This window comes from Lactuca serriola, chromosome 9 (genome assembly GCF_051521515.1).
Source record: "Lactuca serriola cultivar US96UC23 chromosome 9, Lser_US96UC23_V15, whole genome shotgun sequence".
Lineage (NCBI taxonomy): Eukaryota > Viridiplantae > Streptophyta > Magnoliopsida > Asterales > Asteraceae > Lactuca > Lactuca serriola.
In genome coordinates, this window is record NC_136416.1 from 47,715,075 (window position 1) to 47,787,163 (window position 72,089).

The window sequence follows — 72,089 nt, forward strand, 5'->3', positions numbered from 1 at the left end:
ATGAAAATACAAGAAACTAATTAAGTTGTAACCAACCTTGGGCGCTAAAACACCATCTATATGGATACCAACACCCATTCGTTGCAAATATCTCACAACCAACATTGGATTGTGTTTCACCCATTCCCAAAAGAAACTCATCAAATAGACACGTCAAAATCATATCTTACCAACAACATTTTTAGGCTAAAAGACGGGTCTTGCCTCCCATAACAACAACAATATAAATATCACCCTAGCTAATGGCAGGTTTTAGTAATACATACATGTACTCTTCCATATTTACTCTTTTACGTTCTCCTAAATTTCTCATCCGAACTTGTGCGTCGAAACGTGATCTCGAGAACATCCTACATTACGATCAGCTCTAGTTTTCACTTTGTGATCATTAGGGGGACTTAGTAGTGTAACACACCGTAGGTTCGGATTCTAATATGACAAAAGAACACTTGGGTTCCGATTTGTAACACAACACAAGAAATTATTAAAGTCGTAACCGCAACTTGGGCTCTAAGCCCCCCCCCCCCCCCCCCCAAGGGTACAAACACCCATACATGGCAAAGTATCTATATCCAACATCAAATTATGTTTCGTCATTCCCAAATTGGTTTAGATCAAACCAGTTTTTTTTCACCTCACCTCTAGTTCTTTTATAGTCGTTTGCTTTTAGACTCGTTTTTCAAATTAACAAGAGATTTCATTTAGTAGTGTATATGTGGCATTTCCAACTTTTCTTTTATCACGCACTTAATTCAGATACAAAAAGTTTATATATACAAACAAATAATCGAATTAAAAACTTAATACTTTGAATCTATGCTTTACACATTACCAAACAGGATTGGATTTAAGTGGGTTCTCGGGATGGCCGATGCAACTCCTTAAATTTTGTAGTACAGTGTAATTTTTGGGAAATTTTCTGGCATAATGTAAATTTTCTGAAATGCAACCCTAAGATTTTGTTTTGCCACGTTACCAAATGAAGGAATTTTCAAAAATACCATTCAACTCTTTATTCTCAAAGATTTCACAAATACATAAAAAGGGAACAAAAAAACAACCCAAAATTCTACTCTACTCGCACTTGACCCCAAATAATTTAATTACTTCCCAAACCACGTTACATGTACAACGACCAAACTCACTCAATCCAACAACAATAACAACAAAGCCTTGAACAGAAACTACAAGGAAAAATATATTTGCACTTGAAAAAATTTAAAAGAAAAAAAAAAAACGACATTTCTTTCATGTGTATGGCCCACAAGTACATATAAGTAAACACTTCTCCTAAAATTATTGAAGGGAACTTTTCTTTGCTAACCTAACTTTGAATAAAACTATACCCCCACCACATATAATTTACACATACTTTGATCACAATCAATGAAACTCAACTGTTACCATAAATGATAAAAGAATCATCCGAGTCCCAATAGCCTGAGTCATCTCAACTCAACTCAACTCAACTCAGTAGCACATTTGGCCTTGTGCATACGCTGACTACCAATATGTATCCTGCGACAGAACAAAATCTTATTAAAATGTTTGGTCGGCAAGAAACATAATAAAATTTCAATGAACTTATATTAATTATTCCAATATATATATAACGAGGGTAATTTCGTCTTTTAAAGAATAAAAAAAGGAAGAGTGAAATTGAATTCCTCCAACAGCATCAAACATGGAATTTGAAGGATTCTGTTGGAATTGAATTCCACCGATTCCGTCAGAATCCACGAACCAAACACGCCCTTAGATGACTAACCTCTTTTAATCTTAAGTGGTTGATTCCACGATCAATTGCCATTCCGGCCACAATTCCATCATTCTCAATCTCGGCATCAGTGAAAGTAAGTGCTTTTTGTAATCTCCTTGGAGAGAAAACTTCCACCTCTATCATATAACATGCAGACACAGGCCTATGATCAGAGAGCATAAATTCAGTTCTTCTGTAACTCATCTGCCTGATTCCTTTCCCATATGAAAGGATTCTGTCACACCATGCCGGAGTTCTCCTCCCAACTTTCGGATCCTCCCCATAATATCTCTCTGAATTTTGCTCGTATTTGTAAGTTGGTGCAAAGTCCAAAATACCCTCCGACCACCCATCAAATGCACGACCTTTTCTTAGCTCCTTAATTAGCTGCAATTAACATGTCATGTAAATAATTTAATATTTCTAATTTAATTTTAAGCTAGTTTTTATAAATATAACACCAACTTACTTGATCATACTCTGACAATTTTGGCCAGCGGTTTTTGGAAATTAAGTCACGTGTTTTATCGTATGACAAATTCAGCCGATAATTTAAATCACCCAACCAGATAATTCGACTGGAAATATATATACGAAAGTTAATTCCTAAGAAAAATAGAAAACTTGAAATAAACCAAAATTTGTAAGCTGTTTACTATTATACTTACTCATGGTTGTCTATCTTCTTGGGAAGAGTATTTTTTGAAAATGAGCTAAAACGAGTTCTTTTGTGAATTTCATGAACATCAGCATTTCTTTTAGCAGCATCAGCTTCCCTTTCACCTGAGGTTAAATGAGTGCAAATGAAACAGAAAAGTGTCTGATATATCGACATGCTCACTGATATCGACCCCTGAAAATATAAAAATACAGAATCTGTTAATTGTAAAAGAAAGGGAACGATTAACAAGATGTAATATAATACAAAATAAGATCCATGTGTCACCTTGTTGCCTATGTAACCCATGACACCAACACCAACAGCTGACACGTGTACATTTTGTATATGCTTTCTCAATCTTCTACGCACCCATATTGTAATAAATACTCCCACCATTTGTTTGCTAACAATTTTTACATATGGGGGTCGTCTTTTTCTATACAATGTGGAGTCAAGATCCAGGTCAGCAACAAGAGCTTCCTCTGGTATGACTCGATTATTATTAATGTCAACATTTATATACGACTTAAAAGAAGCGTAAGATCTAAAAGATTTAGAAGTCGTAAAAGATTTAACAGTTTTCAATGAATTTGGTCTCTCTGTTGTTGCACACTGAGCCAAAAGATCCAACGGTGGCTCCGGCCAGCTCAGCCCTATCCTTTCTGTCCCACTAAGTATTCTTGTCAACTTTCTATTATTAGAAACAACCAATTCCTTAACATTTTCTTCAGATGGAAAGCAAACGAGTTTCTTTTCTTGAATAGTTGAAAGTGTATCATCAAAGCAAGATTCCTCGTTAAAAGGGTGGACTTCTTCTTCTCCTTCACTATCACTTTCTAAAACTACTTCATCTTCTATATCTGGAGCATCTTCAGAAGGTTTAAATCTTGATGGAGATGAAGGGTTACTGTAGCATTTGAATTTGGTCTTTTCAGGTTGAATTTTGTTAAGGGTCCCACGAATTACATTTTCCCATATTGGGACTGGTCGATTATCTTCAGCTCCAAAAATGTTTCCAGCATTTAAAGGAATTATCTCCTGAAAACTGTTTAAGTAGTCATGGAAATTAGTACTGTTTTTTACTGTTTTTGTTTGCATAGATAAATTCAAAGAAATGAATTTAGATAGATACCCAATCACGTATATGTCAGCAGGATTGTCCACATCGAGCATGTCATTAATATTTAAATCTTCAGATGGAAGTTTCCCTCCAACATTCCAAGTGCTGACAGATACTCTTAGAATAGAAAGAAACACAAAAGAAAGCAAGAAAAAAAGTACAAAGTATCAGATGCTAAACAGTAGCAAAATAGTGAAGAAAACAGTTGTAAAATGTAAATCACATGTGAAAGCTTACTTAAGTTCCTTTGCTTCTATATACTGTGCACGCATTGTCTCTGACTTTCGTCGTCTTGACCTTGGAAAAGCTCCTGTTGACCAATTAAAGAAAAATTATTTAGTCAATGAATAGAGACCTAATTTGAAAGAAGTGTAAAAAAGATAAAAACAATGCACATGGTCTGTAAAAATAAAATACTTAAGAGATGTAGAAAGTGTGAATAAAACATATTTAGTTAATGCACGTAGTTCTCAATTGGTAGGCTTCTTTAAATACCACAAGAAAACACATGGTGCTCTTAAATATCAAATTAAAGAATCGAAACAGCAACAAAAGGTCCAAGAGGAAGGCAACAAAAACTTATGGATCACAGAATGTTTTATTTAATTGAATAATAAATAATAAAAGATAGCATCAACTAACACTTTGTGACGCCATTTGTATCTACTTCATTATAAGAAAACCAAAAAAAAAAAGGAGAGAGAAAGAGAAATTGTATGCTTTTACCATTATCACTCTGGAAATCATCTGCTGCTTGTTTATCCTGGACTCGTGTTTCTTTTGGCGACTCATACGAGTCTTCTGTGAAAACAAAATCAAATCAAATTCATAAACAACACATATATATACGATCCAAAGTTGCTCCAACTGTAACCCAGTTATTAACATATTAATCCTAATTTACTCCCCCAATTAGCGACAATATGGGCTACACTCGGGATTATAACAAGAACTGTTTGACAAAAATCTGGTGTATGTCATCAATTAGTTATATATTCATCCATAATCCAAATTCCACATTCGCTCAAAGTTCAGAGATGAGAGATCGAATAGGTATAAGTAGAATCAACATCTACAGATATTATAGCAACAAAACAAATGAACAAGTAGTTAAATCTGACCTTCGCCCTCGGAATCATAGTTGCTATCTTCGTCCTCCGGATCAGCGCTGTAATCGGAATCCTTACCGGAACGGTTGAGCCACTTCCGGATAACGATTCTCGGCCAGAACACCTGCAAACACGTACAGCCAAAACAATAATTTCAGCCAAACGACCTCCGCAGTTCTTCTTTTAAGTTCTCCAAATTACAAATCTGAACAACCAAAACACACACATAACACAACCAAACCCGAATAACTTCACAGATCTTAACGACGTTATGTACAACCGATACATCCGGTTATCTGCTAGAAAAAAGCTTTTCGTCGTAGTGGATGAATACGTCGATGATCTTATCCGGTGCTGACTGTGTACAATAAAAAGCTAATGAAGGAGAAACAAATGTACCTCATGGCCCTGATTCTTCGACGGAGGATGATGCTGTTCGTGATGTCGGTGCTTCATCAAGCTTGAGTTTGCAGAAATCCTATCAGGAACAAAAAGAAAATGGATTTGACAACTGAAAGTTGAAACTGGGAAAGGGTGACGGTGGTTGAAGAAGGTGGTGTATAATCAAGTAGCTTTGCGATTCTAGTTGCAAGTACAGTAATAAGCACTGTGTTTCATTTATATCTATTTATTTTAAGGAAAAATGAATGCCGAGTATCATGGAAAGGAAAGGAAAGAATTGAATATGATAAATTAGGGGAAGAGCTCATCTGATTTTATTAGTTTTTATTATTGAAAGTATTTAATAAACATTTAACATTTTAAACGGGTGGGTCGTAAAAAGTAGTGTATATAAAAAGATACCGAATTCCTGACCATGTTTCTTCTATGCCCCCACCAGTCTAAGACTATATCATCCATCGCACTCTCGCTTGTGCTCGTTTTCCCACCCTTCCCCAGTTCCCACACAACATGATTGATAGCTACGACGCGTACCAGTTGGTATTGGGATTTGTGTATTGGCTTATTGGGAACATCCCTGTTAATTCACATCACACATATATTCATGTAGAATAGTGTATATGCCTAGCAATTAGGTGTCAGTTAGAAAGGTAGTAGTCGATGGTTGAAATTTGATAGATGAAAGTTAGGGGGGGTGGCTAAAATAAATCAAAAGTTAAAAAAAAAATTCAAAAAGCTACTTTTATGAAGAAAAAATAAAAATTAAATACTCCTATAATTAAATAAAAAAGAGAATTAGAATTTTTGTTACAAACTAAAACCTAGAAGCGAAAGTTCTTAAACCCTTTGTGTCAAACATGCTTTGGAATAAAGTTTATTTGTGTTTATCTAACGTTTAATGATGAAAACGTCCTTGTTAAAAAAATCTCATAAGTTGAAATGATTTTTGCTCTTTTTTAAGATATTGTTAGAAATTGAAATATTACTAAATCTTAGTTTTTAGATTAAAAAATTCAAAAACACTTTCATTTGAAAAGACTATATTGTCCATCTTTTATTCCTTTATTATGTCTTTTTCTCTTTATGGAACATTAACACTTTCAATCATCGTCATTTTCACACCACCGAGTGCATCATTTACACACATTTTCTATCTTCGAATGTGATTGATTTCAATTGATTTTACACACCCTTTTCGTCTTATTCACTATGTGCGAGTGTTTTTCAATTTTTTAATGTGTGTATTAAACCCAAATCAAGTGTGTGTGTCGAATCGAGCTAGTCTGTTTGGCGGTTATGGAGGAAGGCTTTTTTATGATAGATTAAACACACATACACACATACAATGTCGAAATTAGGACAACTATAAGTCTTTGAGATTCTCTCTTCTTAGACTTGACTTGGGGATTTAGGAATTTGGTATTCTTAGAATGATTTTGTTGAAGGCGAAGAGAGGGTTGGTAGGTTTTTGAATAAGAGAAACTAGGTTAAGATTGAAACGAGAATAGAGGCACAAAACCTTCTAATTAGCATTGAAATCAAAAGGGGTTCGATATTATTATATGTAAGTTTAGGTTGGAATTTAGGGTTCTAAATATTGATTCAGGAAATTGAAAGCCGCCAAGAAGAAGAAAAACACAAATCACTCTATGTTCCATAGTGATTTGTAGGTACATTGACGTTGAAGTATGTAGATTCGATGGACGGTGTGAAGATGGAGACAATGGTAGTTGTTGGCTAAAAGGTGAAGGTGGGTAGGTATTATGATATAGATATTGTAAGGTAGGGCTGCAATGAAGGTTAAGGTTAGAGATGAGCTTGATGGTGGATGTATGTATGTGTGGTGTGGATGTGGTGGTAGGTTTAGACGAAGTAATAAGGGATAGAAAAAGGGTGGACTGGTGGTGGTTATGTTAGGTATATTTATTGGAGGAGGGGAAAAATGTAACTTTGCATGGGTTTAACAAAAAAATTGAGCATAGTTAATCAAAAGGGAAAGTGGTGAAACAGAATTCAAACTAAAAGGATCGGTGGTGTAATGATATCCATACTTAAGGACCATTTGTGCAAGAAAATTTATATAAGGACTATTTTGGGGACAATTTTAAAACCATAAAAACCATTTGTGAAATTTTGACTAGATTAAATTAGTATAACAATAATTAAAAGAGAAATTAAATTGATTCTTATCTTTTTATGCCTACAATTATTCCTACCCAATCAAATTATGACAAGTGTCATTATTCTATATTTTTTTTTAGCTAATTCATTAAGACTATATTAAAAATATATCAAATAAAATTAAAAATAAGTTATCATAAAAGTGATCATTTTAAGACATTTTTCCACTTATATCACATATAACCCATCTAAATCAGGAAAAAGGAGTCGCCAATTTGCAAGGTTGACAAAAAAAGATTCCTTAAATTTAGCTGCCACTTAGCGATGATGTTCAATCTTGCGAATTTTTCGTGAGGTAATTTTCTTTTCTTTTTGCCGGTATGCTTTTTAGCAGATTTATTTTGCCATCAAAGTCGCATTGTTCAAAAGTGTTTTACAAACTAAAAGAAATTAAAATGAAGAGGATGACGCTCTCAAGCATGGTGTTATTTATTTGATTAATTATATTAAAATATTATATATTTTTTATTTTACGTTTTCCTGTCAAAGATTGGAAAAAATCGGAAAAAAAAAAAATTGATCATGAACGAAACTAAGAAAGAGGGAGAGAGAGTTTTGTGAAGTCGGACCATGGAAGAGGTAGTAATAGCGTCCATCAAGACTATTTTGGAGATGTAAACACAACTTATAAAGGCGAACATGATCCTTACGAAGGATTAAATCAATTTTGTGAAAGACGGTTGAACCATTGAAGGAATGTGAATGGAAAGTAGTTGTGGAATAGTATCATGAACAAGAGTGATAAATATTATGAAGAAAAATTGTGTGAGCCCATGACCACACACAAATTAATAAGCATGGTTAACTAAAATAATGGCTATTTCACGATAGATGATACCTTTAGTGTTTTTAGGCTGCGGTGTATTTAAAGCTTTGATAGTAGGGGCACATGCCTCCAGTGGCAAAAAAAAATTACATATAAATAAGTTAGTTATTAAATTTTTTACTAGAAAGTCCTTTATGTTTTTTAAGAAATTCAAAAAATGCCCCCAAACAAAAAGAAATGTTGAAATCGCCATTGAATTACAATTAATAAATAATAACTAACTTTAATAGCTTTTTAATTTTCATTTTTTGTTTGTAATCAAGTCAAAATAGTTAATTTGAATTTCTATCATAACTTTTATTATATAATATCCGGTATAATTCAAATATCTCATTTAAAATATTTTATTTTATCAACATAATAATATAAATTTATTTCAATATGAAATATATCATACACCATATATTTTTGGTCTCAAAATTCATTTTTATATATATGTAGTTATAAAGTATGTTTCTTTCTTTATGTCTTTACAAATTATATATTCTCATACTTCATAATAGAAACAAATTTATATGGATGTTCAAATCCACAAGAATTTGATAAAACCATTATATTCATCATAAATCATTGAGTTCAAGGATAAGATATTTAGAATTTATCTTAATACAAAATATCATCAACCTATAGAATTCAATATATTTTTTTATTTATACATATAAATATTAAACAATTTCAAATAAACTAATAAAATAACCTTAGACCTATAATTATGCATCCATTTACTTTTTTAATCAAATTACATAACACAGTTCAAGAGTACGTTGCAGCTTTTATCGTTTCTAAGGGTAAGTAGATCGCGTGAGAATTTAACCCTTAGTTATACAAAATTTAATTCACATATAACCCATATGTAAAGGCTCTTGAGTAAATGTCATTCGAGATAAATATTTATCTTAAACCATATTAATTAGTCAGAATTTTATTAGGTTATTATAAGTATTACCAATCTCAAGTACCGATCTTTTAAGAGCCATGTATCTTATCACATGGTTCAAAATAAAAACACCGTTAATATCAATTTTTAATTTAATATAAAGTTGCTATTTTGTACTTAATAACAATAATTTTATTATTCATAAAAAATTGAATTTCTCCGTATTAAACTAAATAAATGTAATACTATGATATGTACAAGCATTTTTTTAGCATATCATATAAAAATTGTCTGTCATTTTATGTGGTTGAGCATCTTAAACCATATTCATTAATTTATAATGAATTAAGTTATTTAATATATAACTTTTTATGCTAAACATTCTTATTTAGATCAACACCTTTTAAATTACTAATCAAATATACTTAATTTATTAAATTTAATATGTTGTTAAATATAAAACAAAATCAAATTGTATTTTCTAATGCTTGCAAACAAAATTAAATATGGTATTATATATAAAATCTAAATTGAAATGACAAATTAACAAAAAAAATTTACAATAATTATATTTTATACTTATCATTAACCTTTTTGATTTTTTTTCAGCACAATAATTATATTTTATACTTATCATTAACCATTTTGATTTTTTTCAACACAGTTAAAGTTCTTTATTAATTTTATATCAATGAGAACTTTTTAACTTTTAAAATATTATATTGGTTGATTTGTTGATTTAGAGGGTTTTTGGAATTCTTTTTTAATCATCTTTTTTACTTTTAATTTTTTCAAAAAGTTAAAAATTACTAAAAGTTGTTTGGCAAATTGAAAAGATCTTTTAAAATCAATTTTTAGTTAGGAATGAAAAGTTGGCCGGAGAAAAGATATGAATTCCTATCTTTTTGTGATTTTTAGCTTTTATCATTTAAAAGTTATAAAAGGTAAGCCAAACACATTTTAAACATCATCTTTTAAAAAAAATTATTTTACAAAAAATCATTTTATAAAAATGACTTTTATGTTTAAAAAGCAATCTCAAACACACCCTTATATATTTTGCTAGATTATCATATTGATTGATTTGTTGATTTAAATTTTTTGTTAAAATGTAAAACTTTACGATTAGCTACGATATGTTTGGATTTAACTCATGAATAAGTGTGGCAGTCCTTCAATTTTCCATAACAAACATCTATACACACCAAAATGGCCATCGTAGTGAACTAGCTCGACAACATCTCCATACACTAAGTTTGTAAGATAAACTAGTTTCAATACTTTTAATAGGTAAAAGAAACTTTGGACAACAAAATACTTTTAATAGGTAAAAGAAACTTTCGACAACAAAATTAACCAACAGATAATCTGTTATACACACCACTAAATGTACTTAAAGTTTCCATCATTCCTAAGCAGTCACTAAATGTACTAAAAGTTCTCATCATTCCTAGGCAATGACGTAGCCAGGATTTTATTTTAGAGTGGGTCAAAAAATTTAAAATGTATGAACGAGATATGATATCTAAAGTTTTGAATTTGGGTATACCAAATAATTTATAAAATATGAGCCAGATATGAGATCTGAAGTTTTGAATGAGATGAATTAATTCTTTTTACTTAACAAAATATAAACTTAAACTTGTGTGTGTATGTGGGGTGGGTGGGGTGGAGGGGGGGGGGGGGGGGGGGGAAGGCTCACCTTTGCCTCTATGTGACTACACCATTGTTCCTAGGAACATACGCTATAAAATCTCATTGACTATATCTCATGTCCCTTAAAGATATAAGAATCAAAATTAAAAAAATGTTATTAACATAAAGGCGCATCATGGTTTCACGTTTGGTTTTAAATAACCATTTAACTTTTTTTTTTCACATTTTAGACCATTAAACTTAAAAATTATCTATCTAAAATATCATTTTTCTCAAATTTACCAGGTTTCCCAGGTTACATTTGTTTATATTTACTTATGATAATCAAAGGTTCCATAGCCATGTGGACCAAACTATTTTCTATTAAAAATTACAAAATAAAAGGGAAAACCCACCATCTCCTACCATTAACCTGGTTTCTCATGCAAAGTTTCACCCTATGGTTCACACTCCTCTTCCCACACGGTAAACACCAGGAAAGAAACTATGAAACACTAAATTGTGTTTGCCACCAATCTTGTCGGAAAAGTCACTCATGGTGCTTCTCCCTCTCCATCTAGTAACGATGGGTTTTAAACCCATCCCCACATCGACATAACTTCTCTTTGTACCTCTCTTTTCATGTGACTATCTCTCTAAATCATTAAAAAGCAACCATGAATAGTAAGTTTCCATTTATCTCACATGCTTTCCCTTATTCTCTCCTTAAAATCATTTTATTAAGACAAACACCACCACCTTTGTTCTTCACAGTTAAACCAAACAGTCTCACCACCATCGCCGCAGCTTACTACCACTACCCTGCTCTTCATTCTCTCTTAATTATTGTTGTATACCTGCTTTGCCTTCTCCGTTCACATTTGAAGTGTGCACTACATCCCGATTTTGATTATTGTTTGGGGAAGACTTTGAAACCATCACCCGATAAACTTCCTGCCATAGTTTTGGGTTTTGATGCTCCCCGAAGGAAACATGTTCCTTCATGGTTTTCCTATAAGATAAGTCCGATTTGATCGTATATTTATTTAATTTTCCTTCTTTAGACTGAAGAGACGTACAAGACGATCCCTAATATGAATTAGCTTTTTGTTCATTGATTACCTCTGTAAATATTTGGGTAAGTTGGTTCTCGATATAAGATTACCCTTTGTTCTTCAATAAGTATTGTAAGAAAACTTTGTACAGACTTCACTTTTGTGTGTGACTATTCCTCCACCGTCATCTTCTGAATCCACTTTCAATTCTTCAAAAGTCTTCTTTTATTAAACTTACCATTATTGAAATCAACCTCACGCTCTTTGATTATTTCAATTGTGATTCGATCATGGTGTCTTGAATTCCAAAAGTCCTCTTCTGAAGGCGAATTTTCATGTTATAATGACATGACTTCTTTGAGAGATTTGTAATACATTTGACAGAGACGGTGATGAACTGTGGCGATTGAGTCAAAGGTGGAGTTTCGACGATTAGATCTAGAATGATTATAGTACAATAGTTTATAAAGAGAGGACGGTGAGGCCTTAGGTTGAACGAGAAGCTTTGGTGGGGAAGATGTTGACGGAGAGGGAGATTTTAGTGAATTGATACGCCGATGAACACATAATCAATATCTTTGACTTTCTTAATGTCAAAGTCCTTGTGGACATGTCGATTATCTACAAATCAGCAATGTAACGGGGGAAACCCGGTAAATTTTGGAAAAATGGTATTTTAGACAGATAATTTTTGAGTTTAATGGTCTAAAAGGTTAAAAAAAATTAAATAATCATTTCAAACCAATCGTGAGACCTTGATATGCATTTATGTCAATAACCCAATTAAAAAAAATGCAATTTCATTTGCATGGAATTAAAAAATAAAGAATTAAGTATATTTTTATTTTTATTTCTATCAATATTTTTACTCATATAAAATAATAAGATGTGAAAATTATTGATATTCTCTTTTAATTTTGATGTTTATAGGATAATGACTTAAAAGGATAATATATTTTTCGATTTGTATACATTTAATAATTGAGTTTTTTTCTTCGTCAACGTCTACCCATTCAACTTATTAAAAGGGTTAATGTCATAAAAACCATCAAGTTTTCAGGGTTTTGTCGGTTTTACCCAAAGTTGAAATTTATGTTCGTTTTTACCCAAACATTTTCGAAAAAAATGTTCGGTTTTACCATTTTACTAGTGATAACAGGTTTTCTAGGTTACCATTATATTAAATTCACAAAAAAAACCCTTAAGTTTACCATTTTTTACGTTTTTACCCTTAATTTTATAATTTTTTTATACTTTTACTCTAAGTATATTTTTTTCATAGTATACATATTCATATGATTTTTCTACTTGAATACGTATAATATGAAAAAAAAAATACATAGAGTAAAAGTGTAAAAAAAATTATAAACTTAAGGGTAAAAACGTAAAAAAAACTGTAAACTTAAGGGTTTTTTGCGAAGTTAATATAATGGTAACCTGTTCTCACCGGTAAAAAGGTAAAACCGAACATTTTTTGGAAAATGTTAGGGTAAAAACGAACATAAAATTCAACTTTGGGCAAAACCGACAAAACCCTGAAAACTTGAGGGTTTTTATGACATTACCCCATGAAACTGTACACATTCAGTCCTTATGACCGGTTACTCCATGTTAGTAAGGAAAAATGACTTAATATGGTAATATATTTGTTTTTGTATTCATTCATTACTTATGAATGATTTATTTAGGTTTTTCTCACAACATCTTATGTGGGACAATCATTGATGAGGTGTTGGTGTTAATGATTATGTCTATCGCGATCTCGACTAATTAATTGTGTCGACCTTGTTGTTTGGCTTAGGTCTTGTGTTATAAACGTCGTAACTTCTTCATACGATATTAGATTTTAATGATTTTTATATCCATGTGTTTTTTTAGTCTACTACAACTTTCGTTAAGATTACTCCCATTAAAATGTAATAAATTTTTACTTATGATTTATATATAAAAAAACATCCATAGATGTATTCATAAAAAAAGTATCGATATAAAGACCGTAACTAAAAATATATTATTTTTTAACGGAAGCACTCTAAACAAAAAGTTGTAGTAGACTAAAATACGAACATGTGGATATAAAAATCGTTAAAATCCGAGATCGTATGAAGAAGTTATAATGTTCATAACACATGACCTAAGCAACCAAGTAATCGAGATCGCGATGTACATAAACATCAAAAGCCTAAACACTCATTAATGATTGTCGCAAGTAAGATGTCGAGAAAAAACCTAAAAAAATCATTAATAATTACTAAATGATTACAAAAAAAATATTAATGATTAAATATGTAAAAAATATTAAGGATTAAATGTGTATAAAATGAGAAATATATTACCCTATTAAGTCATTTTTACCGGTTAATATGAGTAGTCGGTCATACGGACTGAATGTGTACAATTTAATAAGTTGAAAGGTAATATAGACGAAAAAAAATACTTAATGATCAATTGTATACAAATAAAAAAATATATTACATTTTTAATTCATTATCTTATATTTATATTAATCTAGAAAGATGGATACAAACACAATATAAAATCATACTGAATTTCTCTAATATAACCACAAAAATTTTCAAGTGACGCCAACAACAGAGAATTTTCAAGAATGGTTCAGGAAATGGAAGGTTATCCTAATTTACAAAGAACCAGTCAATATTCTTTGGTCAAAAAAGTAATTTTTTATACTTTAAAAGACTTTTCACAAATACAAATACAACTTCATTTATATATACGACAATTTGATTTTTAATAATAAAGATGGATGTAGATAATGGTGGGACCCAATGATATGTGAAAATGTTCCCTTTTCAGCTACTCTGATTCCTGCCGTAGAAAGACACCGACAGGGATGAGGGAGACAGTAGACAAGTGGGATAAGTTCAACAAAAAGAATGTGGGTTGACTGACCCGACCCGACCCAAGAGTCATACGATTATGACAGGCACTCCGCCCTTCCGGAAACGACGACTCGTGCCTGCGGCTGGACCACCCACGTTTGCGACATTATGTTCATCGGACGGCAGTGCCGGTGATTGTACAGTGGTCCATCATTGACTTCCACCCAAACACTCCACCGCCTTTATTGCTACTTTGTATTTACTATTTTGGATCTTTAACATGTAATGCACTAGGTTGTATTTCCGTCGATTCATTATTATTTTATCATTTTATGTAAGATATACTATGCTTATAGAAAGCAATCTATGTAAAGACAACCTACATTCGGCTTTCAAAAAGTCTCTCAATTACAAATTGAAAGTTTGAAACCAAAAATATTAAAAATATCTTTTTTATTTTTTTAATTGACATGTTTGTTATGTTTTACTATTGGAGAAAATTTTATAAAAATAACTGTAATTTGATTTTTTCGGTTTAACTATTAATTTTTTTTTATTTAATCATCAAAAGATTGTTTTAATTTCGGTTTAACCACTGAAAATTTGGTTTTGTTTTCCATAATAATCATTGTAAGTTTTTTTGGGTATCGAATAGTAGACACCAATCAGAACAATTTTTTTTTTGTTAAGCATGATTTATTTTAAGGAAAAAATAGAAGCTCTAATGGTTAAATAAAAAAGAATTTTTTGTATGGTTAAATCGAATAAATTTAGTGGTTTTTATGAAAAATAAAACAAATTCTGATGGTTAAATTGGAAAAAAAAAACTGTTTCAGTGGCGAAACCGAAAAAAACCAAAGTACATAGTTTTTATGAAATTTCCCTCGATAATACATATTTTAAATACATGTAGTGGATGCCATGTATTTGGCGATGTCATTGACACACCAATAGTATGTTTAGGCTTAATTAGTAAGATAAAATTAATATAACTAATAGTTTGTGGTTAATTGCTGATTAAGAAAACGAAAAGATAGTTGAATGTATCAACTAATTTGTAAAAAAATATTGAATTAAGAATTAAAAAATGGTTAGCGATATCTTTGAATTTTCTGAATATAAAAATGTAAACAAACCATCAAAACTGCAGAATATATACATGGTGATTATGATGGCATCTCTCATTTTCTTGTAGAGGGAAAAAGCATGCGGGGACATAATCAAGTCTATATGTCAACAAAGTTTTTATGTTTTTTTGTGAAAATACTTGTCTTTTTTGTATGTTGTTTAATACGATGAAAGCAAGTGCGGACCTAAAAACTTTTTCCGAAGAGGATAAAATAATTTTAATTATTTTATGACAGTAAAATATTTTTGAAAAGTGAAAATATATTATTTTATAGTTCCAAATATATTATTTTAAAAAAACATATAATTTAAAAAAAAAAATGTTGAGGGCAGCCAACGTAACTCCGCCCATGAAAATACAAGAATATAAATAGAAAATTAAATTTGATCAAAACTCATTTGATGATATTGAGGTTTACTATTTAAACTCAATTAATTTAAGCATGGATTTTAGTTTTAGTTTTTACTTTCCATTTTATATGATTGACCAAATCATGTGTTGTCCATGTCAATTGCCTTTTAAATTTTATTATTGGAAAATATAAAGATTGAGTTACATTACGACTTTTAGAAGAAACAAACAACCTAATAGATCTTTCTTAAATAAATAAAAACGCTTTATCTTTGTTTCTAGGTCATTTAACAATGTCATGGCATATACTTTTATCATTGCTTTTATTAGCATTCAAATATTCAATATCCATACAATAGTAAAAAAAAAAAAGGGTTTATATATCAATTATAATTGCATAATAGTGCTATTTAACAAACAAATAAATCTAAGAAGATATTTGTAAAGAGAAATTAAATATCCTCCTACTCTTCTTCTTACGAATTTTTTATCCAAATGAAATGATGACTAATGTCTTAATTTTATAAAAAATATGATATTTGTCGTTATTTCATATAGATAGAAAGATAAATAGAAAGAAAATATATAATGATATTTAATTTCTTGCTTGTATAATGAAAATGTTGTATTTATTTAAGAACAATTCAAAAGGCATTTCATTTATGTTTTTACTTTTTAGCAACTTACTTTGAATATATCCAAATATTTAGAAGCCAAATCTAGGTTAGTTTAAGAAAGCATCGCCCATTCAGAAGAGCAGAACTAAGCTTGTCCACATTAGTTATAACATAGCTGTATCTTATATTTAACTAAAACACTGACACCAGCACAAATAACTACAGTATATCAAAATAAATAAATATGGTATTTTACCTCTTTGTAACCAATAACTGTCATAATTGTGTTTTGATTTCTAGTATATATATAATTTACCATCGAGTTATTATTATTATTATTATTATTATTATTATTATTATATATATATATATATATATATATATATATATATATATATATATATATATATATATATATATATATATATTTTCCATACTCATACATCTAAACATTGTTTTCGTACCTACTTTAATTCGAAAAATTGTAAATTAAACATTGTTTTCCGACCTACTTTAGCTCGAAGAATGCCAATCACTCTTTCCTTACCAAAATTGAATATTTTAATCACAAAAATATCGATTTTAAAGTCTAGATAAGATTAATTAATTGTATACAAATCCTTCACTTACGAACCTCCAAAACATCTGAAAAGGAGTTAATTAAAGTAAACCTTGTAAAAAAAGTAAATAGAAGAGGACTTGACGTACACGATGACCCATATATTACTTTGTGGAGAAATAAAGCTTTGTATCCATGGACCATGATTACTGATGTAATATCTGGTAAGCAACTATCAAAACTAGGTTTTTTGTGTTTAACACATCTAAACTCCATATCCACCGATCAAATTTTCTTCAACAAGCATAGATAGCTAGGATGTGTGTATACGTGTGTGTATGTATGTATATACTAGAGAGAGAGAGAGAGAGAGAGAGAGAGAGAGAGAGAGAGAGAGAGATGGTACCTTTTGGCATGCATATTGTCTTGATTTCTTCCTTTGTTTAATTAGATGAGGATCTTCAAGAGACAAGTGTTTGAATTTGTTTGCTTGTTCTACAAATTTGGCACTTACAGATGAAGGAAACACATCCACTTTTTGTTGAGTCGAAGATGAAGGAAAGGGAAAAGGAGAAAAAAACATGTAGAATGGGATCCAATAGTTATGGATGTGGGTGTTAGGGTGTAGATGGGGGTGGGGTTAGCGGATCCAGTATTTAATTGAGTCTTTTCTTTTTATAGAGCTATTTCCTAACTTTAGGTATAATATGCTTTTAAATAATGTACTATGTGGAATACAACTTGTACATTTCTTGGGGGGTTCCCAGGTTGGTCTTGGAAAAAGAATTTGAGCATTAATTAGAACCTGATTATGTAACGCAGGCCACATGGTCTCTTCACACAATGATAATGGCAAAACATAATTTTGTTTTATTTATTTATGTAGTTTTAAATTTATTTGATATTTGGTAAATTGTATTGGTTTCTATTTTATGGACGGTTTTCGACATTTCGTGGTCATCATTTAAATACTAAGGTTTCCCATTTGTGTGTTTACATTTTAGCAATCGACATTCAAAACGATAATTAAGCAAAAATTTTGAATAATGTGTAACATTTAATTAGGTTGTCAATTCTTGATATGATATATGACACGACATGATTTCGATATGATAATAACGGGTTTGAGTTAGTTTTTAACATGTTAATCTACAACCCGCAAACCCATTTATTATACAGATCGTATTCTAGTTTGTAAATTATTTTGTAGGTTGACCTATGAACCTATTTATTTTATTAGATTAAATAAAAAATGTATTTATTATAAAAGGGATAGTAAGGACTAATAAGTAAATATGTTATATTTAGATTTTTTTTTTCTTGTGACCTACAAACTCTCGATATTGACTCACAAACCTGAATCTGACTCGCGAACCCGTATAATTAAACGGGTTAAGCGAGTTTGTCTGTTTATGGCTAATCTAGATTAGGGTTGAGCAAAACAACGAAAAAATTTATGTAGGTTGTGCCCAGGTTGAGTTTTTTTGATCTCGTAACCCGAATACGACACGGTTGTCACCTCTACGTTTAAAACTATAAAATATTATTATTTTTCAGCTAATATTATTGTAAAAAAGCTTTTAAAAATTATAAAATCAGTTTTATTATGTTTCAAATAATGATGGTATAGAAAATCATTAGTTGATAATGGTGTTAGAACATGGTTTTTTTCGGGTATGTGAAATGAGCATGAAAACACTGAATTATTGAAAGAAAAAATCGAACAAACAAACAATGTCTTGTGAGGACCATTACACTTAAAATCCATCTGTGGGCTCATCCAATGGGTTTTTTCATGATGAAAGTTTACGTGAATCTGGGTTTATTCATGGGTAAGAAACAAAACCGTGTCCTAAGAGATTTTATTTTAACAATGGAATATATTTTTTTTTTCTGAAATTCAAACGACAATTACAATTAAAATCCATCTGTGGGCTCATCAAATGGGTTTTTTCATGATGAAACGTTACGTGAATCTGGGTTTATTCATGGGAACGAAACAAAACCGTGTTTTAAGAGATTTTATTTTAACAATGGAATATATATTTTTCTGAAATTCAAACGACAATGGGAATAATATAATTACAAAAAAATAAACAATTGCTTCTCATGGAATTATATCAACAATATATTTGTTCACTAAATTATTAGTTCACATGGGATTCTCCAGCGAGGACGGTAAGAGTCTAAATTTGTCGTCAAATTATAATCCAACCGCAACCGCACGGCATCTGCTTCACCATTTTTGTATAACAGCCCCCCCACCACCAAAATACATCTTTATATAAAATAAATTATATATATATATATATATATATATATATATATATATATATATATATATATATATATATATATATATATATATATATATATATATATATATATAATCGAACATATGGTATAGAGTTAAAGAATTGGATAATCGTATGAAGGAAGTGGTAAAGAAGAGTGATCTCGATGATTCATATAGTCTTGTTTTACATAACTCTTCGGTCTTCATGCATTACCCTTTCAAAATTACATGAACCATCCCTATGTTTTGGGATAACCTGCATGTTTTGTCCAATCAAATTTTGTCACTTGTTCAATTAATTTGGTTTGGTTTTGTTCAGTTTTGTCATGGTCTAAGTTAAAATAACTATTTTGTTATTAGCTGTATTTTTAATATTTTTTTAATTGTTATTGTTATTATTTATAATATTATTCAGTCTACTAAATAATATGGACCCCATTCCCACCTTATCCCCTCCCTTCTCTTATTTGTCCTCCTCGATTAGGCTACCACACTCTCACTCCATCGTCTTCGTCACCTTCATATATCCTATTGACTATCACCATCATTGATGATGCATTTTCCTCCCCTTCGTTATCTTCCTACCACCTAACCAAATATTCCACCATCACTACTTCATTTCCTTCGGTTTTCGGTTTAGGTTTTTCGAGTTCTTGAAATGAATTCATCTTCATCGCCTTTCTTTCTCATGTTTATGCCTTCTTCATTCCCATCTAAGAAGACACATATGAGACAATTAGTATTTTGATGTTAAAGTTAGTACTAAAGACCAGGAGGGCATTTGTAACCCATGACATGAATGAAATTGGAACTCTCATAAATATTAAAAGACATATCTTGATGCATTTATGAACATAATGGTGGTAGAAGCCATGAAATGGATGCAACTCATCTTCATACGGTTACATACTGAAATAGGCAAGGGCTAAAATCGATTTGGAGTGAAAAATCATGTGTGATAAGTTCCCAATATTTTTTCATAATGTGGATGAATTTATTTGATTATGCGCTGATTCATTGAAAGGAAATAGAAGTTATTTAATTTTTTATGTTTGCTTTATTAAAGATCCATGAATATTAATATTTATGTTTTGTTGTCTGTTGATATACTATGGATAGTCTAATAAAATTGTGACAACCCAAAATTTAGTCCGTCGTTATAACCCGTTTCCGTTAATACAATATGCTATTTTATAAAAGTTCCATTAATTTGTGGTCGACAAATAAATAAATGTTTTATTTCATTTTCATTCGAATGTTATTATCGTCGTAATAAAATAAATAAAAACACGTAAATTATCTTTCCATTTTGTTGAAAAAAGTTTATTTTTAATTACAACCATTTAACCGGGTAAAAAGTTTAAACCTCGTTAAACATAAGTATCGGGTAGTCTTATACCGGGTACAACACCCAAGTCTTATATAAAGGAGGGCGGACACTTCTTAGAACCCTTTTACCACACTAGACCCACTTTCTCTCTCTACTCTCTCTCCTCAAGTCCGATTTCGCTTCAAAACCGCAAGTTTCCGCCTCCAAAACGTAAGTTCCCTTACCCTAACTTGTTCTAGACATCATTGATTATTGTTTTAACTCAAAAATCATGCAAAGAGGCTGAAAAAGAGGAGTTTACGGCCTAAGAACCTCCTTAGGCCGTAAACCCCTAAAATGATGTCAAAAGTGCCCAAATTCTCCCCTTTAAGCTTGGAAACTAGTTTTGGACTTAATCTAGAAGTGTTTGAACCTTGAATTAACGAGTTTTAGGGCTTGAAAGAGGGTTTACGGTCCAAGCATATGCTTAGACCGTAAACACCCTCTAAGCTTGCAAATTAAGCCCAAAACACCTCCAAACCACACTTAGGCTTAAGATATGGCTTAGGGACTTGCTATTTCGGACTTGGAACACCTAAACATCAACATTTGAAGGGTAAACTAGAGTTTACGACCCAAGCATATGCTTAGACCGTAAACTCCCTTAAACCATGCCAAATGACCCTTTAAACCCCTAAAAAGCCTTATACCCTCACTAGAACTTGTTAGGAATGAGCCATGGACCTTGAAATCAAAGAATGGGAGGTGTCCAAGAGTTTACTACCGTAAACCATGGGGTTTACGGCCGTAAACTCCCAAGGAGTGGTCCTTGGACCGTAAACTCCAAGGGAGTACCCTCCTTTAACCTTAAACACCCCTATAACCTTGTATATTGCCTTAGAATCATTCCTAGAACCACAAGAGGCTTGAAAACACTCAATTACACTCCTCCCATGAGTTTACGGCCGTAAACTCATGGGGGATGTGGTCTCCCAACTGTAAACTCACTTAAGGTGAATTTTAGAAGAGTAAACTCCATGGTGAGGTCTTATACTCTTTCCTTGCAACCCATTAGCCTTCTAGCACTCAACCATAAGACCTTTAATCACATTAGGATGTCTATATGTGTATAATTAGAGTCTAAATCACTAATTACTTGTAAACATATGTCTTCATATGTTACTAGGGTCATAAAGGGTGTACAAGTCTTTACTTGACACCAAACGCTCATCCGACACATCCACCCGATCTACTCGTTGCAGGTGAGTTCATACCCCTTAATGAACCTTTTTAAATGTTTTTACATGTTTTTTTTTTTGGGGGGGGGGGGGATACAAGTATAATGCTACAAGTTTTATCATCAAATCATATATGATTCACAATTTATTATCAAAAAGGGATTTTTCTATACTTTTAGCTATTTACCAATAAAATTGTTTTAGTTGTTTATCAAATGCATTTTTAAGATTATATTGTTGTTAAACTATTTTCAAAACTGTGTTTAAATCATTTTTCTTTTTAAAATATATCTACACTAATATATTTATATAAGTAAGACTTGAAGGACTTAGGACTGATAACTCGCCTTATTTCCTATTCTTGTTTGATGTGGTCTTAGGGTATCTGTTATCCGTCCGACTGTCGTTGATTTCTTAGTTATATATCATATATATTTGTGTTAGATATGAAAGTCTTCATCTCATACAATACTTTTGTTATTCAAAGGCAGGAAATCATACACTCTAGCTAACTATAATAGGTATAGTTAAGACTACTACTCGTTACCTCTACTACTACTATACTCACTATAACTGCTATTACTACAAGTTAATACACGTATAAGAGAACACTCTATGAACTATACAAAAAGACTATTATACTATAATACAAGAGAATACACGAATCCAGAGTATAACACACTATCCCTCTATAAGACACTCTACCGCGCTTACACCATGTGACCAGGGCTTTCCGGAAGGAATGCAACACTACATGTATAGATCTATACGGGGCGGACACTATTACATCCCGACTGTTAACTACAGTCCGATTCGACTAGGCCCAGGGGTGGCACTACATCACTACATTACGCATGACCGGGAAGGTCATCGGGTTCTCTATTATCATTTAGTCTGGTTACATGAGGGGTTACACCTTTATCCAAATTAATACACTAAGACTTAAGTCTAAGCTAACATCCCTAAGTAAGTAAATATCTATTACTAATGGAAGTTTGCACCACTACTACTGTCAACAGGCATAATTTTTCTTCATCTATGTTACTCATATGAGATTTATTATCGTACTTTTACAACTGAAGGTTTTCAATGATAATACTTACACACAACTCAAAGGATTTTAACTTACAATGTACTTTTCTGGAAAATATAGGATTTTCTAGGGACTTCTACTACTCATAAACATAAATTTCAGTTTTTATACTATAAGTTTGTAAACACTTTTACACAACAACGACATAAAATTCTTATGAACTCACCAGCTTTATGCTGATACTCGTTTTCAAAATAAATTGTATCCTCAGGTCAAAGATAGACAGGTACTGGTGCAGCTTTTGGAGAAGATTGAGCATATACAAGAGTCATCTTTTATTTTGTTATACTTTTGGTGTCTATTAAACTTTACAGAACACATTTGTAATTAAAAGCACTATATTAATGAAATGGTTGTTGTTTTTGTTTTTACTATTATGCAATTGTAATGATACTGTACATGAAACATCCCAAAAATACAGTCTGAAAATTTCGTTTTAAAATCAGTAATAAAACCATATTCATCGACGTCGTATAAGAATCATAAACAATATATCTCAAAATATCTTAACAACTGTCAAATATATCAGAGTATAAACATCCCAGGCTGAACAAATGGTGTGTGCACTGCAACCTCTCCGAGCTCTTCTTTTGAAAACTGAGTACCTGAAACCAAAACTGAAAACCGTAAGCACGAAGCTTAGTGAGCTCCCCCAAACTACCACATACCATACAATACATATAAAGCACATACTGGGCCTTGCCCACTGCATCGGACCGAAGTCCGGAACTAGCTGCATCGGACCGAGGTCCGGAACTAGCTGCATCGGACCGAGGTCCGGAACTGACTGCATCGGACCGAAGTCCGGAACTGACTGCATCGGACCGAAGTCCGGAGCTAACTGCATCGGACCGAAATCCGGGACTGACTGCATCGAACCGAAGTCTGGAACTGACTGCATCGGACCGAAGTCCGGAACTGACTGCATCGGACCGAAGTCCGAGACTGACTGCATCGGACCGAAGTCCGGGACTGACTGATCATAGCATAACATAACACATATCAACTAATATAAACACATATACTGCATACTGCATCGGACCGAAGTCCGGAACATATAACACACAAACATGCTTGAATCACATAGACATCAAGCATACTGAACTACTGCTTCGGACCGAAGTCCGGAACTACTACTAACTAAACGGGTCGGCATTGTAGCCGTAGACCCGTCCCTACTGGAAGGAAACTCACCTCACACTGCTGAAGTCTCGTAGACACAATCCCACACTGCTGAAGTCCCGCAGACTCCACCCCAGCTGCTGATTGACAGATCCCCGAACTATCAACACCAAATAACACCCAATTAATAATTGGGTTCTAACACATAACTATAAATATATGCTTTGGATAATTACTACATTACCCCTTGCTTGGCTTACCCAAGCCCAAGGCCCAATTCCATAGGCCCAAAGTCAACTAGGGATCAAAGCCCAACATATGGCCCAACTTTCCAAATTGGGCCCAATCTCTACATGGACATCCCTTAAGGCCCAATTGATCAGTCCAGTCCAACATGTATCATTCTAGGGCCCAATATCTTACAACCATCTAGGCCCCAACTATGGCCCATCTATGGCCCAATTTTCCAAATTGGGCCCAATCCTTCATATGGGCCTTACCCTAAAGCCCAACTAATTACTCTAGCCCTTTTGACCATTCTCGGATGGCCCAACACAAAGCCCAAGTGAAATTAGGGTTTCACATCAAATGATAACTAGGGTTAAGTGTTTCTTACTTAACCCACTAAGGACTTAACACACTAGGGACTTAATCCATTAAGTCTATTATTGCTTTGATTAATTTCTGCCAATGATTATTATTTAATATTTCACTTATTAAATAATTCTCATGTGTCCTGATAAATTCCCAAATATTAATATTTTCTCAATTAGCTCATTAAGGACTTAATCCATTAAGTCCTTTAATCTACTAGATAAATGGCATGGAATAGTTTGGGCTTAATTCACAATCCAATCCCAATGGCCCACAAGTGGGCCCAATTAATCACAATTAGGGTTTTCTAAACCCTAATTAGGGTTTCCACTCAAACATGGCCCAATAGGCCCAAATCAAATCTCTAAGCCCATTAGGGTTTGCTAGCGGGGCACCACCCACTACCACCTCGGGTAGTGGTGGTCGATGGCGGCTCACGGCGGCGGCCACCACCTTACGGTGGTGGTTACTACTATTTTTATTATTAACCAAAATAATTACAATTACAATGTTTGATCAAAACATAACCACACACACTAACACACTAACTAACACACACACACTGCCACACCATGGTGGCCGGCGGCGGCGCTGGGCGGCAGCCACCACCTCACGGTGGTGGTAGTGGCTTCCTTGCTAATTCCGGCTAGGCTAAACACCCAAACACCACTAAACTGCAATAAACACACACCTACAAGATTCTATTTGCACAAAGGTCCAGCCACCCTCCCTTGGTGGCTCACGGTGGCGGCAAGAGCACTAGAAAAGCAACAACAGCGGCACAGCGGCGGCAGCCAACATTCCCAATGGTGGTGGCGGTCCCTGTCCAAGAAAATCACACTTGAAATCTTCATAAATAATAAATAAACATACACAACCACCTCCTATGGTGGCTGGTAGCGGAAAAAGGGCAGAAAATGGTGGTTCAAGGGCCGATGGTGTTTGCAGCCTCCAAACACGGCGTCAAAACACCAAAACAAACGAGGAAATGAGAAGAGAAGCGACAGATGACCTTACCAAGAACCTCCCGGTCACGCAGAACCCACACAGCGACGACGTAGCTGTAGTCGCCAGACTCGGTGGCTCTTCCGGCATCCCTTACGTCACCGGCAGCAGCAAAGAGGCGGTGCTCGTCGGTGATGCAGCAGGCGACGGCCTCGATTGGTCGAAAGAAGAAGAAGACGGAGATGGCGGCCGATGCGTGCGTTCCATGGGTAGTGGCGGCTGCATCTGATTCTCTTAGGGTTGAAGATGCGTTGTGGGGAAAGGATACGGGTATATCCCGTGTCTCTTCCAAACTTATGCCCCAAATAGACAAGTTTGGTCCCTCCCCATCCATTCTTTTTCAAATGAGCTCCAAAAGTTACCATATAACCCCTCATGACAAATTTCTTTCCAACTAGATACTTACTTTACCATTTATACCCTTAAATCTTCAAAAAAAAAATCTATTTAAATCCATAAATTACAAAACGCACCCTGACCTTCGAAATCCTTTTCAATTTAGTCCCAAACTTTCATTTATTAATTTATTTAAATAAACGGGGCGTTACAGTACATGACGTCCTCCACCCCAGAACGTATTCCGCCGTTCTCGGTTTTGGGGTGTGACAGATTGGTATCAGAGCTTTGTTTATAGTGAATCAAGTATATCAACCTATAAAAGATATACGAACTATAAACACTTCGGGACTAAAACACTCTGACCAAGAATATATACTTATAAATACTAAAATATTTAATTAAGTATATATATATATATACACACTCACCACTACAAAAGGGTCAGTATCATACTAGAACAGAACAAAGTATTAAGATTGTTGAACAGCACAATTAAGCTTAGTGACATATAGTCACATCTGGGTGGATGTATCCCGATCAACTACATTTTTTCAGGAGTGACTAGACAGTGCCTAAGAGTGATTGTGGTGTTGCAACAAGTCTAAAAACTTACCAACACTACCACAAGAACATTAGAACAAGAATATTATAGGAGTATTCTGCATTCTACTAACTACGTATGTGATAACTAAAAGGGTCGTTACCGGTAGGACAATAGTTGCTAAGTGGATACACCATGGTTACATGTGACTAGGGCGCTATAGACTCAGAATCTATGGCCTTTGCTTTATTTCCTGTTCTTGTTTGATTGGGGATCTGAAGCTATGGTTGCTTATTCGAAGGACTATCTTTCTTCGGTTACATGTAATTGGTATGCACTACGCAAGTATTGGGTCGACCGATAACGATCCATCTCATAAGTACCCTAGATAAGTACGTCTATTAACCTTTCTTTCCTCCTTTCTCACGTAGATAGCATGGCTGGATTCCACTACCCCGGCGATCCGTATTATCCAAACCAAGGCAATGGAGGATGGCTCGATGAGGAGCCAGAAGATGATCACCCAATCCCTTTTGGATGATCATCATGCAGAAGGCTTTTCGGATAGCTCCAGCTCCGAGCCAGAAGTTAACAACCTACCCCCTGTAGCTCCAAACCCCAACCCCCGTCCGGCATTTCAAGGTCCCACCCCCATGTGGGCAATAACCTTGAACCGATGGAGCGAGGAGCAGGGTCAGCCCTTACCTTACAATGGAGACCGAAGCTTCTACAACATATGCGAGGGAGGATCAGCGGACCAAGTTCTGCCCATCATGGTCCGAAGGATTGCCAGGAACGTCGAGCAAGGTCAAGAAGCCATTGGTCGAGTTGTAGAAGTGGATGCTAACTCAAATCTCAACATTGTTCGCATCCGCCAACTTGAAGAAGCTATGGATAGAACAAGGAGGACCAACGAGGCTCTGAAGCAACAGCTAGCTGCATCCCGAGCCGAAGTTAGGGAACTCCGAGCACGTCAGAGGACTCATGAACGACATCTTCAGGAAGTTATGCGTCAACTAGCAGATCTGAGAGTTCGCCCAATGGGGACCCATCGCCAGTAGAAGATGTCGAAACATCTCACTCTATTATTTAAGGACTAGCCTTTTCTTTTCTATGCTCAATAGAGCATTTGTCTGTAAACATTCCTAACTTTGAAAGTACTCTAATTAGGCCTCTAGACTGCCAACATTTTCCTTTTGGTTTGATGTAAGGCCTACTGTTAGGTCACTTTTCCCGAACTTGTATTACATCATTAATACCAGTAAATTGGCAGTTAACTACTCTATTGCTATGACTCTCTCTCTGATTTTTGGACTATGTTGATTTAGTCCATGAAACACTCTTATCATATTTGCAATAGACTCTTACTATTGTCATCATCCCTATTAACTTTCAGTGAAAGATGCATCCTCGCAAGCGCCCAAACAGAGGCAGACCAGCAACTCAAACTCCACCTCCACCACCTCCTCCTCCGCAGTTCGATCCAGTGCTGTTTCAAACAGCTGTGACGGCAGCCATGGCCCAAATGAATTCTGGCGATGCTAGTGGATCCGGAATGGGCACCAACTCCAGACATGGTGAAATCCGCTCTCGTACATAGGGGTGTACTTATAAGGATTTCATGAACTGTAAACCCACATTCTTTAATGGGACCGGAGGAATCCTTGCTCTGTCCCAATGGATCGAAAGAGCCGAAGCTGTTTTCGAAATGTGCTCATGCCCCGAAGAAAGCAAAATCAAGTTCGTTGCTGCCACCTTCACTGAAAGGGCCCTGACATGGTGGAATGGCCACGTCAGTTCACTCTCTCTAGTAACAACCAATGCCATGGGCTAGGACACATTGAAAGACCTACTGAGAAAGGAGTACTGCCCTAGAGGTGAGGTTCAGAAGCTTGAAGAGGAACTTTGGAACCTCAAGATGAAGGGAACATACATAGTGGCTTATACGGCCAGGTTCTGCGACCTGGTAGCTATGTGCCCTAACATGATTCCTTCTGAAAGCAAGAAAATCGAACGATACATCTGGGGTTTAGTGCCCCCGTATCAAGGAAATGTTCTATCTTCCCATCCTGCAACCTTTGATAGCGCCAAGGAGTTGGCCCACAGGTTGATTGATCATGAAATTCCTTCCACTCCAGCTACAACAACCATAACTGCCACTGCACCACCCAAATCAACTGACAAAAAGAGGAAGCATTGGGATCGGAAGAAGGGCAAGAAAACTCAACCCTCCTCCAAAGACCAACAAATTGTGGCTGTCCATGCTGCCACCACTCCTGCTACCCCTGCACCAGCAAAAACTTATGTTGGGTACCTGCCTAAGTGCCCCAAGTGCCCTTTCCATCACAACGGCCCCTGCCGTGAATTGCAATGCACCAACTGCGGCCGGAAGGGCCATACCGTCCGGTTTTGCAGATCCCAACCCAAACCTATCTCTCAAGTCCCCAGTTTGGGAGTGAGTCGGGCCTGCTATGGCTGCGGTGAAGCGGGCCATTTCAAGAAAAACTGTCCGAAGGCTGGGAATGCGGGAGGAACAGGAAGACTACTCGCTATTGGCCACAACGAAGCAGTAGCGGATCATGCAGTAGTCACGGGTATGTTCCTTCTCAACAACTCTTATGCATGTGTCTTATTCGATAGTGGTACAGAAAGAAGCTTCATTAACCAAAACTTTAAACACTTACTTAAGCATTCCCCGCAACCACTAAAAGAAACATTCGTCGTAGAAATGGCTAACGGAAAGACAAAAAGCTCTAACAAAATTTACATCGGTTGTACCCTCACGTTAGACGATCATTCATTCCCAATCGATCTCATACCAGTCTCGATCAAGAGTTTCGATGTTATTGTTGGCATGGACTGGTTGAGTCTTCGTCGCGCTGATATTCTATGCTTCGACAAAGCCATTCGCCTAAATCCACCGAATCACGAAACTCTGTTAATCTATGGAGACAAACCCGGTACGAGCCTTCGTATCATCTCTAGTATTCAAGCCCAGAAATACTTGCGCAAGGAATATCGCGCCTTTCTTGCACACGTCGTCGACACAAGCCAGAAAGCAAGAGATCCAAAGGACATCCCTGCTGTATGCGATTTCCCTGATGTCTATCCAGAGGACCTTCCAGGTTTACCTCCCAAATGTCAGGTTGAGTTCAGAATCGACCTAGTCCCAGGAGCTACCCCAGTAGCTAAGTCTCCCTATCGTTTAGCGCATGCAGAGATGCAAGAACTATCCGGCCAACTTAACGAGCTGCTCAGCAAGGGCTTTATGAGACCGAGCTTCTCACCCTGGGGAGCTTCGGTCTTGTTCGTGAAGAAGAAAGACGGATTGTTTCGTATGTGCATCGATAGTGAAAACCTATGAATGTTGTGGCTGCTGCAAATTGGCTCCAAACACTAAGCCAAACCCAAAGCTAAACTCAGTAAATAACTATTGCTAGATTCAAACACTAGGCCCATAAATGGCCCAACTAACCAAGCCAACCAGTGGACCAATCCCCCATTGGGCCTGCTAAGGCCCAAAATACATTCCTAGGCCCAATAAGGAAAGCGCAACAAGACAAGCCCAAATAATAAGTCCAACACTACAAGGGAAATCTTTAGTCCAAACTAATCCCAACGAATAGCACCCAAACAAAGCCTAAAGCTCAAGAGTCCAGAAGATGGTCCAAGGAAAAAGCCCACTAATGGACCGAATGCTGGGCGTTCCCTTATGGAACGTTGGGCGTTCGTCACCAACCAGCAGTTCACAAATCTTAACCGGAACATTGGGTGTTCGCACGCCGACTCCCACAAATGATTATTAAGCACTTGATGCTTAAAGCCACACGACCAAAACATAGATCCAAGTCCTAAAGAACAACCAGAATCATAAAATCGCTGACTTGGTGACTTTGCATCCCTAAATGTCCCAACTTTAAGATATAGCATTCAACTTCCATAAAGAGGGTTAAATCTCATGCATGGGGCTTATACAACTCTAAAGATGCAAACTTTATGAATCTAGAACCTCAGAAACACCAATAGGGGCGAATCAAAGATTCTAGCGTGATCACAAACTACTAGACCATAACTATGGGACCAAAAAGGGACTAAAATCCATTAAGACTTAGATCTAAACTTCTAATGAGCAAGGTAAGAGCTTTATAACTCAGATGAGCTGGAAATGGAGAAGAGAACCAAGATCTATAAGGTCCTACTTGAACCACCACCTTGCACCAAGCTTATATTCATTGAATGAGCTTCAAACACACACCAAAACACACAAGATGAGCTCAAAACACTCTTGGAGCCTCTAGGGTTTTGAGATTAGGGTTTGGGAGCTATGGAGGCTGGAAATGAGGCCAACCCCTAGGACTTAAGGTGTTTAAATACGTCTCAAACCCTAAAAATTAGGGTTTGAGCTCCACGCATAAATGCCTTGCGTTCCCAAAAGGAACGCCTCTCGTTCGAGCTCCGCCTCTAAAAGTCCAAACTTGGCCGAAATGGTCCTTCCTTCCCCCTCAAACTAGCAAAACAAGGACCAAAAGCAATAACCTAATATATAAGGGGCCAAAATGAATAATACCTGGATCGAGCGTTACAATTCTCCCCCACTAGAATTAAACTTCGTCCCCGAAGTCTCAAGTAACAAAAAACTCGGGGTAATGCATCCGCATCTCGGCCACAGTCCCCCACGTCCACTCCGAACCCTTCCGATGCTGCCACTGAACCTTGACCAACTCAACCACCTTGTTCCTCAAGGCTTTTGTCTTCCTATCCATAATTGCAACTGATCGCTCCACATAATTTAGACGCTCATGCACCTGAATGTCATCCAATGATACCACCACAGACTCGTCAGCCAAAAACTTCTGCAGCTTTGATACATGGAACGTACTGTGAATCTGACCAAGCTCCTCAAGCAGATCCAACTTATACGCAACCTTTCCCACCCGAGCGATAATCCGGAAGGGACAAATATATATGGGGCCTAACTTGCCCCACTTCCTGAACCGGATAACACCTTTTCAAGGTGACACCTTCAGAAGCACCATGTCCCCGATCTGAAACTCCAAGTCTAATATGTGTCTATCAGCATAGCTCTTCTATTTGCTCTGTGTTGTTTGAAGCCTGTCGCGAACCTGCTGAATCAACTTGATCCTCTTGAGTACCACCTCGGTACTCCCTATGACACGATGACCGACCTCGCCCCAACATATCGGGGTATGACATTTCCTCCCGTAGAGCATCTCATAAGGAGGTCGACCAATATTGGCATGATAGTTTTTGTTATACGAAAACTCCACCTAAGGGAGATACGTATCCCAACTCCCACCGAAATTGAAGACACATGCACAAAGCATATCCTCCAATTTCTGGATAGTCTGCTCACTCTACATATCAGTCTGTGGGTGGAAGGTCGTGTTGAAGTGAAGACGAGTACCCAAATCATCATGGAACCGCTTCCAAAACGTGGAAGTGAATCGAACGTCTTTATCAGAAACTACCGAAACCGGCACTCCATGTCGTGCCACAACCTCCCGGAGGTAAACATTAGACAACTTCTCCATAGAGATACTCTGTTGAATCGGTATGAAGTGTGCGCTCTTGGTCAACCGATCCACGATGACCCTTATCGAATCCACTCTACACAGTTCTCGGTAACTTCGTTATGAAATCCATGGTGATCTCCTCCCATTTCCACATGGGAATGGGTAGCAGCTGAACCTTGTCGTGAGGTCTCTGATGCTCGGCTTTGACCTTCCTACAGGTCAAACACCGCTCAACAAACCACACAAATTCCTGCTCATGCAGGGCCACCAATAACTCAATCTTAGGTCTCGGTACATTTTCATGGCCCCCGGGTGGATAGAAAACTTGGACCAATGCGCCTCCTCTAAAATCTTTTACCTCACTCCCCCAAATGTCGGAACCCAAAACCTGCCACACCGAGTCAATAATCCTCAGTTGTCTCGAACGAACAATGAAATCTGGCCCCTGATCCGCTCGGTCTTCCAATTCTCATTCTTCAATCCCTCCACCCGTGCTCCCTTGATCATATCCATCAGAGGTGAGATAATTGTCATCCTCAAGCAAATATCTAGGATTGGAGCAGTTGTTGCCCAGCGACTCAAAGCATCGGCCACTAAATTGGCCTTTCCAGGATGATAAAAAATCTCGTAGTCATAATCTTTTACCACATCTAACCATCTTCTCTGCCTCATATTCAGATTCCGCTGATCCATCAAATATTTCAAACTTTTATGATCGGTGAAGATGGTGCATCGGACTCCATATAAATAATGCCTCCAAATCTTGAGGGCAAACACCACAGCCCCCAATTCCAAGTCATGAGTGGGGTAATTCGCCTCATGAGGCTTCTTCTGCCTTGAGGCGTAAGCTATTACATGTCCCCTCTACATCAGAACTGCTCCCAAACATGAAAATAGAAGCGTCACAATACACCATAAAATCATCTAATCCCTCGAGAAGTGCCAGAATCGGGGCCTTACATAATTTCTATCTCAAAGTATCAAATGCCACTTGTTGATCTGCGCCCCACCGAAGGGTCACACTCTTCTTAGTCAAGCGGGTCAAAGGTACGACAATCTTTGAGAAATCTTGGATAAATCTCTGATAGTATCCTGCCAAATCCAAGAAACTCTAGATCTCGGATGCATTCTTCGGAACCTCCCAACGCGTCACCGCCTCAATCTTGGTCAGGTCCACCAAGATACCATCTTGGTTGATCATATGCCCTAAAAACTGCACCTCACGCAACCAAAACTCGTGTTTGGAGAATTTGGCATATAACCTCTCCCTCCTCAAGGTATCCAACACCTCCTTAATTTGCTGCTCATGCTGCTCCTTGGTCTTAGAATAGACCAAGATATCATCAATAAAAACGATCACAGACCGGTCCATCATCGGTTTACATACTTGGTTCATGAGATCCATGAACACTGCCGGAGCATTGGTGAGCCCAAATGGCATCACCACAAACTCGTAATGAGCATAATGAGTTCTGAAAGTCATATTTGGTATATCCTCATCCCTGATCCTCATCTGATGATACCCCGACCGAAGATCAATCTTGGAAAACCAAGATGCACCCTGAAGCTGATCAAATAAATCATCAATCGTCGGAAATGGATAACGGTTCTTCACCTCCAGCTTGTTCAGCTCCAGGTAATCAATGCACATCCTGTGCGACACATCCTTCTATTTCAAAAACAGGATCATTGCTCCCTACGAGAAAGCTTTTCTGGACTTTCAATGTTACCTTTTTCAATGTACATGGAAGTTTGAGAAATAGACCTTCTAACGAAATTTACTTTTCCAGTGCGCCAAAACATTTCTAATTCAACAGCAAAAAGTAAATAAGAAAGATCTTTTATGGTCATGTCATGATCTGTCACATAGTAGTCTTTAATGAACTCACTATATGACTCAGGAAGTGACTGAAGAACCCAGTCAATAGCCAACTTCCTTGGGACAACGACACCCGACATTCCCAACCTGTCAATGTGTGGTTTCATCTCTAAGACATGAGTACGCACAAGTCTTCCATCTTTATGTTTCATTGCAAGTAGGGCTTGAGTGATCTTGAACTTTTCAAGTCTTCGAGCTTATGGGTCAGGGAGAATAATTGGAGGAGGTGGAGGAAGAGAAGTATGATTTCCATGATCCAATCGCGGAACATCATCTTCATTAGGGAAGCTTGTTCCAAGAGATTTGGGAAGATCATAATTTTCTGAACCAGACATCTACACTGGGAGAAATCCAAGTTAGTTGATTTAAATCCTTAATATAACACCCACTATGAAATATTAAGGCTAGGACCCAACACAATATTTTATAACTTGGAAGAGGTATGCCGTAATCCAAGCTATAAAATATTTGAAGGTAGGCGAATGACAATTCACCAATTTCCACCATGAAAAACGAAATAGGAATTAGGTTTTAATTGGTTTGAAACTCCTAGATCTTTTGAGATTCATTGAACTTTTCAATGGCATGTTTAAATCTCGATTGTGGCCTCTCAAGTTTGTGACTGGGATGCCAAGGATCAAAAACAATGTGTGAATAACCATGCAAATTAACTTGGTGCCCTTAATCTTTATCACCTAATCGATGTGTCGGTTACCCACATGCGCTCCACCGATCTATGATAAACAATAAGTCACCCTTTGCCATTCTTACTAGTCCAGGTTAATGTGCCGGTTACACACACATGCTCCACCAACAACTTGGTAAGATACAAAGTGTAAATTCATGGGTTAGCACCAAATTCACATTTTCCTAAAGTAACTAAGATCGGGAATTTATAAAAGGTTTAGTTACTTTATATTTATCATTATACTTATAACGAGAATTATAGTCCTTGTCCTACCCATTCGGTTAACGACCCTCCACCAGTTAAGGACGCGATGGGTGAGAGTAGACACTAATTAAGTTGCCATTTTATAGGCAACAACCTTATACCTTCCTTATAGACCGACTTCATGAATGAGGCCTACTAACAGTAAGGCTGACTTGCTCTTATACATATATATTATTAACTTATAATACTATAAAGTATAAGGGTTGAATTTTAACTTTTAAAACTCTAGGGTTTAGAATTAAAGTGTGTATGAGACTTTACAAATTCCAAAACTTGAGGGAAATTATCTGTGAGAAAAGACTCTTGAGGACAAATTATGGAGTCCATAAAACTATTTATGAGAAAAGACTCTTCAATTATGTAACATATAGCTTTCATGAAGATTTAACACAAAAAACTTTTGGTTTTCCATAACCTAAGGACAAGTTATGGTTATGGAATACATTAAAAACATTAAGATCATCAATTCAACTAACAAGCATGTCAAGAAAAACTATGATCTAGATTAAACTCATATGAACAAGACAATTCAAATCAAACAATTTTCATGTAATTAGCCTAACCAATAAACTAATATACAACATGAATCTATTGATAATTATCTTTTGAATTGGATTAGAATGATCATTACCACATCAAAAACATGTTTATAAGTTCAAAAACAGCTTAGGGTAATGATTCTAGTCCAATTCCATCCTTAAAACACAAAAATCTACAAACTGGAAAACCAACTCGTCGAGTTCATGCTTTAACTCATGAACTCGTTGAGTTTTTGGCCAGAACTCGTCGAGTTTTTAGTCTGGGCCGATTCTTGGTTTTCAAAAATAAGTTGCATCAAGTATAATTGAAAACAACCCTAGGCTCTGATACCATTGATGGGTTTTGAGCATTCTAACACTCCTATGGTGTAAATGCAACCCTATAAACATTGGATCTATGTTTTCTCTATTATACATGCAAATATTTAATATTCCAAGGTTTTATCCTAACTAGCATAATATGAAGTATATACAATACAAGAATCAAGTAGAATGACATACCTTTTGATGGAGCTTGAAGTCTTGAACCTTTAAGAGCTTAGTGCCCCAAGTGTTGCACCTCAAATGGTTCACACAAAACCAAAAACCCTTGCAATAACTTGAGAAGAAGAATACTTAGGTTCAATCTTATGAAATCGTATTTGCCCTCTTGTGTACTATACACTAGCCCCATTTCATGAACCATAGACCTCTTTATATAGTGTAGAGGATTAGGGTTACATTCATGTAAACCCTAATACCCATGACCTTTCATTTCCATAGGATCCATAGGTTAAAAAACTCCATGGACTATCCATGCAAGCTTAGCCCAACATAAATGAACTTGGCCCATCCTATATATATAAGAGTCCATACTTAATTAATTCCTTTTTATCACTAAATTAATTCTTGATCAATACTAATTAAATAATATGGTTTCATATTAATATATTAGAACTTATAATATATTAATATAAATCATAAGTATCCGTTTTCTCATTTTGTCTATCCAATTGTTCTGATGCCATGCAACCCAAATGGACCATGCTACTCTCGGGTTGAATACATACCAATAATAGTTATGGGCTTAGACATCTAATCCAACACACTTATAGCCCAATTTTCAAAATTAGGCCCAAACCCCCCATATGGGCCTTACCTTAAAGCCCAATAATTTTCCTTAGTCCAAAAGCTTGATTTCAGATGGCCCACTAAGGCCTAAAGCAACAAAGTCCATAGAAGTGGCCCAACCGAGGCCCAAAAGATGTGAAGCCCAATCAGACTGAGTACGTGGGGCGTACTCAGTTGTACGCTGCACGTACTCGCTATATGGCTTGTACGCCCAACGTATTCCTCCATTAAGCCGACTTTTCCATTAAGCTCTTAATGCTTAAGCCCAACAGTCCAAAAACATAAATCTAAGCCCCAAAGAGTATCTAAAAACATAAAGTCTCTGACTTGGTGACTTTGCATGCCCCAAAAGATCCCAACTTTTATTTTTAGCATTCTACTATCATGATAATGGCCATAACTCATGCATGGATGGTTCTAAGCTTCAAAGATGGAAACTTTATGAATCTAGGACCAAACAAACACCAAGAGTGGCAACTCTAAGCTTTAGAAATGATAATACACCACAAGATCTCATCTATGGGACCAAAAGGGTCCAAAACTCAAACAAAGGAGATCTAAGCTATGACACAACAAGTTCAAAGATTTATACCTCAAATGAGTGACAAAAGATGATGATATTCCGGATCTACAAGCTCTCACTCCTCCAATGAAGCTTCAAGATGATCTCCTTCCTTCAAAACACCAAAATACACTCAAAAAGACATTCAAAGCTCAAGAACACTCAACAATGGAGTTGGGGTTTCGTGGAGGCTGATTAGGGACAAGAGGGAGGCTGATAGAAAAGATCATTGGGACATAATGTTCTTTAAATAGCGCTCAAACCCTAAATATTAGTTTTATGGGTCTGGACACGTACGATGCGCGTACGTGCATGGCACCCACGATCCACTTACTCATATACACCCTGCGTACATGGGTGGTACACGCTGCGTACGACACCCCCAAGTCCAAAGATCAAGTCCAAGGTCTTCAAGCCCAAGATCATAATTAAATAAGTAACCAAATTAAATAAATGAATACTTTAGAATTATCGAGCGTTACATTTTTTTCTTTTCCAATGTATTGTATTCATTTCCTTGTAATTTGTAATTAACGAGAATTGGAAAATACAAAAGACAAAAGTCAAAGTAGACCTGCACATTTGCGGTCCCGGATTGGTTTTGGGTCGGTCTCGAAACGGTCTGGACCTCTGGTATTTTTGTGGTCGATCTTGGAGCGGTCTGGTCATTTTTCAGACTGGTCTCGAACCGGACTTTTTTCGGTACGATCTGTTTTCAGACCGGTCTCTTTCGGCCCGCTCATGATTTGACAAATATAGTTTATTTTAAGAAAATAACGATTTTCACTGTAAACGATAATATGTCAAATGCAACAACAAATAATGGCAACATGGATGTGAATAGAGTCAAATAAGTAAAGGATGCATTGATTATACAACTCCTCGAAAGATTGTTGGTGGTAGAACTGATCACGAGAGCTTTAATACTACACTTAGAATGGAAGGAGTGGGAGGGATGGTTCCCTCACTTTTGGTAGGTCATACCCTTCCTTCCCTCACTCTTCTTTCCCTCACCTAAAAGCCAAGGAGTGGGAGGGAAGCCCTTCCCTCACTTTTTTTTTTATTTTTTTTTTTATAATTTTTAAATTATTATCAAACATAAAATTTAATTAAAAATAAAAAACATTTCATTAAGTAAAATAAAAATTACATTAACCCTAATATTTAAATAAGTAGAAAAAAAACACAAAAAAAATCAAACAAACTACAACATAGTAAAAATTATTAATTAATATCCTAATATTATTTAAACCTAGATACGTCACTCGGAATCATCGTCTTCGTCCTCGCCTACATCATCTGCATCATTCTCCCCAGCGTTACTCTCGTCGTCGGAATCTTCACTCTCGACGAACATATCAGAATCCTCGTCTGATTCGCCAAACAAATCATCATCGTAAGATAACTCTTGCGGAGGCTGAACATGAGCCCTATAAATGTGCTCCACCAAATCAACACGAAGGGCCTGATGAAGGTCACGCTTGTGTACTTCTCTTCTGTTCACCGTATACTCTTGTGTACCAACGGCTACTCCTTCGACATTTGGCAAAACTTCATTTTCATTATATCCGCATATTGTTTTTCCTTCGTCTTCAAGAATCATATTATGCAATATGATACATGCATACATTACGTGTTGTAACCTTTTCACCTCATATGACCTTGCCCCGACCGTTAGTACTTGCCAACGTCTCTTAAGTACACCAAATGCTCGCTCCACATCCTTCCTAGCTGACTCTTGCGCCTCTTTAAACTTTTTCCTTTTCGGGTCGTTAGGACATGTAAACGATTTCACAAAAACAGACAAAGGAGGATATATACCGTCAATAAGATATTATCCACGCTTATATGCTACCCCATTTGCTTGAAAAGGTACATCGTGTGACTTTCCAAGGTAGATATCGTTGAATACAGGTGACTGGTCTAGCACGTTAATGTCATTGTTTGCACCAGCTGGACCAAAGAATGCATGCCATATCCAAGGATCATGTGATGTGATAGCCTCTAGAATAATCGTCGGCTCTTTGTGGTCGCCTCTCATGTACTGACCACGCCATGCGTTGGGGCATAATGCCCAACTCCAATGCATGCAATCGATACTACCTAGCATTCCAGAGAATTCATGTTTCCCTTCATGTACCGTATACAATTGGTGGATATCGTTGATAGTTGGTTTGCGCAAATATCGTTGCCCGTAAACCAAACAGATCGCTTTGCAGAACTTGTACACAGAGTCCCTCACGGTATGCTCTGACATTCTACAATACTCGTCCCATTTGTCTGCGCCCATGCCGTATGATAGCTGACGAATTGAAGTCGTGCATTTTTGAAAGGGAGAGAAACCTTTTTTCCCCTTGCATCCATTTTCCATTGGAAATATGGAAAACGGCCTTCCAAATCGCCAACAATACGTAAAAATAGTTCTTTCCTCATCCGGAACCGACGTCGAAATTTTACAGCGTAGACGGCGTCATCTGCAAAATAATCTTCTATAAGACGATCGTGTCCGGCTTCGTGATTTCAACGTAACGGCAACTTTCTTAGGTTAGGTCGTGCACGTGATGTTTCACCAAGTCGGTTTTGATAGTATGCAACCGTTTTCGCCATGACGGAACCGATAAACTTAGCCTCCTCTACTGCCGTCGAATCGGATGATGAAAATGATGACATTTTGAGTAATATTTTTAAGAAAGAAATATAGAGAAATATAGATTATGGTTTAAAAAATGATAGAATGTGTGAGTATTTATAGATTAAGAAAAGGAAAGGAAAAAAGAAAAAAATTATATATATATATATATATATATATATATATATATATATATATATATATATGTTAACGGCTATATAGCCGTTTGAGTATAAAAAAGGAAAAAAGAAAAGAAATTGTTGGCCAATAGTTGGAAGAGAGAGAAAGAGAGAGCGGGACTCTCTCCCCCCGGTCCATTCCCGCACCCACGGTGCGGTGTGCACAGGTGCAGGATCGGTCCCGCTCCTTCCCCGCTGAGCCACTCCGTCCGGTCTTATGATCACCGGCTATCACGTTTCAAAGATGTGGGCAAAAATATAAGGTACACAAACAATTTGTGTTTTGTGTATGTACTCTTATCAGATGTTATTGTGACAATCTGTATAAGCATGTCTAATTCATTCAAATCTAGTTCCATACAATCATGCCTTACGTATCGAACACTGCTATAAAAATACATGTTGATTTTTTTGGAAAATGAAAATACATGTTAATTATATTATTTATTATATCTAGTATTTGCCTTTATAGATTTATCTTAAAAACCACTAGATACGCAAGTCCACCTCAACTGCATGTGTTCACAACCAAAGTCTTTCCATGTGAAGCTGACAATAATTACTTCTTTCTTCAAATAATAAAACCATAGTTAACTTATTTGAATGAACATGAAGACCCTCCATTTAAATCATTAATAAATTCAACATAAATTTGATGACATGATCAATCAAAAATAATTTAACCTTTGTTTACTTGTTTTATATTAATTTTATGTTATCTGATTATATATATATATATATATATATATATATATATATATATATATATATATATATATATATATATATATATATATATATATATATATATATATGTGATGACGTGATCATTCAAAAATATTTTAACCCCTGCTTACTTATTTTATATTAATTTTATGTTTAATCAGTATATATATATATATATATATATATATATATATATATATATATATATATATATATATATATATATATATATATATATATATATATATATATATATATATATATATATATATATATATATATATATATATATATATATATATACAAGCCGTCTACCCGCGCAAAGCGGCGGGCGGCGAATAATTTGATCTTTTTAGAGTTAAAACTATTTTGCGTTCACATCGAGAAATAAATATTAAATGACATCGATTTTTCAAGAGCATTACCATACCATATTAAGGGAGTGTTTGGCTAAGATTTTTTAAAACAACTTATTAGGTTCCATATCACTATAAGTTAAAAAAGTGTTTGGATTAAAATAACTTATTCCAGTGGGGAACCTCTAATACGTTATTTTTTTCATAAGTTACTCTACACTTACTTATTAACTTATAAACTAATAAACTAATAAGCAATAAGTTTTTTTTTGCCAAACACCCCCCTAAATGGTTATTACTTCCATTTATATATACCCAAACCACTTGTACTGTTTATCGTCCTCTTCTTTTTTTCGTTTTCCTTAATTCCTTGATTAATTTAATGTCCTACTAAGTAATGCTAAAATATATAAATAATAGTTTATAAAAATAAACCTTTAGAATATCAGGTGTTGTGATTCAAAAGTCGATAAATAGGCCTTTGAGAAGGCCAAAATACTCAGGTGTCAACTTGTTCATTGTGACTTTAAACCAAGTTTGGTCACAAATTAAAACATTTTCAATGATGGTATGTAATTCAAGGATTCATATTGATTTAGGTTCTCGAAACCTTCAAATATTGAACAAAATCTATATAGAACCTTATAATAAGGACAATAATCACCGTAATCAGGAAGTCCATGTTATGAAACTTGATATTATAAGGACCAATGATGAAAAATGTTTCATTTTTAGACTAAACAAGATGAAAAATATACAAACTACCTTAATCATGTCAAATCTTGTGTTTCACCGTTCTTTATTGCAAAAGTAAGATGTCAAAATATACAAACTAATGATAATACAATGCTCTAATTGGCCCTCTTGGTTGAGTTCTTTGAACCTGCAAAGCCAACACATTAAAGAAACATAGTGAAAACCTTTTTAGGAACAAACCTGATATAATAAAGCCTTCACCCAATATATTTATAAGATAAAAATACAAAATGTTAAAAATGATGAAATCAATTACAAGTAAGGATTAAAATAAAAATCTGTTAAGAAAGAGTCATCTGCATGAGGGATATCTGAATCAACATGTATTTTCTGATGGTTTCAAATTTTGAATTATCCGAAATTCAGGGAAGGAGATAGAATTTGTTGAGAAATATAAGGATTCAAAACACATGTTAAAATTTAATATTATTTTATTGATGACTACTTGTACTATTAGTTTAATGATTTGAACGTCTTAAAAAAATAATATTATTATATTCAATCTATTTTTAGAAATAGTAGGATTTCTTATATAAGATAGTAAAGATATATATATATATATATATATATATATATATATATATATATATATATATATATATATATATATATATATATATATATATATATATATAAACTCTGCCGCTTATGAACTCCAGGGTGTCGGTACGACGAAATAGATAATATTCATATATGAATAAATATAAATATCTTCAAAAGTTTGTGTCTATTCACATGTAATTACTCATATATGACGGAGACGGTTGGTGATGGTGTCGGTGGTGGCAGACGTGTTGGTGATAATGACGGATATATATATATATATATATATATATATATATATATATATATATATATATAGAGAGAGAGAGAGAGAGCGCTAGGTTGATTTGTTTAAACTAAGTATTGTGTTATCATATGCATAAATGTGGGCCAATCAATATTTAAAAAATAAATAAATAATCAAACAAATAAATAAGGGTAATTTAGTAATTTGATAAATACTTTCTACAAATACACTCCTATAATTATGGAAAATACTTTGACCTATCTTTATTCTTTTTTAAAACAATAAACAAATTGTATTCTGTGATTCTGTCCCATTCGTAACCCTAGCTCCAAAACTGAACAAAGATACGATCGTTGCTTCCCCCTGTTCGCTGCTTCCGATCAATAGTTGCTTCCAATCGGTGGTTCTGCTGTTGTCGCGCGTGCACACACACACACAATCAACAGGTAAATAAAATGTGAATCTAATCCCTTTCCTCCATCAGCATGAGATCACATTCACCATCAGGTAATCGCCTCTTTTGTGGATTCAACCCGATTCCATCGGCATGAGATCGCATTCACCATCAGGAAACAGTTTCATCGGCAAAGAAGGTATCACTTTCCTTAACTTTCTTCAATAAAGGATAGGTCTTTCTCTCAACGTTCGATTCCGATTTTCAGTTTCTGCAAATTAACTTCATTTTTGTCTCCCAAATTCCTGTTCTTACCTTTCAACTTATCATCATCGACTTCTTGTTCACCACATGTAACGCCCGTGTTTCCGGGCTTGTCATTAAAAGCAATGTAATAGTCTAGGTTAACCTTTGTAACCCATTTTGAAATAACAAAAATGTATTATATGAATATTACGTGTTTTATGCTTAATTGCTTAATTGTGTGCCTTAATTGAATTAAGAATAAAAATAAGCGTCAAAATAAAATAGTAGATAAAGCCGATATCTTTGGATAATGTTGTAGTAATTGAAACGAGGTTTCCGAATATATAAAGGATGTCGAAATCCGAGTTATAACGAAGAAGTTATGATCTGTCGAAGTTTCGCGACAAAACCGGCAATGCTGAATGACGTAAAAAGTGAAATTTACTTTAGAGCAATATTTAGCCTTAGTGCTCTAAACGAAAGTCGTAGAGTTTGTTAAACCGAGAGTGTGCATAAAAAGATCGTCCAAATCTGACTTCGTATGAGGAAGTTATGATTTTTCGAAGTTTTGACGTAGCAGTATGCAGCCCGAATACTCGATTTGAGACCGAGGGGTTTTTAGCCGAAACAATCTAAACGGGAATCGAAGATCTCTTTAATAGTAGTGAAACGATAAAAAGATAGGCGAAAACGGACGTCGGATGAAGAAGTTATGAATTTATAACGGAGTTTTCCTGTCCCGGCCTACTAAAAATAAATAATAAAAATAAAGTTAAAATTAGCCGACGGAGTCTAAATGAAAGTTGTAGAGTATGGTCTGACCTACGCGTGGATACAAAGAACGTCGAAAACGGCGATCGTATGCGAAAGTTACGCAATTTAGAAGTATGACGAGTCAAATTACGCCGAGCGTAATTTGAGTACGCCCAACGTACTCGAATGAGTGCAAGTTGCCTGACCAATACTCGAGTGCTACCAAATGACGCATGCAGTGACGTCAAAGTACGCCCAGCGTAACCAAGATTATGCCCAGCGTACTGAGTACGCCCAACGTACTTGGAGTTACGCCCAGCGTAATCCCATACCTAGCAACCTATAAATAGAAACCGAGATCAGTCATTTTTCCTTGCTTTTTTTTTCTTCCTTTCTCTCTAAGTTTTGCATCGTTTTGCGTTCCAATCATATCCTAAAGCCCCGGTATTATTCTCGAGCCCCGAAGCAAGTCCCGAAGATCTCGAGAAGCGTTATTTCCGAGCCGAAGCTCTGCCTGCGAGGAGCCCGGTTATTGTGAAGATCTTCCAGATCTACCGAAGAATACTACTTCTACAAGTCGTAGTGATGTCCGATCATCTTCTGATCAAGTGAGTGTGTAGTTACTTTCTTCTAACACATAATTATGAAGTATTAGATACGAAATACGTGTTATGTGTATATTTTGTTGATTATATGTGTGAATGTATATTCACTTTCTTCTATCTCATAGATATGATTTATTCTCTATGAAATATGTGTTATGTGTGTGTGCCTCGTCTGTTATGTGGAATATGTATTGAATGAACATGCTATACAAGTTTTAAACTATATATAAAAATATATATTTTTTATCTACTAATATGTTGGGTAGAACATGGGTAGATAATTGATGTGTGATAAACAGATGAGAGGCCTCGATGTCATTATGATCCAGTCATCGAGCGGAATTTCGATGACGACCACAGACTCTTTCTAGATAGTCCCGTGGAACACTAGCAGGCTCATAACCTATAGGTGTTAATGAACTTGGGTGTTCATTCGTTGTATTCCATCCCCCTCATGGTTGCCTTATTTGACTCATATTTGCTGAGGAATCCCCGAAGCATGTGTTGTCGCCCCAATGAAATATTCTGAGACTAGGTCCCTTGTGATAGTTGTTTTAGGGACGTAAAGTGAGAATAACGGGAATGGGTAATTGAGTCATTTTTGGGTTGAGGAAATTTAATTAATTATTTATTGTGGGTTGAAAACCCTATATGCTCACCAGACTCCCAAGACTGACACACTCAGTTTTATTTGTATTACAAGAAGTGGCGCAAGGGCATAAGATGGATGAATTATCAAGTCGTTTTGTTTACAAGTCTGTATATGTATATATTTGTTGAATGACTTGTAATGTTATTGTTTATGCTTTATGGTCTGTATCGGAACATGACATCCCGAGTTTTGATTATATAATGAAAATACATTTCTTTATGAAATGCTTTGGTAAATATTATTTTATCACATTTTGTTTTTGGGAACAAATTCCACAACTCTTTTAAATCAAAAGGATTTACTCTGAAATTATTTTAAAAGCATAAATGAAACCGGTCTTTTCTGGCCGTGATTTTGGGGATGTCACACCACACACGTCTCGATTCCACCACCGGCCGCGCGGCCGAATTAGGACATTTGCCACCGCCGTCACCGTCAATGAAAAGGAAAGCGATACCTTCTTTGCCGATGACACTGTATCCTGGAGTTCCCTAGGGGTTGTTGATAGACTTTCTCAAGCTCTTTCTAAAATTGGCCTCAATCGTCCTTCTCTGGTTCAGGTAATTACTCAATTTGTCCAAATTTTACATAGATTTGAGTCGATTTCATAGTTGATAGCCTGATACACATAGCTTGTGTTGTGTTGTGAATGCGTAGAGATCATGAACTTCAATTTTTGGTAACTGCTAACACATGTTTCGTTCCACTTCAGGCCGTGTCTTTACCTCCTATACTCCATGGAAATGATGTTGTGGTTGCAGCTGAGACTGGCAGTGGCAAAACTCATGGTTATCTTGTTCCACTGTTCAATAAGCTTTGCACAACTACAAACGATTCGCTTGACACTGATCAAAAACTGAATCGGCCTCACATGTCCTTTGTTCTTTGCCCTAATGTCATGTTATGTGAGCAAGTCGTTTGATTTTGTTATTGATAATTTGTGATTGTGCACCAAACCTGCACTCCAGGTATTCGATGAAAAGCCAGACAAAGTAATTATGTGTTTTCTCATTAACAATCGTTGTTGGGAAATTGATTTTATTTGGGACTAATACACATATCAGAATGAACAGTTTTTTGACTGCATTTTATGAATTGATTCATATTTCAATTTATGTTTTTTTTTCTGATTTAACACTTCATTTATGTGGACATTGCAGGATCTTGACAAGGTTGAATTCTGAAAAGGTATCAAGTATATTTATGTAGATGATTCAATGGATGATATTGGTGAGATTCCAATTCTATTCGAATGGAATCACGAATTCCAATTCTATTGGATTGGAATCATGAATTCTAATTCTGTTGGAATCGCAGAAGTTGATGCTTGAAGAACGGACCACAATATTCTTTTAGAATGTATTAGTCGTTGTTAGATTTTTGATGTTTTATTTCCCGTTTTGAAAGTTTTTTAGTTTTATTCTTGAACAATAAATGTAATTCTTAACAATTGTTACCCGTATTCTATTAGAAATAATGTATTTTTTGTTTTTATTCTTCAAGTCATTGTTCAAGAATTTGTTATTCTACAAGAAGTTTTTAAATTCATCATCAAGAAATAGGTTCAAGAATTTTTTTTTATTATTTACGGCTCAAGAATTTTTTTATTTTTGAATATACTCATAAGCATATTCTGTCAGAATGTCCGAATTAAAAACCTTATAATTATTAAAATTCGGATTTTTAAAATTAATAGAATCTATGATCCCTTAAAATATGCAAATTTCCTTTATTAAATATGTATTAATTAACTAAAATACCCTTCTAGTTAAATTGGATGGTATTTTTCAATTATTTTAATTCAATAATATGTATTAATCATTTTCTTAAAATAAGTAAAAAGATTGCCCACATTTATGCATATAATAACACAATAATTTGTTTTAATAGAATAACCTAAGCCAATATATATATATATATATATATATATATATATATATATATATATATATATATATATATATAGAGAGAGAGAGAGAGAGAGAGAGAGAGAGAGAGAGAGAATTGTTCAATTGAGAAAAATAATGTTGAGAATGTGAGAATCAATTTCAGTCATATATTTATTTTGTCTCAAAACACTTGGACGTACCAACAAAAATAGGCAAGAATACACGTGTGTTTTTAAACCAAAAGCGTAAGTTTTTTTTTTTTAACTTTTAAGGAGCCACTTTTACCGAAAAATTATTTTAAATATATAAAAATTCATAATTTTCTATTCTCTATAAAAGACATTCATATTGATATAGTTTTAAAGTAAAACAAAAAAAAATATTTTTTATAGTTCAGCTCTCATTATTCATAAGTGAATAAAAATGCATCAGATTTTTATTACAATACATTCAATATTCACTTATTAATAAAACGTATGTTTAATTTTTTACAGTTTAAGTATTATTCATATATAAGTATAACATGTAATAAAGTTTTATTATCTAAAATATATTTTTTACATCATCTTTTGTCTCATGTTATATTCATATATGCATAAACCGTGTATTAGCTATCGTCATATGTTATATTCACATATGAATAAAACATTTATCAGATTTTTGTTGCATTTCATTTGTTATTTATATATTAATAAGTAGTATGCTAATAAATGACGAAATGTTATAAAAATTTGAACACCTTATTCATATATAAATAACACAACATGTGAAAATTAACGATGGACGGGGTTAAGTGTAAAAAATTTTGTGGTAACCACAACACCAAAGTCACCAATGGACAAGTGAAGCTTTGTTCGTTTCTGTAATATATCGAAAAGGTAAAACATTTGTAATGAAAATTATGAGTATGCAGGAACACGAGTTGAACAAATAATCACATCGAGACACAATGAATCACAAAAATAACAATATTCGTCTTGTTGGCAGTTTCACAAGCCTCTTGTGTGTACATTAAATAGTCATAACTTGTGAATCATAAAAAGGGTTTTCTGACCAAAATCAGTGTTCCTTAAACATATTGTAACTTTTTAATCTATTGCCTGAAAATTAGATGTAAAGATCTCAAAATAATTAATGATCCTAACAGAACTTTATTCTCTCTCTCTCTCACTCACTCACTCTCTCTCTCTCTCTCTCTCTCTCTATATATATATATATATATATATATATATATATATATATATATATATATATATATATATATATATATTAGTCGTTTACCCGCGCAATGCGACGACGATGAATAATTTCATTGCACCAAATAGTTTCTGAATGTTCTATTTGGAGGGCAACATATAGTTTGGCTTTTTGTATTGTTTTGTTTTGGGTGGATTTTTATGCGCTGAAGACGGTTAACCAAAAAAATAAAATAAAATATATTGTAATAGATTGTTTATGTTTAAACGTTAAAGTTAATATCAAATTATTTCTTAGAAATTTTGATTTACAATTAATAATAGTCATATTATTTACATTTGTTATTTTAAACCAATAATTATCATCATTACTATTTGTTATAAATATGCATAAGTTAATGTAGATTTAAAATGTCATTTGCATTTCATCACCATTTCACATGGATAACTAAATATTTGACTATCTTTTATCTAATAATTAAAAAATACATTTTTGTATCAGTCAATATTATTTTCCATATTCCATGTATATTTGATAAATCATCATCATTTGATTATTAATAGAAACAATGAGTACAATTAAAAAATTTGTGTGGGTTATTTTTGTTTCATACACGTTTTTACTTATACTATCTAAGTAAATATCAAATATGATTTACTCTACCAAATGATAATTTTTTTAATTGTAGAAGGTCTCACAAATTGCAAACCGCCAAAAGGTTATTACAATGACATGAGAGCATACTTTTGTACAGGCTTCAACTTCGATGTTCAATAGAACATTAATGGTTATGGAGCTACCTTTTGCCTGAAAAATGAATAACTGCAAGGTTTAAATTGACTTTGAATGAACAAAAAAATGGAATATAAAGTCTAAAAAACGTTTTTTTTTAGAACGAAAAAGTTAGCCTCCTAGTTAGTAGATTAGAGTCGTGCAGTGACACCCAAGTGGACAGAAAGTCTAAAAGGCTTCTCATATCTAATGAAGGTTACTATAAAGAAACCTAGTTATGCAAAGATTAAGTTTGAAAAAATAGCTATACATTATAATGCTATAATCACACATATAAAAGAAATATCCAAACTTTGTCCATACAACTACAAACTTTCAAGATAATACTGATTTTTTAAGACTATTATTCCAAAAATTCTATATTATGAGCAAATTGCCCCTTCCTTTCAAAACCATCCATAATCAAACAAAGACCATTTAAAATCATAAATATTTTATTTTGGAAAACAATATTTGAACATTTAAGTTTTGTTGTTCATGGAAAAAAAAAAACCAAGTTTTTTGCTTTGGCAATCGACACTTTTTTTTATATATTTTCTTATTAAGACCCTTGTGTCCACAATTATGGTATATGTTCTTACTTCCAACATATTCCAAAATTACACTTGTAAAAAACTGGATCTCCTAAAAATCCCCCCATTTCTCCCTCTACAAGTTTAAGAATACACTTTTCAAGATTTTTAAAGTCACACAACCTGTTATAATATAGAAAGATATACTTACACCCTCAACAAAAATGACATCTAAATGCCTAGTAAAGAATAAAACTCAAAAAACAAAAGTGGCAAACTAAAACTCCAAAAATATGTAAATGAAGCCAATTCTTCGGTGCTAACACCATTTCACACATTAGAACCACCATCTTCTTCTACAATTGGCTGAGAAACCCCAACATCAGTTACTGTGACTGATGGTTTGTTAATGTTTGGATCTTCAACATGTTGTAAAGCTTCCCAAAGAGTCAGACCTGCAAGAGGACACCTTTAAAGAAACACTTCATTAGCTTCATAATCACTAAATCTCAACCCTGTTTACCTATAAACTCCTTTAACCTTTTAAATCAACAGTTGCAAAAATACATGAAATTTGAGGAGAAAGAGAGTGGGTGGTGGTTAGCAGTGGCGGTGAGCAATGCATATGATGGTCAACTAACTGTCTCATAATCTTTTTTTCTTGGTTATTATATATCCTGAAAAAATTCATTCCCGTTAGACATGAGCATAGTCAAACTAAACCCAATCTTGAAACACTCAAATGGGTAATTCTTGTTACTGCTTCACAATTCAGTTAAAAATTAAAGATGTCAACATAATTAAACTAAATCCAATATGGGAAAACCTATTTGCAGTCACTTAAACATTCATCTGATACAACCTACCTGCAAATAAAAAAAAAGCACACACAAATTCAGTTAGAAAGCATATAAGTTTTGGATATGTATTCACCAAAAAAAAAAATACAAATTAAATTAAGGGGAAATAAAACAGATGGATCAAATCATTAAAGAGAAATATCATATACATACAAAACTAAAAATTAGAGCATTAAAAGCATGATGCCATTCTTTAAAACTGATGGCTTGCTTCGAAATTAAGCATTAATAAATCACAAATTTAAAATTCGAAACACAAGTGTATCTAAAAATTTGAGCATTCAGTCATTCTTCAAAACTGATGAGTTTGCTTCGAAAATAAGCATTAATCAATCACAAATTTAAAACTCCAAACATAAGTATATATGTAGAATTGTACCTTAGTGTTATGAATAGAAGAACTTGAAGAAGAGTTAGCGACACCACCGAATAAGGACATAACTATTTGCGAGTGCTACAAAGATAGATCTGAAGCGACAGTGGTGAACATATTGGGGTTTTTGAGAGATAGAGAGATATGGGAAGGGAGAAAGAAAGTGAAGAGTGGATTTTGGGCATTTCAAACCCCTGATATAAGTGTGCTGGAATCTATTTCTGCAGGAGAGGAAGCGAGATACTCAAAGATTTGTGATCACTAAAAAGTTAGATATGTGTGTAGGAGCAACGATGACAAGGATAGGGTTTTCATGTTTTTTAGGTAAATTGTAGAGAGCTTTTGAGTTTTCAGATCTTTGCTGGAATGAGTCTTCCTGCTGTATTGCCTTTGAATTGAATGATTCTTCCGATTTGGAGATGGCAAGGATAGGGTTAGATTAGACCTACCATGATTAAGCAAAAAAAGCTCGAACTTGATCTACCGGGGTTGTGTTTCTGGAGCGGCTCACGCAAGTGGAGTGCGAAAGGGTTTAAAGAGTTTGTGGAGTAAAAAAATGTACTTGTTTGCGATTCCAGAAGAAGCATCAAAAACATCAATTTAATTTAAAACACATAGATAATCAAGGTCAAGCGCGTTACCTAGAGGTGGAGAACCGAATCCCCATCACTCTTCCATACGTTCGATATCATATCTTGAATCCAACAAAGACTAAAGCCACAACCTGGATTGTATATCGATTGTGCCTATGATTACAAATAAGAAAGGGTAGCAGTACCTGTTAGTGGTGATGTACCAATAAGGGCGAAAAAATGGGGAATCTAAAACTTAATCTAGTAGAGGTTATTTTATCATGCAAGATACTGGGATTCAATAAGACCCGATCAAAGATAAAATAGTTTAGGATCAAAATCTTATTAAAAATAAATTTAATAAAGAAAGATATGCAGTGCTTATTGTACATTCAGCATAAAGATTTGAATGATTTTAAAATTAATATTATTTTATTAATGGTTACTTGTACCGTTGGCTTAATGGTTTGAACGTCTTAAAAAAATAATATTATTATATTGAATCTATTTTTATGAATAGTTAGATTTCTTTTATAAGATAGTAAAGATATATATATATATATATATATATATATATATATATATATATATATATATATATATATATATATATATATATATATATATATATATATACACACACACACACTTTACGTTCCATATTTATTGTCCAGTTTTGAATTTTGAATTCTTTATTTATCAACTTTGACCTTAACCACTTGGGTTGTGGTGACTTGGTAAGGCATGTGGAAGATATGGTGGATAACCTATTGACCCATGTTCAAATCCTGACACTACTCAGCCCTTGTGGCCATGGAGGTTCGCCTGCAGTGACTCCAGGGCATGAGGCAAAGTCTCATGTTTGCAGCGGGGGATTAGTCGGTGCGCGTAAGCTGGCCCGGAAACCCTCGTTAGGGAAGTTCCCTTTCCAAAAAAAAAAAAAAAAAAAAAAAAAAAAAAAAAAAAAAACTTTGACCTTAAATAGCTTTATAAATAACAACGAAAAAAAAATTTAAAACACAATACATTCATATATTTTACATCAAATATTATATATAAAAAACAAAAATATTTAATGTCAAAGTTGAAAAATAAAAACTTCAAAAATCAAAAGTGGATAATAAATATGTGACGAAGATAATATATATATATATATATATATATATATATATATATATATATATATATATATATATATATATATATATATATATATATATATGGTTCTAGAAATAAGCTCTAGAAATTGAAAAAAAAAAAAAAGATTTGGTTCCTTGAAGAACCCATAATTGTGGTTCTCTATTGAACTTTTTCCAATATATATATATATATATATATATATATATATATATATATATATATATATATATATATATATATATATATATATATATATATATATATATATATAGGTTTTGTATAAAAAGTTTCCACAAATTAATTAAAGAAATACGAGTAGGTGAAATAAAGTCAGTATAACGTATTAAAAAATTTATCCATAATTTATTGTAATTAATAAAACTGTCCATCTCATGTGGGGGTGTTAGACAATTTAATAAGTACACTCCGCCATTATTTCAAGCATTAAAAAGAACTATAATGTATGACTCACCTTTTAAGATTAATATTTATATTTTGAATAAAAAAATGACCGTTTACCGAATTATAATATAGAAACAATATTTTTATTCGAAAATTTTATTTGTCTACTTATTGTGCATAAAGTCTATAAGATTTACAAAACAGAATTTTATTTTATAGCAATTACATAACTGATTACCGAACTATACCGATGCTTTAAAGTTCTTAAACAACCCTTATACACTATAAATTTTATAAACATATTGTACATTTATTAAAATCGAAAAGCAGTATTCTTAAAAGGCTAGCGTTAATGAGGTGAAACCAAGTATGTTATATTCCCTTCTATGTCCTTGAACTTTTTTCTATTTTAGCTTTTAAATTAATGGCTGAGATATAAAACTTTATAATAGATAATCATAATATAAAACCTAATAGATCAAAATATTGATAATGTTTTACGGATACCCATAAAATATGATGTAACATTTCTATGACACGTAATAACCTTATTAGTTGTTAATTGTGCTTGTTATATCTTCATTGTTAATAGTTGGGATCTACATCACCATCCATGTTGAGCCCCTTAAACAATATTTTATCTTTCCACTCATCTCCATCTGCGTCTTCATAGAATCAAGTCATATTTGGACAAAACAAACCTTAAACTATATTTAAAATTAACCCCAAAAGCACATCATCTTTATCAAATTCAAATAATAATTAGCCACAATTAAGATCAAATTGTTTACATTTTCATTAACTAATCCCTTATCAGTGTCACCACCTGTTATATATTTTAAAAAATAAAAGTATAATATCTAATTTCTTCTGAAATTCGTTGGGATCCTCGTCAAAAATACAATAAATTTTAATTCTATTCAGAAAAATATAACACTTTTTGAAATCCATCACAATCAAGATTAAATTGTTATCGTTTTCATTAATTAAATCTTCACCACGCGACTCACTATCACCACTTGTAGGTTGTAACACCTTTAAAAATTGAGAGTATAATGTTAAATTTCTACTGAAATTTGACTTATCGTAAATTCAATAAATCACTATTTGTACTTTCAAACAAAATGATAAATATCATAATGAGGACCAAGCATAATCATTTATGAAAAAACTGAGTACAACACGTTGCACATGAATAAGATTATGTTTTAAAAAAATATTGAGACGTATATATATATATATATATATATATATATATATATATATATATATATATATATATATATATATATATATATATATATATGAGTCAAAAAATTTTGTGAACCAACATTTTCCTACGAATCTCTCTTAAAATAAGAAATATTTCGTTTAATATTTTTATTCAAAAACATGACCTGATGCATTAAGTCGAATATATCTAAGAACTTTCGTAAAAAAATATTTTAAAAAAAACATGCATATATGCAAAATTGTCAAAAATACCCATATTCATAAAAAGTGCATATATATGTTTGACGTAATGCATTAACTCATTTTTTTTTGAAAAAAGAATATACTCAAAGGAGTTTGCATTTTTAGAATGGTTCACGGAAAAATATTGGTGTGCAAAAGATCCTATATATATATATATATATATATATATATATATATATATATATATATATATATATATATATATATATATATATATATATATATATATATATATATATATATATATATATCAGTGTTGAAAAATCCCGACTAGCTCCCGATTAAACTCCGATTAATCCATAAGCGTTACTCGACCAATTAGAGGGTGCCTAACGATTAATCTCTGGATACACAATAAGTAAAGCAGTAGAACCCAATGACATTTTAACACTTTCAAAAAGTTATATCTCAATATAAACTATTTGAGATATGATTAATATTCTATTAATCACATGAACCTATTTTGTTATGATAATAGTGGTATTTATGAATTTTTATAAGATATTAGTCATATTAAATTTTTTAAAATTCAACAAATTTAGCAATTAATAGTCACTGATTAATCTTCGTCTAGCCGATTAATCGCTTGATCCCAGTTTATCGACTCGCTAACGTCGAGTGATTTTTACAACATTAATATATATATATATATATATATATATATATATATATATATATATATATATATATATATAAAGAGAGAGAGAGAAAAAAAAAATGAATATGTGGTTGTTATGTACGTAAGCTTAGGTATAAAACCTTTTAAACTACGTAGTTTTAAACAAAACAAATCCAATTTCTTGTCTTAATTTTGTTTTAATAGAATATCATCGAATTACGTTAAATTATAGAATGAAAAAAATCAATTATATATCTTTTTATTGCAAAAAAGTCATTAAAGTTTATAGGGAAGGTAAACAATTAATATTTTTTAAGGAATATAACTCAAACGTTTTGTCCTTCAATTGAAAAACTATATTGAATGATTTGTGAAAAGTTTGATTAAGTTGTTGCATGTTCTTCTTTTATCTTTTAATTTGTTAGTTTTCATTTTAAATTTAGTAGGGCTAATTAAATGATTATGACTTTTAATGTTTTAATTTCTTAGACACAATGAATAAAAAAGACTTAAATTCTAAGTTACATGATCAAGGAAGAATAATAAAAGAAATGTCATGATTAGTTTAGATATAAATAGATCAAAAGGACATTGTTTGGAGAGTTCTCTTAACATAAAACAAAATGTATTTATAAAACCATAGAACCACCATCTTGACCATTTGATCTATTTGGGACCAAAATGATATGATGATAAAATAAAATAACTATTTTTTTACGAAAGGAAATAATAGATTATTAATAATGTTCGTAAACTACAAAATATATATATATATATATATATATATATATATATATATATATATATATATATATATATATATATATATATATATATATATATATATATATATAGTTAGGTTATAATATAGATGAATAGAATGAAGGGGATATGATTTGAGGGTTTATCGTATTACAATGGAATAATATCTATCATATATTTACTTAAATTTCATTGTTATTTTAGTCAATTAAAGTATATTAAAAAAAAAATAATTTTCGGATTTTAATGGATAATTAATTGTTATAATTTTAAAATATGATTTTTGTTTAAATTAATTCAGTTTGAATTCTAACATAATCTTTAATCATAACCGATTTTATTATGGGATATGTTTTACTGTGATAACATTTTATACACTTGAGTTTGAGATGATTATATGAGATTTGTTATGTTTGAAAAATGAAAAAATGTTTTGAATTTTTACCACGTTACAAGTTGGTATCAGAGCTTTAGTTTGAAGGATTCGGATGCACCTTCGGACGTATCTGGACTGAAACTGAGGATTTGAGAAAATCTTTCATAAAAGAAACAATTTTTCTAAAAAGAGTAAAAGATTTTGAGAAAAGAAAAGAAAAAAGGAGCAGTGTGTACGATCAGCCAGCGCTCGAATGGTGATTTCCCAAAATACCCTTACATTATGTGTTATGAGATATTTTGTGATGTACTATGCATCCTATAGTAGGCTAGGTAAATCATATCTTAGGACTAGGGTGGTCTGATATGTGATGCCTTAGCCTAGGAGTTTGTGCTGTTGTGAGTTGCTTTGAGTGAATGTAAGTATCAGAAAGTAGCTTGTGAGAAGTCTGCTTGAGAGTAGGCTGAATTTAGGAGGTATAGAATACTTGTGAATTGGGATCCTAGGAGGAGGACTTGGTATGGATACGGATACGGTGTGGAAGGTAGTATTGGGCCCGTACTACTGAAAGCACCGGATCGGTAAACATCCCAAGTAAGAATCCTTAGGGTGCTAAGGAACAAGTAGGAACGGTTGATCGAGTGTGAGTAATCTCGGTCGAGTCTTTGATTATTTTATGTCATAATTCAGAGGCATCATAGTGGGGACGCGCCATAACCCAGGAGGCAGTGGTACCAGTGGTACTAGTGATGAGGAGATCCGTAGGATGATTCACGAGGAGGTGGCCTCCACCATCCGAGCTGAGATACCAGAGATGTTTGGGTCTATCAAGACCATGCTGATTGAGACATTTGACGAGCGATATGTTGCTCTGGCTGAGGCGGTTGCTGCTGCAGCCACTATAGTTGTCGCTGTCGCGAGGCCCACATGTGGGTGACTCGTTGCTGTACCGAGAGTTCAGCAACACGAAGCCACCAGAGTTTGACGGGACTCAGGTTCCGATAGCTGAGATGAGGTGGATCTCTGACATTGAGGGATGCTTCTACACATGTTCATGTCCTGAGCATCTGAGGGTACAGTTTGTGCTGAACCAGTTTCGCTTGGGAGCGAAGGACTGGTGGAAGTTTGTGACGACTGACTTCACTCCTGCAGAGATTACAGCGGTGACTTGGGAGCGGTTCACCACCATGTTCCAAGATGAGTATGTTCCCCCAGTAGAGAGCGAACGGTTGGCGCAGGAGTTCTTGTCCCTCAAGCAGGCGACGGAGTCCGTGACTGTGATTACACGGACGTTTCACGAGAGGGCGTTGTTTTGCCCTGAGCATGTGTCTTTTGAGCAGACACACATGAGTCGATATCTGAGCATACCGAGGAGAGACATCCGTGAGTTCGTGGCGAACTCGACATACCGGATATTTTCCGAGCTCCAGGAAAATGCCCAAAAGAAGGAGATCGAGCTAAAGACTCAGGCCAGGGAGGAGGCCAAGTCTCAGAGGAGGGATAGGCGGCCGGAACAGTCTCAGCCGACAGCCAAGCGGGCAAAGCCCGCTAATTCGAGATCTGGAGGACCGAATGGCCGCGCTTGTGGGAAGTGTGACAAGAGCCATGAGGGAGTGTGTAGAGCGGGGGTGTGCTACAAGTGTGGCAAGGAGGGGCATTTCGCGAGGGATTGCCCCAAGGTGTTTGCAGTTTGCTTCCACTGCAACCAGACTGGCCATCGGAAGGCCGAGTGCCCACGGCTACTTCAGGGACCAGCACAGGGATCTGCACCTGCTGCGACTAGAGCCACCGAGGCCCGAACAGTGAAGGTCGAGGCACCGAAGGCTCGCGGGAGAGCCTTTCAGTTGAAAGCGGAGGAGGTCCGCGCAACGCCCGATGTCGTGGCTGGTATGTATTCTTTTATTTATTTATGCTGAGTTTGAGATATTGTGCTTATATTGTGGTATGCATAGGTACTTTCCTTGTGAATTTTGTACCTAATTTGGTGTTATTTGACTCGGGTGCGAGTCGATCTTTCGTGTCATTAGCGTTTAGTCAACACATCAGTATCCGACGAGAGGCGTTGAGTCGACCTCTGCGAGTTTCTATAGATGACGAGTGAGCAATTTTTTCTACTGATGTGATTCAAGGATGTGTACTCGAGATTTTCGGTGTTGAGTTTCCGATAGATTTGGTACCGATTGCGATGTGGGATGTCTGTGTCATTGTGGGCATGGACTGGTTGAGCCGATTTGGAGCTGTTATCGACTACGAGCATCAGTTAGTGACCATATCACACCCTGGTGGGGGAGTACTTACGGTGTATGGTGAAGTCACCCGAGCTGGGTCAGCATTTTGCTCAGCTACCAGGGCGAGGAAGAGTCTACAACAGGGCTGTAGAGGGTCTGTAACCTGTGTGATAGATACACGAGTTGCCACAGAGAGGCCGAGTTCTGTCGGTGAGGTTTCAATAGTGCGAGAGTTTCTGAATGTTTTCCCCGAGGAGTTGTCGGGTGTCCCTCCCAAGAGGCAGGTGGAGTTTCGCATCGATTTGGTTCCCGGGGCGGTGCCTATTGCCAAGGCACCCTATGGCCTTGCTCCACCGGAGATGCAGGAGTTATCCTCGCAGTTTCAGGAGCTGTTGGGGAAGGGATTCATCCGACCGAGTAGCTCGCCGTAGGGAACGTCGATCCTTTTTGTCAAGAAAAAGGATGGTTCACACCGGATGTGCATTGATTACCAGGAGTTGAAAAAGTTGACGGTCAAGAATCGTTACCCACTACCGAGGATCGACGATCTGTTCGATCAATTGCAGGGTGCTTGTTGGTTCTCCAAGATAAACTTGAGATCTGGATATCATCAGATGAGGGTGCGTGATGAGGATATTTAGAAGACGACATTTAGGACTCGTTATGGGCACTACGAGTTCGTGGTAATGCCTTTTAGGCTCACCAATGCACCAACAATGTTCATGGATCTCATGAACCAAGTATGCGGACCGATGTTTGGATCGATCGGTGATTGTGTTCATCGACGATATTCTAGTGTATTCGAGATCCAGAGAGCAACATAAGGAGCATATGAGGGAGATTCTTGGGATATTGAGATCAGAGAAACTTTATGCCAAATTCTCCAAGTGTGATTTCTGGTTACGAGAGGACCAGTTCTTGGGACATCTCATTAATCAGAATGGGATATTGGTCGATCCGGCCAAGATTGAGGTTGTTATGAGTTGGGAGGTGCCGAGATCCCCGATCGAGGTCAGGAGTTTTCTAGGATTGGCCGACTATTATCGGAGATTTATCAGGGATTTCTCCAAGATTTCCGTTACCCTCACCAGATTGACCCAGAAGGACGTGGCTTTTGTTTGGGGTCCAGAGCAACAGACCTTATTTGAGACTCTTCGCCAGAGATTATGCGAAGCCCCGGTGTTAGCCCTTCCGGAGGGAATTGAGGATTTTGTGGTGTACTGTGATGTGTCTATATCGGGATTGGGTGCGGTGCTTATGCAGAGAAGGCATGTGGTAGCATATGCATCGAGGCAGTAGAAGCCTCATGAGACGAGGTATCCCACCCACGAATTGGAGTTGGGGGCGGTAGTGTTCGCCCTCAAGATATGGTGTCATTATTTGTATGGGGTTCGGTGTACCATATACACGGACCACAAGAGTTTGAAGTATCTGATGGGTCAGCCCAACCTGAACATGCGCCATAGGATATGGTTGGATGTCATAAAGGATTATGACTGTGAGATCCTGTACCACCTGGGCAAGGCTAACATGGTAGCCGATGCTTTGAGCCGTAGGGCGGAGAGTGCCCCGATTCGAGATATATGCATGAGGATGACGGTGATGACTCTGGTATTGGATATCATCCGAGAGGCCCAGGCAGAGGCTGTGAGACCGGAGAACCGTAAGAGAGAGCGGGTGATTGGGCAAGTGTCCGAGTTTATTACTGATATCCGAGGGCTTATGACCTTCCACGGTCGGATTTGGGTGCCATTTATGGGCGGGGCACGTAACATATTGATGGAAGAGGCGCACAGATCGAGATTCTCGATCCATCTCGGGGCCACTAAGATGTACTTGGACCTGAAGAGAGATTATTGGTGGCTCTGTATGAAGAGGGATGTTGCGTGGGTAGTAGAGAGGTGCTTAACCTGTCGCCGGGTTAAGGCCGAGCACCAGCGTCCGCATGGCAAGTTGCAGCCGCTAGAGGTTCCCCAGTGGAAGTGGGAACAGATTTCTATGGATTTCATCACCAAATTACCGAGGACCACGAGGGGTGTTGATGCAATTTGGGTGATTGTGGATCGGCTGACGAAGAGCGCTCACTTCCTTGCTATCAGTGAGAGCTCTTCTGCAAAGAGGCTGGTAGAGATATATGTGAGAGAGGTAGTGTCGCGACATGGAGTGCCGATATCGATTGTGCCAGACCGAGATATACGTTTCACTTCCAGGGAAGTTCCATGAGGAGTTGGGTACGAGATTGCACTTCAGTACTGCTTACCACCCACAGACGGATGGACAGAGTGAGCGGACGTCCTTTCTGTTTGGGTAATTTGGGAAATCACCATTCGGGCGCTGGCTGATCGTACACACTGCTTTCCTCTGTTTCCTCAATTCCTTTTTATTCTTTTAGGAAAAATTGTTTATTTATGAAAACCTTCTCAAATCCTCAGTTTGAGTTCAAATACACCCGAAGATGAATCCGAATCCCTCAAACCAAGGCTCTGATACCAACTTGTAACACCATGAAATTCCAAAACAAATTTTCATTTTTAAATTAATAAAAATACTCCAATCACAATTCTCAAAAACGTGTATCAATTGTTTTCACATAACATAAGTGCAAATCACAATCCCCAGAATCTCACACATCTCCACTACAGATGTGTACTGATCATGCCGGCGCCTTCCCGCGATCATCACTGGTACCTGAAACACATAACACACAAACGGTAAGTAAAATGCTTAGCGAGTTCCCCAAAATACCACATACAACACATACGCCTTTCCATGCCATAACTCTATGGGTTCTTCCGATCCAAGTGTCTCAGGGGATTTCCATCCCATAATTCTGTTAACCTTCCGGTTCATACTCTGTTGACCTTCCTGTCCATATCATCCTGACCTTCCGGTCCACATCATCATACTCATATCATAACATATTACATATACAACATACATCACATATTCATCATACACATAAGACCTTTCGGTCACACATAATTACCCCATCGGGTAAGGCATAGTGAAAAGACTCACCTCGAAGATGTCGGATGATCACTCGCGCTCAATCTTCCGACCAAGCTTCCTCCTATAGCATAAATACATCTCTAATTAATACCTCCCCGACTTAGTTTGACTAAATCCCTTAAGTCAACACAAGTCAACTCTGGTCAACGTTGGTCAATGGCCACCCTTTGACCCAACTCGTCGAGTCAGGAACTGACTCGTGCGAGTTCATACGTGAACTCAAGTTCCCTAAATCCCAACTGAATCACCGAGTCACTCCCCCAACTCGGCGAGTCACGGGACAACCCATTCTGACTCGTCGAGTCTGCTCATGGACTCAGCGAGTTCATTCCATGCTCGAACTCAAATGGCCTTCTGAGGTCATATCTGTTCCTCTAATCCATAGATCTAACCTTCCTAAACTCAATAAACACGTAAAGGTTCGAACTTGATACTCATGCAACGTCCAAATAACTCTACTTGAAGAATTAGCCCCAAATACAACATCCTAAGTCCATTTCTTCCATAACTCATCATAAAGCAAGATGGATAAGGCTCTCTGGACCACTATGGGTCCAGATCCGAAGCCTAAACATGATAAGGGACCATATTTCCAACAAATCCTCCCCATAAAGGGTATAGAAAACCCTAGATCCATGGATTCTTCAACAAAACAGAAAAAGGATCGATATACTACCTCAAGGATGATGTTCTTTGCTTGAGATCCACAGGTATGCAACCTCCTTGGCCTCCTCTAAGCTGGAACCACCTTCTTCTTGCAAAACCAACCCACAAAGGTCAAATAATGGCTTCTTCCCTCTCACAAACGCTTAAGCACTCTAAAGGTTTCTCTCAAGGGTCTGGTAGCCGAAAATGGTGGCTATAAAGGTCCTTAAATAGGTCACAAACCCGAGAAATTAGGGTTTCTTTCGTCAGCTCTGACTCTGCGAGTGCACTACCCTGACTCGTCGAGTCTGATCATTTTCCACGTCACCCATTCGCGACCTGACTCGACAAGTCTAAGCACCAACTCGTCGAGTCACCTCAACGCAATTCAAATTATACTATTAATTAATGTACCTGGGAAACTGGGCGTTACATAAATGGTCTCCATAAGCCTTGATCTGCCCCCATTTTCACTATTAAATATGTTGTAGATCCATGAAAATCCAATCTTGATCATTAATACTGAGTCATGCATGAGATAAGGGCTTAATGAGGAAAGAGGATAAGAGTTTGGAGTGATTGGTGACCTTTACAGCCATGCAAAGGCTTAAAGGCTTCGACTTTATGGGTTAAGAGGCATTAGAAGATCTAGAATGTGAGCTTATTTCTTAATCGATTCAGACCAAAAACCATTAAGAGCATGAAACTGGGACTTACGTTGGGCGTAAATCCCAGAATGCGCCGCGTAGGGGTTGAGATCCTCGATTCTGGATAGCCGGAGTACGCCCCTCGTACAGAGTTGGTACGCCCCGCGTACTGCCCTTTGTTGAATTTCGTTAACTTTTAGGGTTTGGTCAACAATTGGACATTTGGACCATTGGAGGGGTAAAATGATCTTTTCCCCTTCTGAGAGATTATAGGAAGGGATTAGTCTAGCCTTTAAGAATCGTTGTTAATTAGAGGTAAATTAATTTGTATGATTAGGCGGAGGCTAGATCAGTATTTCGAGTTCGAGACTTTCCAAGATTACCCGAGGTGAGTCTTCTCACTATATATTACCTAGAATGGTATCTATGTGCATACCGGAGGGACTTATGTGTATGTATGAGATTTATGTGCATTGTGTTATATGTATGTTATGTGTTATTTAGACCAGACCAGAGGGTCCAACGACTCATGAGGCCAGAGGGTCCTCGATCAGACCGGACCGGAGAGTCCAACGAGTTAGACTGGACCGGAAGGTCCAACGAGCTACGGGACTGGAGGGTCCCGCTGAGACACATTGACCGGAGGGTCTTACTGAGTTATAGCCTCGAGTGGCTTATGTGTTGTATGTTGTATTTTGGGGAACTCACTAAGCATTTATGCTTACCGTGTTATGTGATATGTGTTTCAGGTACTAGTGAGGATCGCGGGAAGGCGTCAGTATGATTTGCACACACTGATAGAGGATTTTGTATTTGAGATTCTGGGATATGTTTTACTGTGATAATATTTGATACACTTGAGTTTGAGATGATTATATGATATTTGTTATGTTGGGAAAATGAAAAATTGTTTTCAATTTTTACGACGTTACACAAAGCAACAATGGTTCGTCCTCCTTCAACCACTGCCCAACCACCCATTGTAGCAGCTTTGCTCCACTAGATTCGTGACAGCCGGTGACGGAGATTCGACCAACAAAGGAGCGCCGGTCTCGACGGACCCCTCCCTTTTCTTCACGATCTGGCTCACACAACTACCCCAATCACCCCCATGCCCCTGCTATCACCATGGATTGAAGGCAATAGCCCCGTCAGAAGCTTCCATTCGAGAGAAGACACGCCGTAAAACCTGTTGTCCCCTCTCTGTCTCAACAATTCAGATTAAAATACCATTGTCTCCATCCCACCTGCTACGTTGCCTTAGATTTGCTCTACCCTCTCCCTCCCTTTGTGCTTCTTCTAATCGGACAAGGAAGTAACCGCCAAGAAACCTCTCCATCTCCTTCAGCCAATCTTCACAGTCCCTTCCTTTTGATTCGTCGAGCACCACCATAGAACCACTATTCTTTCTCCTTTTTGTGTTTGCTACCAATCGATACTGAAGAGAAAGAAGATGCCGACGACAGCCATCTACCGACGTCCCTACATGTGATTTACTCGATCATCGTCGAAATCTGGCGGCTGCCTCTTTCCCCTCCTCACGATTGATTTGACACCACGGTGCCATCACCCTTTTTCTTCCTTCGACTGCTTTTTCTTCTCGATTGATTGAAGAAGACTCCCGATCCCTCTTTTTGTACATTTGGTGGTGTTCGCAAAATGAGTCCCTACGTTTAAATTGCAGCCATTGATGAACAATGTGTATGGTTATTCATTAGATATAGATTGAGGAAGATGAAGAAGTAGGTAGGGTTTGACTTTTTTTTTTTTTGAGAGAGAGAGAGATAGAGAGAAGTGAGTCTGATTTTATATTTAATAATAATAATAATTTTAAAAAGTGAAAGAAAAATGAAAACTAAATTCATTAAGGGTATAATAGTCTTTTTAGTTTGGACAGGGACCAAAACTGCATGTAAACTAGTTCAAAAGGACCATCAATCCAAAAAGACTGTGGTTTGGACTAAAACCCCAAAAAAATACATACCACAAGGACCATTTTTGCAATTTTTTCTAATTTAATCATATGATATTCTATGTGTCTGATAGAGAATATATATTATGAAAATAGTTTTTTTTCTTCTAAAAATAACTTTTTTTTCTCTTTGTATATTTCTGACAAATGATATCATTCAAGATTGTATTATCTTAATTTCATCTTACGATCCAAACTTGCAATCATACTCTAACTTTTTGAAGAACACCCAAGTATGACCAAGAGCATTTTAACTATGTGGGAATGTAGCATCTTACGACTTGAGAATAATGATCACGATTTTAAAAAATTGATATCATTTGTTTGACAAATATATATTTGTTTAAATATAACTTTTTTTTATAACTTTTAAATTATTAATTTTATTTTAAAAATAATATTGCAAGATAATATCATGTGTAAAATAGATACAATAAGATAATATTTTATATCGCAAAAAAAAAATCATTAAGATTATAATAAGATAATAAAATAAAATTTAAAAATATTTTTATTATTATTTTTTTTAAATTTGATCAAATTTCTGAAAAAAGAATCCTTATATTTTATCGTTGACTAGTTACCGGGTAAAATCCAAAGCGGCTAAATTGATACATCCAAAGGAAATGAGAAAATTTAATCTTTGAGATAAATCATCTAGAAATGATTTGGACTTTCTTTTTTGTTGGATCATTGGATGTTGGATGTTTATTTTGCTTTAGTGTGATGTTGTTTTTTACGACTTAGCCGTAATTAGAAATCAACCAGCAAAGAGCTAGACAACAAGTATAACATAAATGCTTAGTAAAAGGTTTTGTAACCACAAAATACAAGTAATACTCACTTTATGGTTCCTATTCGTAAACCAATCATAAGAGACAATCAAAAACCTTTTGAAATGATATTTAGCCTAGAGGGAGTGGTAACATGCGGTATCATGTGCTAAAATATTGTCACGTCATGTTTTTATAGACACATAAGCATGATATGATGATATGAAGTGGTGATGTGGTTAAAAGGTAAATATTTTTTTTCTTTAATCAAAAGAATTTTTATTTAAATATTTAAATAAAATAAATTATAAAAAAGGTACAAATGGTTAAAGCAGAAGTTACAAACATATAAAGTTGAAGTAATCAAATGAGACCACATGCCTTACTTTATTCTTCCATTTCCTCTCTACAAGTAAATGACGAGCCAAAACTAGCGCATACCTTAACGAGTAAATAGGGAGTCATAGCGATTATTTAACGTAGTCTTAGCGAGGGGAAGTGGCGACCCATTCCCTTTAGCCTTATAGGAAAGTTATGCCAACGACCATAATAACTATTTTTTCTCAAAGGTTTTTCCTAAAGTAGATAAAAATAAAAAAATAACCATAATAACCCGGTTTTTACAGGCCATCATCAGCTAAAATCTAAGTGGTAATTTTTTTTTTTTTTTTTTTTTTTTTTTTTTTTTTTTTTTTTTTTGTAGGTCTACATCTCCAAAAATCTAGGAGGCCTACAATTTGTTTTTTGAGATTTTTACAGGTTGTCATTGTGATTGGGAGAATCTAGATGATCTATTAATTGTTATGAAGTTCGTATGCAAAAAATACAAATTTTCTTTTATAGTTTTTACCAAATAACCTACCTTTTGAGCTAAAAAATCATGATTTTCCGACATCTAATATATGAATGGATAACCATTGTTACAAAAAAAACACAGTGAAAAAAATTTCAACTCAAACAGAACTCGTATGCGAAATTTATAAAGGATTAATGTTGGAGTTTTTTTTATATAATTTTCAATGAATAATCTACTTTTAAGCTAAAAAATTATAAAATCTCATCGTCTTGGAGTGTAATATGTCAACACAAAGTCCTTGTTGCAAAGAATACAATGAAAAAAAATCAACTCACATAGAGTTTGTATGAAAAGTAAGGAATGTGAAGTTGGCAAAAAATATGATTTTCACACACATACGAAAATCATGGCTATTTTTGGCATTTTGAAAATTTTATGTATTTTGCTGAAAAACCTAGGAAAACAATTATTATGGTCGTTTTCTCTATTTCTTTACTATAACATCGATTATGTACACTTTATATAATTTTCCTATAGCGAGATAAATGAATGTTTTATGTTTATTATGATATTTGCCTCAAATGAACATTAGCTTAAAAATATAGGGAAATTAACTAAACTAACCCATATAAATGAGAGAATTCATAAGACTAATCATTTTTTCTACAATTTTCAACATAACCAACGTGTATGGAATGTCATATTCTATACTAGTAACGGTTGTTTTGGAGTAGGAGATGGTTGGCAAGATGTGACGTTAATATACTCTAGAATCTGATCGTACATTTCGGACTAGAAAAATGTATTTCAAAATACACTCTGGAATATACGATCGTTATAAAGTATTGTACTGTTACGAATTCAAAAAAGTAGGGTTTTTTCTATTAACATTGTTGCTCCATTACTCTCATTTGAACATAATTTCTACATATATAGAGCACATCTATTACAGAAAATGAGTGTGAATAAATCAATATTTTAGAGTATGTGTTAGTAGTGGAAAGAAATGGGAGTGAATCAAAGAATATGTGCACTATAATTATACATAGTTGATGTAATGTATTTTCTTTGTGATGTGAATTGTATGCCTTCTAATACAATACAGTTGTTTGTTACTAATCTTATTCTGGAACGTGGCGTTAAACAATTTGTAAGGGAAAATCGTTATGGTGGTAATTAATCATCTGGTGCTGGAAGTAAAATCGTTATGGTGGTAATTGATCATATGGTGCTGGAAGTAACAAGTAATGTAATCTATTACCTATGAGACTGAATCAGGTTCCTTCCTACAACGAGATTTAGACGAGGTTGATATTGGGTATAAATGTAAGGTCATTGAGATGATGATGGTCCAACATTTTATGATGATGAATCAATAATCAATCAAACAAAATTGATGATGTTGGTTGATGATACTAATACACTTCCATACGAAAACCCAATGGAAAAATTCAAATGTTTCTTTGAATATTAGGACGATGAGATTGAATATGATAACAAGGAAACTGAGCTCCGACAACCCCGTAAGAAAAATTACCCTTTGTATTTTTTTGGTTTCTAAAGAAACAAAAACTACTCATTTTTTTTTTTTTTTGGGGGGGGGGGGGGGGGGGGGATCCCTTACCATTGTCTGAATTGTCACCTAAACACATAAAACTCCTGTAGCCTACAAAAGATAAGGTTACAAATACTTTTCAAGTTCGTAAATTGTTGGAAAACCACACTTGCTCAAACACACAACCGTGTCTTGATCATAGCCAAGCCAACAAGAAAGTGTTGGGTCGGTTCTTGGATGACATATTAGTCGACAATACATAAAATATGTTACAATATGTTACAGGGAAAATAATTATATCAAATTATAAATCACCGTTTTAGTGTTCATATTTCATACTAACATGCATAGAAGGTGAAATGTATACTCTATATATGTTAAGACATGCATAGAAGGTGAAATGTATACTCTATATATGTTAAGAGAGTCCTTAAAGAAAAGCTTTCTAGGACTCCCTCTATGATGGTTACAATTTAAAAAATAAGAATTCAAGGAACATCAAACATACCTAAAATAAAAAGTAATTTACTTATATTGATTCTTATTTATAAATTAGATCCGTAATTTAATTATAAATTAAAGAAAGATGTATCAACTATGATAACCACAAAAAATAAATTTTGTCTCACTTAATAATCATATTTTACAAAACAATATCAACATATGACCATAATATTCGAAGAGAGGCATTTTCAAAATTGATTTATGACATAAAGATACTTCAGAAATCAATATTTTTGAAATTGATTTGTAATTTTAAAATGATGTTCGGAATAAAGTTTTCCGAAAGAAATATAATTTCTAGTGGTAAAGTTATTTGAAAATACTTTATCGTAATTTTCAAACGGTGTTCGAACTCATTTAGATTTTAAGGAATTTATTTTTTGACATAAAATAATTTTAAATTTTATTTTTCTTTTGTAGTTTCAGCTATTATTTTCGACGTAAATTTTGTGAAAAGGTGTTTTGAAAATTTCGAAGATATCTAAACTTTTTGAGATATTTATGTTTTTTTAAGGTTATATTTTCGATTTTTTTAAAATAGGTTTCTTTAATTCGATATATCATCAATTTATGTAAGAAGTCATCAAAACCTTCAAGTGGGATGTACACATGAACATTATTCAAATTTCTCAACTGAAAAATTATTAGAACAAAAGAATTCATCCGGTTCAAGAAGGGTTTTAGGAAGCAATTGCAGGCCAATGACAAACAAGATGTAGTCTGTAATGCTAGAATTATAAATTGCAAAAACTCAGTCTAAATGTCTGTGTTGTGCGGAATCAAACTTTCTAGTCTGTTTCTAACTAGTGATTTGACATCAGGTTAGAATATGACATAAAGGCCAAAAACTAACCAGTAAAAAATGAGTTTACATATGAAGATCGTAAAAGAGCTAATAACAACACTAATGACTATTTATTTCTTTGTTCGATGACAACTTAAGTAAAAATATATTAGAATTTCTATGTAAGGTGCTGTTTGTTTTTAAAAAAAAAAACAACTTCAGACCACTTATTGTTGTGCCGCGCAGCACTTGGCCCTTCGCAACTGTTTGTTTTTCAGAAGAATTATGACTTAAAAACTGATGCGTGTGTGCTGCGTGACGCAACACTAAACCAACTGCTTCAAACCTCTTCACGCCTTAGTTTAACACTTTAACTTACGGCAACAATCTGCAGACGTTAAAAAACAAACATATTTTTTATTAAATGTTGCAGTTATTTGTTTTACCTCTTCTGCTACAGAGAATTGCAGAGGTGGTCCATAAAGTTCATACATTTTCTGTTCGAAAAAACAAACAAACACCAAAGTTTCATCTAATAAATATCTATTTATTTATGTTTGGAGAAATTGTTCCTAAGATTATCATTATAAGAAATAGTCCTGATTTATGAAATTGTTCCTAAGTTCTTATTGCTAATGTTTGAATTATGAGTTATTATAATTAAGGAATATAACAATACAATCACCATATCACTTATAAAATATTAAATAACAATACATTTCTATTTACAACAATGTTTCGAGCTAGTTCTGGATTGTTGTAGATATAATCTTCATGATCATTCATATTGACATTTCAAAAAAAATTGATTATTATGTAAGATAAATTTTTTTAGATTGATGTGAATATCTAAAAAATAAATATTTTTGAAGCCCTGAACCCAGAGCCCATTTACGAAGCCCAAATTCCATTTAAGATTACATTCTAATTATCTCATATGTGATTCTGTAAGACTTTAACAAAGCCCATTTACGAAAAAGAAGATAAGGCCATAATCTGAACTCTGAAGGATAGAGCGCAAAGCAAACAAATTGGTTTCAATCTGAAGAATCTCATATGAACTTCGCATGATAAACAACAAGATATGTCTCTCCTTCTTCTTCATCATCATCCATGTTGTAAGTTTCTGCCTCCTCTAGATACCTTCATAACCTGCAAAACCCCCATTAACAGATACATTTCTTGCCCTAAAACCCCCAAACCCTTCAATAATCTACCTTTCCTTACCAAATACTCAATCTGTAGAAACACCCATGTTGTAAATTGCTCGAATAATGAAGTCATTGATGAATTCACAAACACTCAGTTGGACCAAACTCAAGAAAACGAGATCGAAGAGCTTGGATTGTTGGGTAAACCATCACCAATGCCCGTTATCAATGTACCACCACAAGTTGAAAGTGAGTATATTAAGCCTCAGAAAGAGGAGGTATTAGAGCCCTTTTACAAGTTTTTTAGGGATGGTAAGTCCGCAGAAGAGACTAGCGATTCAGAAGATGTTAGCGAGGAGATTTCAATGGAGGAAGAAGAGGATAAGAAGGTTTCTGTAGAGTATTACGATCCAAAACAAGGCGATTTTGTCGTTGGTGTAGTCGTTTCAGGAAACGAATACAAGCTTGATGTTAATATCGGTGCAGATTTATTAGGGACAATGCTGACGAAAGAAGTGCTTCCTTTATACGAAAAAGAGTTGGATAATTTGTTGTGTGATTTTGAGAAGAACCCCGAAGAGTTTTTGATGAAGGGCAAGATGGGAATCGTGAGAAATGAAGAGGCGTTAAGCGGTGGTCCGGTGGCTGGGCAGCCGGTTGTTGAACATGGAACGGTTTTGTTTGCAGAAGTTTTGGGAAGAACTCTTAGTGGTCGGCCTTTGATTTCCACACGAAGGCTTTTCCGGCGACTAGCTTGGCATCGAGTGAGGCAGGTTCTTTTCTCAGCTTTCTTTGTTGATGTCTTCTGATGAAAATTTGGGGATTCTTTTAGTTTCATTAACACTACGTTTCTTGCAGATTAAGCAACTGAATGAACCTATAGAAGTCAAAATTACAGAGTGGAATACTGGTGGTCTTCTTACAAGAATCGAGGTTTGACTTTAGTTATCTTCTCTTTCTTCAATGATGTCTTTGTAGTAATTTTGGCATTAATTTTCCCTTTTGCAGGGTTTACGAGCTTTTCTTCCTAAAATTGAACTTGTCAATCGTGTTAATAATTTCACCGAGCTAAAAGAAAATGTAAGTTGATACGCCTCATATGATCATTAGTATATACACTTAATAAAAAAATTCATGATCTATATTTTGACCATTATGCCCTTTACTCATGCTAAATCTTGATGAATATAGGTGGGACGTCGAATATTTGTTCAAATTACACGAATAAGTGAGGATACAAACGACTTAATTCTCAGTGAAAAGGAAGCTTGGGTTGGTTTTTTGTGGGTTTTCCTTCTATTTTTCTTCCATATGTAGTATTCTTCTAATATTTTTTACTTGTGACATTTATAGAATGCAAAACACCTTAAAGAGGGAACTCTTTTGGAAGGCACAGTGAGAAAAATATTCCCCTATGGTGCTCAAATAAGGATCGGCGAAAGTAACCGAAGGTGAGTGGGTTATGAACTTATGATATCAAGTGGGCCCCATATGATATACTGGACATGACAGGCTGTACTGTGTTTAGTATGCATTGGATTGGGAAAATTACAATTTTTTGTCCCATTCAAAAATGAAGAACAAGGTGGGACATTGAGTGACACTTTCGATCTCTCATGTGTGAAAAAGACATAAATACCCTCCTCATCCTTGTTATCGAAAATAACCCTAGAAAGTTTGTCCTGTCCTGAGTAACGAATGCAACCATAAGGATTTCTACTTTTGTTTTTATTTC

General features: G+C 35.0%; 3 protein-coding genes across 4 annotated transcripts in view; 1 reads left to right on the top strand and 2 right to left on the bottom strand.

Moving 5' to 3' along the window:
- Window positions 1-1,084: 1,084 nt before the first annotated feature.
- Window positions 1,085-17,746, bottom strand: LOC145077075 (DNAse I-like superfamily protein). Of its 2 annotated transcripts, XM_079022853.1 has the most exons (12): window positions 17,528-17,746; window positions 5,466-5,628; window positions 5,049-5,127; window positions 4,662-4,773; window positions 4,267-4,341; window positions 3,778-3,850; window positions 3,553-3,657; window positions 2,706-3,465; window positions 2,428-2,612; window positions 2,229-2,337; window positions 1,769-2,146; window positions 1,085-1,518 (listed from the first exon to the last, which is right to left on the bottom strand). In XM_079022853.1, exons 3-12 carry the CDS (start codon window positions 5,103-5,105, stop codon window positions 1,504-1,506), a joined length of 1,869 nt encoding a protein of 622 aa, XP_078878979.1. In that variant the 5' UTR covers window positions 5,106-5,127; window positions 5,466-5,628; window positions 17,528-17,746; the 3' UTR covers window positions 1,085-1,503. The 2 variants fall into 2 exon arrangements, with proteins under 2 accessions (XP_078878979.1, XP_078878978.1); XM_079022852.1 differs by lacking the exon at window positions 5,466-5,628.
- Window positions 17,747-39,068: 21,322 nt separating this feature from the next.
- LOC145075664 (uncharacterized) lies at window positions 39,069-39,605 on the bottom strand. The gene has a single exon (XM_079021824.1). It carries the CDS (start codon window positions 39,603-39,605, stop codon window positions 39,069-39,071), a length of 537 nt encoding a protein of 178 aa, XP_078877950.1.
- A 30,586-nt stretch (window positions 39,606-70,191) lies between these two features.
- The window catches only part of PDE338 (Nucleic acid-binding proteins superfamily), a 2,867-nt gene continuing 969 nt past the window's right edge, over window positions 70,192-72,089 (top strand). Inside the window, exons 1-5 of the mRNA XM_079020041.1 lie at window positions 70,192-71,127; window positions 71,213-71,287; window positions 71,363-71,434; window positions 71,546-71,626; window positions 71,708-71,805. Of these exons, the coding sequence (XP_078876167.1) occupies window positions 70,288-71,127; window positions 71,213-71,287; window positions 71,363-71,434; window positions 71,546-71,626; window positions 71,708-71,805 (1,166 nt within the window). The 5' untranslated portion in view covers window positions 70,192-70,287. The remainder of the gene's footprint in view (window positions 71,128-71,212; window positions 71,288-71,362; window positions 71,435-71,545; window positions 71,627-71,707; window positions 71,806-72,089) is intronic.

Coding starts and splice junctions, on each gene's coding strand:
- LOC145075664 (XM_079021824.1), bottom strand. CDS start 39,605: ATGGAAAATGGATGCAAGGGGAAAAAAGGTTTCTCTCCCTTTCAAAAA.
- LOC145077075 (XM_079022852.1), bottom strand. Junction 3,466..3,552: donor GCTGACATATACGTGATTGG/GTATCTATCTAA, acceptor CTACTTAAACAG/TTTTCAGGAGATAATTCCTT. Junction 2,338..2,427: donor AAGAAGATAGACAACCATGA/GTAAGTATAATA, acceptor ATATATTTCCAG/TCGAATTATCTGGTTGGGTG.